This window comes from Coffea arabica, chromosome 6c (genome assembly GCF_036785885.1).
Source record: "Coffea arabica cultivar ET-39 chromosome 6c, Coffea Arabica ET-39 HiFi, whole genome shotgun sequence".
Taxonomy (NCBI): domain Eukaryota; kingdom Viridiplantae; phylum Streptophyta; class Magnoliopsida; order Gentianales; family Rubiaceae; genus Coffea; species Coffea arabica.
In genome coordinates, this window is record NC_092320.1 from 55,893,980 (window position 1) to 55,966,068 (window position 72,089).

Below are 72,089 nucleotides of genomic sequence, written 5' to 3' on the forward strand. Positions count from 1 at the left end.
TTATACAGGAAATAAAGTTATAAAGTTCAAATAATTCACAATTAACAATGAACACACTCAATATGGATACGAGAGCTCTCAGGAGTTAGATTCCACTTTCTTTGTCGAGGCTTGATCCAATACCTCCATGTAATGACACTCCGTCAATCGGGTAGGTATTAAGTCCGTAGAACTCCACTTACTTCACAATCCCGTTCACCGTTACACCCCCAGTTCCGGACTCGCACTTCAATTAGAAAAGGCGATACTACTCGAGTATGTCAAACGAGATCTCTCAAATAGATCAATTTTATGATTTTCATATGGCTCACCAAGCTTCTCGACCAAGTCTATGCCGGTTCGAGTCGCAAGGTCGGCCGATGAGTTTGGGCGTCCCCCACGATTATGAGTATAAGTCGATGAGATTCACTCCAATCGACATTGAGTCAACACAAGTATAATTTTCACTTCACACAATTCAATTATAAATTCACGTAAAAGAGAACGAGTGCGTTAAAGTACACGCTCGTCTCGACAATTCCAAAATACTCAATTAATAAGGAACAATTCAAGTATTTAGCAACAATTCATACACTTGACAGTCACCAATTCAAAACAAGTGAGTAAATAAAGTCTTTAACTGTCCTCTCCAAGATTTCCTTCAAAATCCTCTTGAGCGCCCGAAAAAATAGTGATCAACCATCACTCACATATACTCACAACCACTCATCATTCAAGAAAGAAAGTACACTCGCTTAAAATTTAAGACAATGTCTTAAAAGAACTTTAATCTATCGAAAATCGAGATTTAAAAGTGAGAATTTAAAGTCAGAAGAAAAACTTTTATCCTCCATGAAATCAGGTTTAAAACGGACTATTAATATCGAAAGTAAGTGAAAAGTTCTTATAAGCTCATACCCTATGAAATCGAAAATTTTCAGCTTTATGTGACAAAACTTAGAAAATTAGATCTTGAGTTTGGTATGTCCAAAAATGGAAAAATTTACACCGTTGGAAACAAAATTAAAAGTCTAAAACTTCCCAGAAGACACTTTTCCAAGATTTCAACCAGAAAGCATTCAAATTTCAGGTTAAAGTTGCAGTTTCAAGAAGACAGGACAGAACCAGTCTTTGTTTTTCAGCAATGTTTGGAAATTCGAAAAATTCACAGAAAGTGAATCAGCCTTTGAAATTTATAACACAATAAGAGTTCCAAACCAAGTTTCAAACACAACAAGCGAACTAAATTTGGAGTTTTGAGCAACAAGATATAACAGTTTGAGTCGGTTGATTTTTGCAACCTGATCAGTAAATTTCCAGATTGAAGAGAAATCTTTGGGGCAATATTTGGGCTTCGAAATGATATTGAAATTATGCCAAATTAGTTACACTTAAACTTCCATATGTAGACTACCTCTCTATCAAAATATAGGCAAAAAATCACACGGGAAGGCAGTTAACGAAATGATCAAAGTTTGTGAAATTCTTCAAAGCTAATCTGCCAACCCCATCTTTCTTTCTTTTCAAAAGTTTGTCCAACGAAATCACCCCAAATTTGCTCCATTTTTTAAACCAAAGTTCCAGAACATTTAATGAGCAATTGATGGGTAAATGACACTAAAATTTTTGAAATAAAACATCCCAAAACAGAATTGACCATTCAGTCAGCAGGGAAGGGAAAATTTTTTTAGTTATCAGCTTTGACATAGTTTGGAAATCAGACCATATCTAACTCTACACAAGTCCAAATTGAAAATGGTTTATAGCGTTAGAAACTAGGTTCAAAATGATATATTTCATCAGAAGATATAGTTTCCAAAATCTTTTCACAAGTGGGACAAATTTGAGCCACAAGATGCAGCTTTCCAATTTCTCTCGGACAGACAGCCATAACAAAACAGTCTACTTTGTCGATTTGCTACGGTTTACTCAAAACGAACTAGCAGGGGATTTTTATACCATTTGAAATCTCTGAATGTCTAGTTTTGAATGCAGCAACCGGTACTCAATTTCTACTTTTTTACAAAGAGTTATGTTCAGACAAAGAACCACTAGTTGGCTACCCTGTTCGCGAATTTCCAGATTTTGAACTTTTCCAAAACTCAAGTTTTAGGTAACCACACTTTCTACACACATAATACAACATATATTAAACAATTTAGCAGCCATATAATCAACAAAAATTCGAAATACATGCAAGACATCAAAACAGAAATTTTGGCCAGCTCCCTCTCACGGCTTCCTTCAAATTTCTTTCCACTATCGAACCATAATCAAGCTATAATTCACATAAACAACAACAATCAAGCAATATCCTCAAGTCAGCTACCTCATAAGCCACCTCAAGACCGCTAGCCTAGAATATAAAGCAAGATAAATGTTTACTCAAGTCCGCTAGCCTATAAACTTGATTAGGGTTTCAAACCCATGAAAACTAACCTTCGATCTTTGTATAAATTGAAAGATTAAACGAGGGTGAAGGGGTTACCCTTTGAAACTTTTGAACCCTAGATGAAGCAAGACTTTCCTCCAAAATTTTACCAAGAAACTCCACAAGATGGCACCTTTCTTTAAGTTAGAGTGGAATTCTAAGTGGTTTGTGAGTTGGATGATGAAAAACAAGCAAATTTGGAGTTAGAAGATGAAGTTTCTTTCTTCCCTTTTCTTTCCCTTTGGTCAGCTGAATGAATGAGAGAGAGAGTGAGGGTTTTGTGTTGTGATTCTTAGGGAGAAAGAATGAAGAAAAGGTAACTAAATGTTTTGTGCAAAAAAGTCAACTTTAATAGTAACTCAATAGGGTTTTGTACTACTACTTTCTCTCTTGTCTGTTACACTTATACACTAATCCTCCAAGGTAATTCCTCTAACATTGTAATTATTCACACTTACTAGTCTAGTATTAAATCCTCCAATCTCTAATTAGTCATGCAGTGTGACTTTCGAGAAACTTTCGACGCGCACGCGGTAATAACTTAATTTAACTCATTCACGTCTAATCTCTCAATTAACTTTTCTTAGTCTACTATTAATCATTCTTAATTCTCCAAGATTATTGTACTCTCGGACTGAATATCGTCTCGAAAAATGTGTATTCATTATTCCTTACTAGACGAGTCACAGAAAAATTAAATTTACTAACAGGACATAAAAATATAAATGAGGCATTGTTCCATGTAAATAGATTTAAAATGGTTGAAATAAATTATTTGGAATAAATGGTTGGATAAATAATTAAATAAACCAGTAAAATAAGATAAAAGTAAATAAAATTCGGGTCCTCGCATCTTCCCCTCCTTAAAAGGAATTTCGTTCTCGAAATTCACACCTAAGATAACTTCATACCCCTTAATAGCTAGATTTATCAAATCGATCAACAGCTTACACTCTCCAACCCATATCTCACAATTTCTATTCACCCAATTAGCAATTAAACTTTGATCCCCAATAGGCGTTTTAACTTTCAAGTTATAGGGTAATTTAATCGACCTCACGTCTATCCCACTTATGAATCTAGGGTTTACAAAAGAGTGTGTTGCATCATGGTCACTTAGAACCTTATCTAAGCAAATTTCACTAGTGTCGAGTACTTATTTCAACTTTCTCCAAAATTCAAGATACATGATCTCAACATGTCCTCAAGAGTCTGAATTATTCTCTCTGACTGTCTATCAGTTTGTGGGTGGTAGGTAGTGCTAAAACTCAATTTAACTCCTAACATTTCTTGCATCTTCTGCCAGAACCGAGAAATAAACCGAGGGTTTCGGTCAGATACAATACTTACTGGTATCCCATGTAACCTTATAATTTCATCCAAATATAGTTTAGCTAGTTTCTCCAATGGGTACTTCATACTAATCGGCAGAAACGAGCAAATTTGGTCAATCCAACTGCTGTCATCCAAACGGCGTCGTGACCTCTTTCAACAAGTGTAAATCTTTGATCATCAATCCTATTACTTGCACTTGACGAAATAAAGCATCGGCTATCACATTAGCTTTCCCTATGTGATAATTAATCACGCAATCATAATTCTCTAAAAACTCCACCCATCTACGTTGTCTCAAATTTAACTCTTTTGAAAAAAAATAAGTACTTAAGTCTCTTGTGGTCAGTAAAACCTCAAACGTCACCCCATATAGGTAATGTCTCCACTTCTTCAATGCAAATATCACAGCCGTTAACTCCAAATCATGAGTTGGATAATTTTTTTCGTGAGGTTTTAACTTTCTAGATGCATATACAATCACCTTATTATGTTGTATCAATACACATTCTAAACTATCCTTTGAAGCATCTGTATAAACCACAAAACCATCTTCTTTGCTCGGTAAGACTAACACAGGTACCTCGATTAAACACTTTTTCACTCTTAAAATCCTTCCTCACATTTAGAATCCCAAATAAACTTACCATGTTTCTTAGTCAACTCAGTTAAGATCTTGCAGTCTTAGAAAAGTCCTTAATAAACCGACGGTAATATCCGGCTAACTCTAAGAAACTTCGAATTTCGGTAGGATTTTCTGATCGTTTTCTCTTAAAACAGCTTCCACTTTAACTGAATCCATAGTAATTCCTTCCTTAGATATTGTATAACCTAAAAAGGCTACTTCTTCCAACCAAACTCACATTTATTGAACTTAACAAAAGTTGACGCTCTCTCGAGATTTATAAAATTATCTCCAGGTGTCGTTCATGATCTTATTACATGTCTAAAGGTGGGGGAACAATAAATTAAATATACATATAAGTCATAAAATCAAATAAAGCAAGGTAAAATCTTATAAGTCATAAAAGTTTATAATAGTTACACCAAATGAGAATAATTCATCAAATCATTTTAAAAGAAAGGGGATACAAATAAAATCATAGAAAAACGTGCTAAGTCGCAAATGTACAAAACAACAAAAGAATGTCATCCCCTATACAAAATTACAACTTCTAAAAATGCCAGTCTAAACTAGGGTAAAACTACAATCCCGATCGCTCGAGTAGAATCAGATCCATCCCTACTCGTAGAGGTTTTACTATTTGGATCCCTCTTACAGTCATTAGTATTAATCACTCCTTCTGACACTCGACTGCTTTGAAGCAGACCTAACAGGCTGTTGGGTATTTCCTCTTTTGCTTATAGGTTACCCCAAAACATAAATCTTAACTATTCTCTGCTTAATGTTGACGAGCTCTTGAGTCTCCACAAGATTACTATTATCACTTATAAATATAACAAAATACGGAGATTTTATTCCTTAATATAAAAATTCACACCTTAATTCACTCTCCAATACTCACTTACGAAGTTGCTCGAGAAGAAACTCTAACCTCTTGCTCTCACTAGTGCCTTATTCCATCCCCTCAAACCAATTTCTACTGTTTCGAGGTTAGACCCTCCGTGAAACTTAGATGGGCGAACTTCAAGAATCGCTCTATCCTCACACCTTTCTTGGTTTCTAGGTTGGTTGATTGGTTTAGGCCTTTGGTGTTCAATTAACCGTGCTAAGATATCAATCATATGGTTAATAGCAGAATCAACAGTTGCCCTCAGTTCTCGATTATCCTCTCGAACTACCCTAGTTTTCTCGGATAACCAACTCCAATCATCGATTACCGCTAGTACCACATGATTAGGGTACGAGTAAGTCCTCCGACAGTCACATGGAGTCCTAGTTCGACGAGTTGGGTTATATCTCCAACAAGCTCCCCTAGACTTTCTCGATAACGGATCATCGGAAAGCGCCCCTGAGACAACTCACTACCACCATTACCTTTCATAACCTACAATTAAAATTAAAAGTTTAGGTGGATCCAAGTATACTAAATAAACTAAGTCTGATCATTTCATACTATTCCACATATTTTTCACAAGATCAAAACTCCTAATTGTTCACTAATTCAAACCTAGGCTCTTATTTTCATCCCTACAACCAGCCCCACAGTCCGACATCTTAAATTTTTAGCTTAAGATACACTGCAGATATCTGAAATCTAAACTCTGATACCAACTGTGATGCCCCCACTTCTCCCTAAGGCGAACCCAACGGTATCAGCGGAACATTTGTCTAACTCTCGTCAGGACTCAATACAAGTCAAATTCAAACTTAAAGAAAAACAATATAATGAAAGTAGATACAAGGAAATATTGCTTCCTTAAATAAATATTCAAATCTTACATCACAAGTTTTCAAGAGTATATCAACTTTACCCAAAAAATACAACCACCATAAGTCGACTAAACAATTACATTCATAATTCTACTCAAAAGGTAATCAAATCGGTTTCTCCAAAATCTTTCCATTCCGAACTCCTTTTAAGAAAAATAAACTAATGGGATGAGCTAACATTCAGTGAGACCAAAAAAAACATGCAAACACATAATTCAAATAACAATAACACTTATACAGGAAATAAAGCTATAAATTTCAAATAATTCACAATTAACAATAAACCTACTTAATAAGGATACAGGAGCTCTCAGGAGCTAGATTCCACTTGCTTTGCTGAGACTCGATACAATACTTCCATGTGATAACACTCCGCCAACCGAGTAAGTATTAAATCCGTAGAACTCCACTTACTTCACAATCCCATTCACCGTTACACCCCATGTTTCGGGCCCGCACTTCAATTAGAAAAGGCAATATTATTCGAGTATGCCAAGCAAGATCTCCCAAACTTATGATTTTCTCATGGCTCACCAACCTTCTCGATCAAACCCATGCCGGTTCAAATCGCAAGGTTAGCTGATAAGTTTGGGCGTCTCCCATGATTATGAGTATAAGTCGATGAGATTCACTCCAATCGACATTGAGTCAACACAAGTATAATTTTCACTTCACACAATTCAATTATAAGTTCACGCAAAGAGAACGAGTGCGATAAAGTACACGCTCGTCTCGACAATTCCAAAATACTCAATTACAAGGTATAGACACCAAATTTTTGTCAATTTTTAATATTTTAATGAATTTTTTCTATTTGATGAGTTATTTACTTTCTTACATTTTAATGTGTATTTTTCTCATTTTTTGCAGGTTTGTTTTTAAAAAAAACAAAAAAAAAGAGAGAAAACCAAGAAAATCAAAAATCTTCTGCTAATTATTGCTTTTTCACCAAATGCACTATTAATCCATTTTTGCATTCAAAATCTCCATGCACCTTTCTTTTCATGAGATGGAGAAAATCATTTTGGTGAACCTAACACTCAAACTCCACTTTTGGCTCAAAAAACACATCTCTCGGCTCTCTCCCTCAGACAGCAGACAAGACAAGACCCAAAAAGAAACAAAAAAACACTCCCTCTCTTGGCTCTCTCACACAGGACACAACAGAGAAGCCACAAAGGAAAAAAGAAATCTCCATCCCTCTCGGCTCTCTCCCTCAAAAGAACCAAAAAAAAAAAAAAAAACAGAGAAGAAGAAAAATCTCCCTCAATCTTCTCTCGGCTCCATCTCTGGTTCTCTCAATCTCACATGCACCTGTCCTCGGAGCAAAGAAAGGTGAAGGAAGGAAATGAAGACAACAAGCAATTGGAGTGTGAGGTACTGAAATTCCTTCAAAATTTTGACCAAAGAAGCTCTTGCTGGAGTGGAGGTAGTTTTCCAGCTTTATTAACCATGTCAACCCCACATTTTATCGTTTAATTTTGTGGCTTTTGCTGTCTTTTATTGTTGTTGTTGTGTTGTTCAAATTTTGGGAAATGACTTGAGCAAGGTTGAAGAAAAAGAAGTAATATTTTTGTATGCATGCTAAATATTTGATAAAATGCCAAAATAAAAAATGAATTAAATGAGTGAATTTAGTGTGTTTGTTTTGCTAAAATAGATGACCATCTGATAGTGTAGATCCGAAAATGCTTGGTTATTCAAAATTTTGGAGTTTTTGAACCTTAAAAGCATTAGAATAATTTTCTTCATTTTTGGGGCTGTTTTGATTTAATGCATCCTTTTGTTGTTGTTTACTTGTCAAACTAAGATTATAATTGTATTGTAGAAGTTACAAGAAGGGTTTTGACATAATTTTTATGATTTTTGGAGAAGATTTGAGGGTATTAAAAAAATAAAAACTGAACTGATTTCTTGGCATTTTGATCACTTTCGGCTCATTTTTTGTTAAAACTAAATCCGGAAATCGAATCTACGCGAAAAACGGAGTGGGGAGATGTATTTTGAGAAATTTTAGCGATCGGGGAGGTTGCCGGCGACCGCCATAGCCGCCAGCTAGAAGGGAGCTTCAGCTCCTCGGTGGAAAAGAGGAGAAAGCAGAAGCAGAAAGAAGGAAACGGCGGGAAGAAAGAAGAAGAAAGAAAATAAGGAAGGGAAAAGAAAAAAAGAATTGGGCTAATGTTTATTTCTCTGATGGGTCAAGAGTTATATTTTTGGTTGGGTTTTGGGAATGGATCTGTGTTTTTGCTTTTGGGTTTCGGTTGGGTTAGGAGGTTGGATCCCATGTATTTTTTTGGTCGGGCTTGAGTTATAACAAAACAGGTTGGCTTGGGTGTATTAGCTTGAACTTTCGTTTGGGCCGAATGGCCTTTGGCCTGGAAAAAATAGAGAATGGCCCAGTGGCCTGTTTTCTTAAGAAGATCTGGTTACGATTTGCATTTTGGCGCCTGATCTTTGGAGTAGTTTTACTATGGCCCAGAATATTTTAAATTTTTTTCATTTAGGTCCTCAAATTAATTGTACTTTGGTCCCTGAATTTTATCTTTCATTTATTTTGACCCCTAAACTTTGAAAAATATAATTTTTGTCCCCCAAAAGTTTTCAATTTTTGCAATTCAATCCTTCGTGAATTTTAACTCTCTTTATTATGATTGTTTCTTTTCTTTAATAGCTAATTATGCTACTTTTGAATATACTTAACTTGTAATTTTTAGATGTTCTTAAATTTCTTTACGTTTGACATATTATTGTGAATTTCGTATTTTTGTTATTATTATTTTTCAATTAAATTGGTGTCGTGATTTTTTTATTCATTTTGAGTATAAATAGGACAATTCGACTCCATTTAATCACCACTTCAAAAGGGATGTATCCCTATTATTATTATTTCAATGTCAATTATGTGCTCTTATGTGCTCCTATGTGTTCCTATGTGTTTATATATTTTTTATATGCTTTATTTATTTGATTTAAATGTTCATCCAAATTTCCTTATATGTGCTTAGTTAATTTTTTTATAATTATTTGAGAGGCATTTAAATACCTCAAAAAATGTAGTAGATAGGATAATTATATTTGTTTCATTATATTTTTGCCTTTTAAATTGTAGTTGGGCTCCCCGATGTAATAGATAGGTTGTGCGTTTATGTGGCTTACGTGCTATATGTTACCCGCTTTCTTTAGGAGTTTTGCGTCTAGATATTATGCTTATGTGTTATGTGCTACGTGCTCTTACATGTTTATTTGTTTTAATTTATATCTTATTTGTTTTACTATGAATTGTTAATGCATGACGTCACCACACTAGTCCAACACTAGTTGTGGCTTCTCTCTCCGCTTACTTGCTAGTCCAACGCTAGTAAGAATTTTTAGAAATGGGCTAGTCCAACGCTAGACCCTTAGATCGTTCGTGCGTTAGAATCATTTTTGTGTGATATTCATTACATTTTCATGCATATTTTCATTTTTAAGATCTTTTCTTATTTGCATGATATTTCCTATTATATTATCCCCTATCCTCTATATGTGTTAATCATATCACTTAGAATTACATTTCATTTAAGAAATTGTATGATAAGTAGGTTCATTTGCTTGTTCATATTAGGATAATTATTTTTCAAATATGGGAAGTGGGTGATTATAACTTTTTAGTTTAAATATCCCATTAATCCCTGTATAAGAAAATTATGTCATGAGTTTTTGCTTCCCGTACCCTTTATGTTGCATTCTCTTTTTCTTTGATCATTTATATCTATGTATATAATTTAATTTCCTTTCTTTACTTTTAATTTCATTATTTGCATACTCGTGACACTTTCAAGGAATCATTTTGGCCTTCGCAATTAATGCGATTGGTTCAATTAAATCTTTGAATGAACATTTTGTCCCTTTCGATATTTTTTTTAAATTTAGATTTGCATTCATGTAGGAAACATCCAAACGTAATAAAATTAAGGGTTAGATTAGGAAAATTTTGACTAAATCTCGCAACTAGCTTAAATTAGGTTGAAAGGGTGCCTTAGGTTTGAGTCAATTGAACCTTTGTCTTCCCCTTTCTTCAACCGTGATTCCCGAACCCATTTTCTCCTGTTTTCAAAGATCTGGAGTTGTCAAAAAGGGTTTTGATTTATTTTATTTTTGTCAAATATATATTTTTGGGGTAATTTGGTATACCCAAACTCAATACCAAGTGGCGACTCCTCTTTTTATTAAAAACCCTTTTTAGACCAAATTTTTGGACCCAAATTGTCGCATTTTCTATGTCCGATCTTCGGTCCTTTTTTCACTTATTTTTAAGTAAAATCACATCTTTTATAAATTCTTTTTATATTTATTTTTCCATCGCGAAAAATGGAGCGCAACAACTTGGCGACTCCACTGGGGAGCTAGAGAATCCAAGCATTTGGTTTAGTTGTCTTTTCATTTTTTAATCCTTTTTATTTATCATATTTGGATGTTTTAGGTTGCATTTTTTTTCCTTTTTAGGATGTTTTGCGTTTCACACTCGTATTTGTTCCTCATCTTTCGTGTATGTGATAAATGGTTTATTCGTTTACTTATTTGTATCGCACTTTGCATTTGGGGTGGAGAATATTACCCTAGAGCCTCGCATTGGTTCTCGATCCCTCCCCTCCAAACCGAGCACTAGCATACGTGTATACGTTTTATTTTTTATCCCTCATTTATTTTTTTTTTTAGTGGCTTCTCACGCCACTCTTCCCTGTTAGGATTAGGTAACCCACTTGGACGTGTGATCGCGACACGAAGTGTGCGTAGCATGATCCGAGGGGTCACTCAATCTTCCATTTTAAGCTTTGGATTGATAGCCTTTAGATTTTAGTCGAAAATTGAGGATTTTGATAGATTCACTTGGACATGTGGTCGTGGCACGACGTGCACGTAGCAATGTCTGGGGAATCGCTCGAGCCACCGACAAAGAACCTTGGGATTGATGACATTTGGTTTCCAAGTCTGAAGACTCGGGGACCTAAAACCTATCGAGTGTAGATGCATTAGTGAGCCGATACCTCATGCATCCATGATAGTTTACCTAAGGTAGAGTCTGTCTTACCCTATTAGGGACACTATTGACGAGAAGAGGGATCTAATCCCTCTTTTCCTTTTATTGTTTTATCTCTGTGTATTATTTTGCTACAATGTGTTATGTATATTTATCTGATTGAACTAACTTTTCTTAGTTTTTGTCTCCATTGCATTCATAAGTCTTAAAAAATAAGAGTTCTGGCATGGTACTCTCTAGGAACCTACCCTATTTGATATGACACGTTTAAATTCCATGCTTCGCATTTACAGCATGAATACATTTTATTTTAGGCTCACCCCGACATACAAAAGGGGGTTCTTTTAGGTCATGTTTCATTTGTATACTGCATATTTAGTCGCTTTGATAAATTGACATCATGCATAAATCTTAGAGAGAATGCCATTTAGGGGATCCCATGATAGGAATAAGCCGCCTTGTGTCTCGAATATGTAATCCAATGAGACTTGCACGCTTATATTTTTTGTACCATCCAAAGAGGTAGTGCACAAGGTAAGGTAGGATTCGATCACTTCCGTGTGACGACATTGAGAATGATGGAATAGTTTTTACGCCTTAGAATATGAGCCTTTAATAATCATTTTTTGACCATTTTGACAAAGTTGGTAAAATTCCTTGCATAAAGGACATTAAATTGAAGAAATTCATAAATAATTTCTTATTGTTGAGATGATAAACATATCGAGATCAAATTTTGATTTTGAAAGGCTCATAGACTACTGCATTGTAACAAAATTTGTCGGATTTGAAAGTAAAGATGGCGGAGCAATCCAATCGATTTTTGAATAAACTGTCAATTCCATCCAATTCATTTTGACCAATTTATTCACTTTAGGTCAATCTAGTCAATTTTGAATAAATCGTCAATTTTACCAGCTTATTCAATTTTTAGGACAATCCAATCAATTGTGACAAAATCGTCAATTCCATCCAATTTATTATTTTTTTTAGGATAATTCAGTCAATTTTTTAATAAATTTTCAATTTCATCCAATCCATTTGATCAGTTTTATTCACTTTTAGGATAATCTAATCAATTTTTGAACTAATCATCAATTTTATTCGCTCCATTTGGCCCGTTTATTCTTCTTTTAAAGTTTTGATCTATGGTTCACTGAATAAACTAGTCGAGACATTTCAATCCTTTCAAAAATAAGTTTTTCACACTAAATTGATTTTAAATATCACTTTATGTGTCAATCAAAGCAATCAATCCATTCGGACTTTGACATCATTTTGCTAGAACAAATTGTCTAAAGTCACTCCAATTAACCAAATTTTTCAAAATTGTCTTTTATTTGAATTTCAATAAGTCGATCGGATCCATCAGGTATTGTATGATGCCTACCCCTGAGGATTGCATTTTTCATGCTATGCCAACTCTTGGCATAAAAGGGTTCCTCCATAAGACATGCATATCGATTTTATAGTTTTGCTTACTAATTCTAGGTATTTTTCTTTTATTTTTCCCCCTTCCCTGCATTTATAAAAGTTATTTCAACAAGGTAAAAATATTTTTCTTATATCTGATAATATTTTTGGATCTAATAAATTTTGAAAAATTACAAGTGTTACTTGATTCTTGGGCAGATCCTACAATGTGAAAAAAAAATGAAAAAAATGAATGAAAAATCCATTTGAAAATGCTAGTATAAAGCATCTCAAAAATCTCTTGATTCATTGTTTCTAACATATTTTGTCTCAAAAGATAGAAAGAGAAAGTGTGTATATATTTGAAAGTGTATTCTTTAGAGATTTTCATTTTCTCACATGTATTATAGTTGAGAAAAAATTTTCAAACATTTGAATAATAAAGTTTTTATTTAGACAACTATTGTTTTGTATATATTCATTCTTTATTTGCTCATTGGGAGATTTTATGATGAATTTTAAGAAATAAGATTAAATTGATATTTTTCGACCTCTTGTTCGAAAATTCATGAGTGTATGTCCAATCCCCAAAATTCTTTGCATACACTAGATTTGTGGTCTAAACTATTCAATGAGAGTAGTCGAAAATAAAAGGTGTCACTCAAATTTGATAGTTTGTTATAAAAGATCAACCCTGACACTTTTCTTTTTCATTGTTTTGTCCACTTCTATTGAACCTCCAAAGTCAGTCGCATTGGTTTACTAGCTTCAAAGTGAGGCAATTTTTACCATAAAAATGTCCAGTGTGTCTAACCAGATTCAATCCATATCTGAGTGAAAGCAAAAATGTACATTACTTCTTATTTGTTTTGAAATTTTGGAATGATACTTTAGGCTTTCGTTTCTCTATCTATACAGATTTTATCAGTTGTTCTCCCATGTGAACCTTTAAAAGTACAATTTCATTTCAAATAAGAGCCTTAGTGGTCATAATTTTACATGTCAAAAGGAAATGGATTTTCCGAACGGGCTATTATTTACTTTGGTTGTCATGAGAAGTAAGAATGATGTTTTGGCCATTACTTCTACTATCTAAACACTATCCATCCTTTGCATTCTTGTTTGAGCCTAAATTGGTGGTTCGTTTCAAAAGCACTTATGATCGCACCCCCATACTGGGGAAGGAGATTTGAGAATTGAAAAAAATGGCAAAGATGCTGAAAATTTTTGCAAGAGAAAAATGCTACAAGTTGGGGGAATTTGACTCTAACATTGATATTTGGTCTTCAATATCAAAAAGAAAGAGGGGCCATCTATACTCCAAAAATTAGAGGGTTTTCAATTCTATCATTGGCATTTGGGATCTCAGTATTGGTAAAAAAAAATGATGATGAATGATGAAGTGAAAAGAAAAATGCAAAGACATCCAATGTTGAATTCCCTTTAGTGATTGGTAAAAAAAAAAATTGAAAAAATGATGAATGATGAAGTGAAAAGAAAAATGCAAAGACATCCAATGCTGAATTCCCTCTAGTGATTGATAAAAAAAAAAAAAAAAAAGAGTCAAAATGGGGTCCCGGATTTTAAATCCAAAACTGGGGCAAGTTTGGGAAGGAAGGCGATCTTAAGTGCATTGTCCTTGAAAATTCTATTTCTTTTAGCTATCGTTGTCAAGCTACATTACAAGCTCATAAAATCCATTGCTAACTTATTTTTCATGACAATTTGAAGTGAAGATTTTGCCTTTAAGGAACCTATCAATCACGTGTGATCATTAGGCCATAACTTGGTTCCATATGTAAAACTATCGTTTCTACCCATACATTACAAGCCCATAGAGCTTATATGTTAACTGAATTTTCTTAAGAAATAAGGGTGATAAACTATTTGCTTTCACCAATATGTGATATTGAATGTGTTAGATACAGTCTGAACACAAAAACAAGACAGATCCTGACATACCATCTCCCTGAGTCACCTCAAAATCATGAGTAATACCCATTTGATTGGTCCTAAAAGATGAGCCAACAAGAAGAGGGCCCTTTTCCCTCGATGTCGATCCCAAAATGAGGAAGAGATCTTTTGTAATTTGATTTTGTTTTGAGAGATTTATCATGGAGCTTTCTACATGACATTTAAAGTTTTTTGTGGAAAAATGCATTTTTCTATTGTACATCAACTTACATTGCATGTTAGTTTTTTAAATTTTGGAAAACACAGTTTTCTTGTTTTGTCCAAATAAATGGAGAATCACTCGAATAAAATTTTAGAATAGGCTCAAAAAAAAAATTTGTAATGTATCTGTGAGATTTTGTCAAATAGGTTCAAATTGAGGTAAAAATTTTTTTTAATACATTTGTAAGGCATGTCCAAGGTCAAGTATATTTCTCAAATCTTGATAAGTCAACACTTTGCATGAATATTAATTGCTATATCATTGCTCAAAAACAAAACAAAGCAAACCAAAAAAATTTTGAAAATTTCAAATGCTTTGAAAAATCCCCCTTTGAAAATTTCAATTGTGCAGGCATTTATGGTTGAGATCGAGGAAGAAAGTACAAATTTGGAGGTCAATCACGAATAAAAAAGGGGCGATAATACTACCTTACAAAATGAAGGATCGGCTATTCGTTCAAAAGGAGTACATACTTCGACAGCCAACTTTTAAAAAAAGAGAGAGAGAAAATGGAAAATGGGGGAATTTAAAAAAAAAAAGAGAAAAGAAGAAAAAAGGAAAAAAAAAGAGAAAAGAAAAAAAAAAGAAAAAGACAAGAGTTTTTCATTTAATTTTGCAATTGAACTTTGGGAGCATTGCACTTGAAAATTGCATTTCTAAGTTGGACCAACACCTTACCCTCTTATGCTTCGAAATGGAAGTGGTAATACATGCCAAAACCGAGATCCCGTCCTTGCGCATTTGGACGAAAGCTCAGGTAGAAGAAATCAAGTGGATCAAGGAATATAATGAGTTGCTCTCTCCAATGGACGAAAAAGAGATTGAGTGTTATTTGTCAAGGACGATGCTATCAACAAATGATGATTCATTGTTTATGACAAGAAAGACAGATCTCGCCTATTTGAAGTAAGGGATAAGGTTTTGAAGTGAATTCTTCCGATTCAAAAGGAGGTTAAAGGAAAGTTTGATCCAATTTGGCAATGACCATTTCTTGTTCAAAGAATGCTATTTGGAAGAGCGCTTATTCTCATGGAGATGGATGGGCCAATTTTCTCTCGACCAATCAACTCGAACATGTGCAAAAAGTTTTTCATCTGATTATGAAAATTTTCTTCCAAAATTACTGCAAGAGATGGGGTCAAGCCTCTCAAGATCGTAAGCCCCACACTAGGGCAATTTTTCGGTCTTCGTTTTAAAAAAAAAAAAGAGGGAGAGAGAAAATAAAAGAAAAACAAAGCAAGAAAAGAGAAATGCAAAAAAAAAAATGAAAAGAAAAAAAAGAAGCCCAATTAGAGTCAAACTGGGGCATTTTATTTTTTTGAGAAAAGAAAAGAAAAAAAAGAGAGAAAAAAAACAACAAAAAAAGGGAAGAAAAGGAAAAGAAAAGGGGGGGTGACCTTAGTGAAAATCCAAAGGGTCAAGGTCATCAAGATGGACGACATCCGAAGGGATCAAATGTAATATCTTTCTTTTTCAAGAGCCATTCATTCAAATTTGATCATTGGAAGTAGATGTTTTGTGATACATGGTGAAGTATGGCTGACTGATGCTAGAAAATTGAGGAGATTCAAGACAAGTTTCAGCACAACTCTTGGGGAGCAGTTTTTGACATCGAAAGATCATTCTTGCATGGTTCTCAAGGCCAAAGGGACCACAGGGATCACATGGTGGTGGTATTATGCGATCACTCTTTCTGCCTTCTCGAAAGTATGAAAAATGTGGCCTTTGTTAAACATGATTTACACTGGGCAAATATCAAAAGGAGTGAGCTTCAATTTTGGTAATGTATTCTAGATCGGGTTTGTGATAAGAAAAAAAAATGAGTCTTTTAAAATCGAGAGGATAGTGACATATGTATGTACCTCTCAAATCCCCTAAAGGGACAATTGTCAATGGTATTCTTCAAGTTTCAAAGTTCATCACTTTTGACAAAAAAGAGAAAGAAAAAAGGGGGGCCCCTACACTGGGGCAAATTTTGAAAAATTACAATTTCAAAAGTTATTTCAAAACCGTTTTTATTTTCGTTGGGTATGGGTTTTATCCCTCCAATCTCGGCAGGTTCGGGTTTTATCCCACTGACCATTTTTATTTTCGTTGGGTTTGGGTTTTATCCCACCAATCTCGGCAGGTTCGAGTTTAATCCCATTGACCGTTTTTATTTTCGTTGGGTTTGGGTTTTATCCCACCAACCTCGACAGGCTCGGGTTTTATCCCACTGACCGTTTTTATTTTCGTTGGACATGGGTTTTATCCCTCCAACTTCGGCAGGCTCGGGTTTTATCCCACTGACCGTCTTTTATTTTTGTTAGATTTGGGTTTTATCCCACCAACCTTGGCAGGCTCGGGTTTTGTCTCACTGACCGTTTTTATTTTCGTTAGCATCGGGTCCAACCCACTAACGTGATCTTTATCACCGTTAGCATCGAGTACAACTCACTAACGAGTGTTTTATTTTTTCATATCCGTTAGTATCGGGTCCAACCCACGAACGTGTCTTTTATCACCGTCAATATCGAGTATTGACTCACTAATGTGTGTTATATTTTTTCATATCCGTTAGCATCGAGTCCAACCCACTAATGTCTCTTTTATCACCGTTAGCATCAAGTATTAACTCACTAACGTGTGCTATTTTTTTTTCGCATCCGTTAGCATCGGGTCCAACCCACTAACGTGTCTTTTATCACCGTTAGCATCGAGTATGACTCACTAACGTGTGTTATTTTTTTTCACATCCGTTAGCATCGGGTTCAACCCACTAACGTGTCTTTTGTATATCATGTTGGGATCGGCAGGCTCGGGTTTTATTCCATTGACCGTTTTTATTTTGTTGGGCTTGGATTTTATCCCACCAGTTTCGGCAGACTCGGGTGTTATCCCACTGACCGTTTTATTTTATTGGACTCGGGTGTTATCCCACAAATCTATTATTTCTTGACAATCAAATTCAATAATTGTACTTTATCATTCATTTTGCATTTCATGTTTAGAAGTACTGAGAGCTCAGACTTCTTTGATTTGCAAAGATCACAGATGGTCAATGCACTTGTTTCATTCTGATTCACTTAATTTAAACTACGTTTGACCTGATTCCCATGGCGGGATACGTAGGTAACTCTACATGAGTTCGGTCACGTTTTTGTAATTTCATTGCATCATTTTGTCCAATAATTTCAGTCAAGTGTTGGCTTGTTTATTTTAGCTCAGGTACAGCTAGAAGAGACAGGTAAGCAATTTGGTGTTTATGTTTTTGTCTTGAGTTTCTTTGAAACCCTAGACAAAGAGGGGCAAGCTGTAGACACCAAATTTTTGTCATTTTTTAATATTTTAGAGAATTTTTTCTATTTGATGAGTTATTTACTTTCTTACATTTTAATGTGTATTTTTCTCATTTTTTGCAGGTTTGTTTAAAAAAAAAACAAAAAAAGAGAGAAAATCAAGAAAATAAAAAATCTTCTCCTAATTATTGCTCTTTCACCAAATGCACTATTGATCCATTTTTGCACTGAAAATCTCCATGCACCTTTCTTTTCATGAGATGGAGAAAATCATTTTGGTGAACCTAACACTCAAACTCCAGTTTTGGCTCAAAAAACACGGCTCCGTTTGGATTAGCTGTTTTTGGGGTTGTTTTTCAAAAACATCACTGTAGCATTTCGAATCTGAAAAATAAGTCCGTTTAGATTAGTTATTTTTGTGGTTATTTTTCAAAAACTATATGAAAAAATTTTACTGTAGATTTTTTTGGATTATTTTTAGAGGTATTTTTGAAACATATTTTTGAGTATTTTTAGAATCTTATAATTTTTATATAAATATACATTTATTCATTTATAATACATTTATATTTACAAATGTATAAATGTATATTATTATAAATGAATATTATATAAATGTATAAATTATAAATTTTATATTTTTATATAAATATACATTTATGCATTTATAATACATTTATAGATATTTATAAATAAATATATTTATATATTCATATAAAAATATATAAATGTATTATATTATATATAATACATAATATAAATATATTTATAAATGTATAAGTGTATATCATTATAAATGTATAAATAATAAATGAATATTATAAATGTATAAATTAATATATTATAAATATATATTAATATTATGTAGAAATGTATTTATATAATTAATATAAATGTATATATGTATTAATATTATGTATAAATGTAAAATTAATATTATCTATATTAATATAAATGTATAAATATATTATATTATATATAATACATAATATAAATGTATATTTAAATGTATAAGTGTATATTATTAAAAATGTATAAATTATAAATGAATATTATATAAATGTATAAATTAATATATTATAAATATGTATTAATATTATATAGAAATGTATTAATATAATTAATATAAATGTATACATGTATTAATATTATGTATAAATGTAAAATTAATATTATGTATGTTAATATAAATGCATAAATGTATTATATTATATATAATACATAATATAAATGTATATTATAAATATGCATTAATATTTATATATTATGTATAAATGTATAATATATTATATATTATATATAATTTATATAACATATAATATTTATGTAAATATATTATAAATATATAAAAATATATTTTAAATAAAATAAAATATTTATAATATGTATGTATAAATATATAATATTAGAAATGTATAATATATATAATATGCATTAATATTAATATAATTTATATATAATATACATAATTGAAATATATATATTAATATATATTATAAAACAAAATTGCATAAATATATTTATAAATTTATATATAAATAAATGTATTTATATAAATATATAATATTTATTTCAATTGATATAATATATATAATATTATACATAATTGAAATATACATATTAAAATATATAATTAAAATATATTAAAATATAATTGAAATATACATATTAAAATACATAATTAAAATATACAAATTGAAATATGCTTATTAAAATATACAAATTAAATATACATAATTGAAATATATTTGGAGTTATTTTTGATATATTGTTTGGATATGGTGTTTTTTAAGTTGTTTTTGAAATACATATTTATTGTAACATTTGGAATGTGAAAAATAATTTTTAAAAAACAGGTAAAAAAACACTCAAAATCTCCATGCACCTTTCTTTTCATGAGATGGAGAAAATCATTTTGGTGAACCTAACACTCAAACTCTACTTTTGGCTCAAAAAACACATCTCTCGGCTCTCTCCCTCAGACAGCAGACAAGACAAGACCCAAAAAGAAACAAAAAAACACTCCCTCTCTCGGCACTCTCACACAGGACACAACAGAGAAGCCACAAAGGAAAAAGGAAATCTCCATCCCTCTCGGCTCTCTCCCTCAAAAGAACCAAAAAAAAAAAAAAAAAAAAAACAGAGAAGAAGAAAAATCTCCCTCAATCTTTTCTCGGCTCCATCTCTGGTTCTCTCAATCTCACATGCACCTGTCCTCGGAGCAAAGAAAGGTGAAGAAAGGAAATGAAGACAACCAGCAATTGGAGTGTGAGGTGCTGAAATTCCTTCAAAATTTTGACGGAAGAAGCTCTTGCTGGAGTGGAGGTAGTTTTCCAGCTTTATTAACCATGTCAACCCCACATTTTATCGTTTAATTTTGTAGCTTTTGCTGTCTTTTATTGTTGTTGTTGTGTTGTTCAAATTTTGGGAAATGGCTTGAGCAAGGTTGAAGAAAGAGAAGTAATATTTCTGTATGCATGCTAAATATTTGATAAAATGCCAAAATAAAAAACGAATTAAAGGAGTGAATTTGGTGTGTATGTTTTGCTAAAATAGATGACCATCTAATAGTGTAGATCCGAAAATGCTTGGTTATCCAAAATTTTGGAGTTTTTGAACCTTAAAAGCATTAGAATAATTTTCTTCATTTTTTGGGCTGTTTTGATTTAATGCATCCTTTTGTTGTTGTTTACTTGTCAAACTAAGATTATAGTTGTATTGTAGAAGTTACAAGGAGGGTTTTGGCATAATTTTTATGATTTTTGGAGAAGATTTGAGGGTATTAAAAAAATAAAAATTGAACTGATTTCTTGGCATTTTGACCACTTTCGGATCATTTTTTGTTAAAACTAAATCCGGAAATGGAATCTACGCGAAAAATGGAGTGGGGAGGTGTATTTTGAGAAATTTTAACGATCGGGGAGGTTGCCGGCGACCGCCATAGCCGCCAGCCAGAAGGGAGCTTCAGCTCCTCGGTGGAGAAGAAGGAGAAAGCAGAAGCAGAAAGAAGGAAACGGCGGGAAGAAAGAAGAAGAAAGAAAATAAGGAAGGAAAAAGAAAAAAAAATTGGGCTAATGTTTATTTCTCTGATGGGCCAAGAGTTATATTTTTGGTTGGATTTTGGGAATGGATCTGTGTTTATTTCTTTTGGGTTTCGGTTGGGCTAGGAGGTTGGAGCCCATGTATTTTTTTGGTCCGGCTTGAGTTATAACAAAACGGGCTGGTCTGGGTGTTTTAGCTTGAACTTTCATTTGGGCCGAATGGCCTTTGGCCCGGAAAAAATAGAGAATGGCCAGTTGCCTGTTTTCTTAAGAAGATCTGGTTACGATTTGCACTTTGGCCCCTGATTTTTGGAGTAATTTTACTATGGCCCATAATATTTTAAATTTCTTTCACTTAGGTCCTTAAATTAATTGCATTTTGGTTCCTGAATTTTATCTTTCATTTAATTTTGACCCCTAAACTTTGAAAAAATATAATTTCTGTCCCCCAAAAGTTTTCAATTTTTGCAATTCAATCCTTGGTGAATTTTAACTCTCTTTATTATGATTGTTTCTTTTCTTTAATAGCTAATTATGCTACTTTTGAATATACTTAACTTGTAATTTTTAGATGTTCTTAAATTTCTTTACGTTTGACATAATAGTCTGAATTTAGTATTTTTGTTATTATTATTTTTCAATTAAATTGGTGCCATGATTCTTTTATTCATTTTGAGTATAAATAGGACAATTCGACTCCATTTAATCACCATTTCAAGAGGGAGGTACCCCTATTATGATTATTTCAATGTCAATTATGTGCTCCTATGTGTTTATATATTTTTTATATGCTTTATTTGTTTGATTTAAATGTTCATCCAAATTTCCTTATATGTGCTTAGTTAATTTTTTTATAATTATTTGAGAGGCATTTAAATACCTCAAAAAATGTAATGGATAGGATAATTATATTTGTTTCATTATATTTTCTCCTTTTAAATTGTAGTTGGGCTCCCCGATATAATAGATAGGTTGTGTGTTTATGTGGCTTACGTGCTATATGTTTACCCGCTTTCTTTAGAATTTTTGCATTTAGATATTATGCTTATGTGTTATGTGCTACGTGCTCTTACATGTTTATTTGTTTTAATTTATACCTTATTTGTTTTACTATGAATTGTTAATGCATGACGTCACCACACTAGTCCAACACTAGTTGTGGTTTCTCCCTCCGCTTACTTGATAGTCCAACGCTAGTAAGGATTTTTAGAAATGGGCTAGTCCAACGCTAGACCTTTAGATCTTTCGGGCGTTAGACTCATTTTTGTGTGAAATTCATTACATTTTCATGCATATTTTCACTTTTAGGATCTTTTCTCATTTGCATGATATTTCCTATTATATTATCCCCTATCCTCTATATGTGTTAATCATATCACTTAGAATTGCATTTCATTTAAGAAATTGTATGATAAGTAGGTTCATTTGCTTGTTCATATTAGGATAATTATTTTTTAAACATGGGAAATGGGTGATTATAACTTTTTGTTTAAATATCCCATTAATCCTTGTATAAGAAAATTATGTCACGAGTTCTTGCTTCCCGTACCCTTTATGTTGCATTCCCTTTTTCTTTGATCATTTATATCTATATATATAATTTAATTTCCTTTCTTTACTTTTAATTTCATCATTTGCATACTCGTGACATTTTCAAGGAATCATTTTGGCATTCGCAAATCGCAATTAATGCAATTGGTTCAATTAAACCCTTGAATGAACATTTTGTCCCTTTCGATATTTTTTTAAATTTAGATTTGCATTCATGTAGGAAACATTAAAACGTGATAAAATTAAGGGTTAGATTAGGAAAATTTTGACTAAACCTCGCAACTAGCTTAGATTAGGTTGAAAGGGTGCCTTAGGTTTGAGTCAATTGAACCTTTGCCTTTCCTTTCTTCAACCGTGATTCCTGAACCAATTTTCTCTTGTTTTCAAAGACTTGGAGTTATTAAAAAGAGTTTTGATTTATTTTATTTTTGTCAAATATATATTTTTGGGGTGACTTGGTACACCCAAACTCAATACCAAGTGGCGACTCCTCTTTTTCTTAAAAGCCCTTTTTAGACCAAATTTTTGAACCCAAATTGTCGCATTTTCTAAGTCCCATCTTCGGTCCTTTTTTCACTTATTTTTAAGTAAAATCACATCTTTTATAAATTTCTTTTATATTTATTTTTCCATCGCAAAAAATGGGGCGCGACATAAGGAACAATTCACGTATTTAGCAATAATTCATGCACTTGACAGTCGCCAATTCAAAACAAGTGAGTAAATAAAATCTTTAGTTGTCCGCTCCGAAATTCCCTTCAAAATCCTCTTGAGCGCCTGAAGAAATAGTGATCAACCATCACTCACATATACTCACAACCACTCATCATTCAAGGAAGAAAGCACACTTGCTTAAAATTTAAGACAATATCTTAGAAGAGCTTTAATCCATCGAAAATTCAGATTTAAAAGTGAGGATTTAAAGTCATAAGGGAAACTTGTATCCTCCATGAAATCGGGTTTAAAACGGACTATCAATATCAAAAACGGACTATCAATATCAAAAGGAAGTGAAAAGTTCTTAAAAGTTCATTCCCTACGAAATCGAAAATTTTCAGCTTTACGCGACAAAACTTTGAAAATTAGATCTTGAGTTTGGTATGTCCAAAAATGAAAAGCTTTACACCATTGGAAACTAGATTAAAAGTACTAAAACTTTCCAGAAGACAATTTTCCAAGATTTCAACCAGAAAGCATTCAAATTTCATCTCAAAGTTGCAGTTTCAAGAAAACAGGACAGAACCAGTCTTGGTTTTTCAGCAATGTTTGGAAATTCGAAAAAATTCACAGAAAGTGAATCAGCCTTTGAAGTTTATAACACAATAAGAGTTTCAAACCAAGTTTCAAACACAAAAAGCGTTCCAAATAAAAAATCTATTTACAAAGAAAGTTTCCTCCTATTCCCAATTTCTTTGAAGAAGCATCCTTTTTGGTACCCAATTCTCAGATGAACACGTGTGTTAATTATGCGATGAAGAGATTTGTTTTTGATAGCTCAGCCTTGTATGCACTTAAAAGCCAAAGAACCTACTTCATCTTCCTGAAAACCAAGTTCGGTCAAGGCTGTTACAGGACTTCTATGAAAATCCGCCATGGTAGCTTCAAAAGCAAGACATGGTTCTCAGAAAAAACCCTTGTTGGTCTTCCCAGTGAGTCTGAGGTCCAAATGTTCACCCCCTTTACCCTCGCATTCATTTGGGAATATGGTGTTTGATGCTTGTGCTCAATTTGATCAAGATTCTAATCAAGAGCTGGAATTTCCTGTGAGCAAGCATGCAGTTGCCACCGTTAACAAGATGGGGTCAGCCTCTATGGATATCCACTGGGAGCCGCCGGAAAAGATGTTTACCTATTGGAAATTTTGCAATTCTAATGGATACACAACGCGGTGATGGAATTGAAACACGGGTCGAGCTTCCAGAAGAAGACATGGCTATATTCGATGAAAATCTAGAGCTCCTCGCTTTTGCTTCCGTAAACCCTAGTCCTCTTGGAAGCTAGCTTTTCAGAATGTATTTCTTGTATGCATTTTCTAAATGAATTTTCTAAGTTGGGTTTATGTTTACAAATTGAATAAAGAACACAAATGCATTAAGTTGTTTCGTCTATCAGTGATTTTTTCCCTTCTTATTATTGCTTTACCATTCTCAATTAACAAATCTAGCTTTAGGAGTAGGCAGGAAATCCAGCATTATTTAATTCTTCTCATTCATTGACTTTATTTTATTTTAATCTTTTTGTTGGAAATTTTTTTTGTTGGAAGACAGAAATAAGTTTGTGTGTCCATTTATGCTAGGAATCTTCCATCCCACTCGCTATACCGCTCTCTGTTATGCTGCCAAGTGTTTGTTGCTAAAATTACTTAATACTCCTTTCAATCGAAACTTTCCTTCACTTTCCTTGTATATTACTTAGTTAATAGTTATTAGATTTTTAGAAAACAAAAAATAATAAAAATATGATATTTATGAAAGAGAAATAACAATACAATAAACAGTAGAACAGAAAATTTATTGCAATTGTCATTTATATACATAATATTATTAACTTGATTCATTGTATACATTTAACAGAATGGGAGTAGACATCTATCATTTACTATTTCTAAATCCTTTTGAGCTCTTGTTAATAGAAAAACGATATCAATTATGTAAGTACATCGAAAACATTAATAGAATTAAATTATACTTGCAAATCAAATTAATATTGATTGGTTTACATCCTTTAAATTTTTAGCCTCCTTTTATTAATAGAATAATTCATATTTTTATAAAATAAAATAAAACTTTAGTTGCTTAAATGAGTGTTTTCAAAATTATAAGTAAACTCGATAAATTAATAAATTATCAATTTACCAATTAATTAATGCCTCATTAATAAATTATTAATTTATTGATTAATTAATACATCATTAAATTAGTAGAATTTGTATGGTCTAAAATTATTAGTTTATAGAGGTTTTACCGTATTTTGGTTATAAGTTAGGACTGGTTATACACGACTACATGTGATATTATTGGATTACGAATCTTAGGGCATGTTTTGTTTGGTTAAGATTTTACAAAAACTAATTAGAATTAGTCAAAACCTATTTACAAAAAAAAACCTTTTTAGTAAATTATGAATTTTAGATTTTTTGACTTTTAAAAAATCTGAAATCTATTTACAAAAAAAATCTAAATAAAAAAGAACATCAGGGGGGAAAAAACTAATTATCCAATATCAAAATATATTTTTTGGTGAAATAATTGATTAAGAACAAGCGTTCCAATATCAAAATATATAATCAAGTAAAATAATCAACGTAAAACAAGCACTCTAGTAGAGAAATTGGAAAAAGTATTATGTTCTATCTCGTGAATTCTGATTTTTACTAGGAAAAAATATTGATGCAACCTTTCTCTCTAACCTTATTTTATCCAAGGAGATAGCACAACTTTCATTCTATTTGCAATTATGCTAATTTAATTACTTTGTGCATATCATCATACTACTAGAAAAGTAGTTCTTGACGAGAATATTAACTTTATATATATATATATATATATATATATATATATATATATATATATATATATATATATATATATAAGTGAGAGGCCTTGAATCTTGAATCCAATACTTCTTAATTACAATTTTTTCCACCCTTACCACTTCGCGCAATCTAAATTTTTTTTTTACGTTTAGATCGTTTTTTTTTTAAGCCACCTTCTACACTGTCTACGCGACGAATTGAGCGGAGGAAGCCATTTGCGTTAAGTTGTTTGTGCTTCTCGCATAGACTTTTAGCTTTAGGTATCGGATATGGACTTGAGGAAGGAAAAGGACGTTTGGGAAAGCAAGTGAATTTGGACTTGTTCTGTTTAAAATTTAGGCACTGGCAAACCCGTCTTAAAGTTAAAGGGACCTCGTGGACTGCCTGAACCTTTGCAAACTCTTTGGTAGAAAGATGTCTAGAATGATGTCCAGACTGCGACGAGGAAGACTTCCCAGTTCCCCCCTCCCATCCAAAATCAAATAGTACCGAAGATTTCCATTGGACGACAAACGACGTCTCTTCCGCTAGGTGGGTCCAAGGAAGACTATTTATGAGAAATTCGTGAAATCGACGCTGGGCGGGTTCAGGCATCTAATATACATTTCAATTTTCAGGTTATCTCAAATATATGCTTCCGCGTGAATGGTCCAGCGGTAGCGTCTCTCACCGGTGATCCTTGAGGTTCCAAGTTCGAGTCTCCGCTCTGCTGAATTCCTCCGCATACTTATCGCGTTCGGGTCGAGTTGGAGCGCCGGACCCGGGCCGCAGGGAATTAGTCGGATCCCGTAAGAATTGATCCAGACACCCCTGTGTCGATAAAAAAAAAAAAAAAAAAAAGAGGGTCATCCCAAATATATATATATATATATATATAGTTAAATATCAGGACGACACGCCAATACGCTATTATATACTCTTCCTAATTTTTCTTCATGCACACATCACTACTGATCATGTGTAAGCCTTTTTTTTTTTTCTTTTCCACTGTTCGGTTTAGTATTCAAATCCTATAACCAACAAATTGGATGGGATGTGAGAAAGGTACGAGAAGGGATGGAAAAGTAAATAATCATAATAATAAATTGACGTCTGTATCATAAGCTCACCGGGTTGGTGGAATTCCGGAAGAATTGACCGAAAAGAATGAATACACACACAATCTTTTATTATTAACAGTAGTGTATGATGTGGCGAAAGTCAAGCAAGTAAACAACCGAAGTTATATCTTTCGTCTTTAGTTATATCTTTCGTCTTTTGCTCCTCGCAGGAAAGAACAGAACAAAGGGCCATCTATGAAAATTCAAATGTCGATGCTCACACTCAGTCAGGAGTGTGTCAACGAGAGAAGGGCCAAAGGGATCTTCTGACCAACGGAGGTGGTAACTGGTAAGCTGCGGCTCCTCGAATGATTTCACAAACTCTCTGATTACACGGCATCGGGTGGTCAGGTCACATAGTTTAAACAGTTCAACGATGAAAAATTAATCAAAGCCAGCCCAAAGAAAGTAGTACGAGTACGACCCCTATATATATTCAGCAGGTGGTGCGGAACTAAACTAGGTGCATTCTCTTGCTTTTCTTTTGCCTCCCCTTTCCAAGATTGCTCCGTCTTTTTCATCAAATTCACTCAATGGGTTCGTTTTTTTCAAGTCTTCGTAACCCAATGGCCGATCAAAACACCGGAACTTACTACCGGCAACTGTTCACAAGCCTCTCCGAAAACTTTATGGCTGCCTTGCGCAACATTTCCGACCATTTCTCTGAATTCGAGCTCCCCGCAGCCATTTTCCCTAATGACATCTTCGCATCCACTATGACGCCTATCCTTACACTTCTGCAGCTAAAACATCAACGGGACGGCTCAATAAATCCATTTGAATCGCACCCCATAATTTCCGCGCTTGCCATTACTAGTTTGCTGCTATATGGCTTAGCATACAGCACTGAAGTCAGACTTTCATCCCATCCTCGCTATTCCATGCGTTTCAGAAATGTTGTTCGCTTAAGCATGTCGCTCACTGGTTGCTTTTGTTTAGCTTCCATGGCATCATTCCTGTTCCCTCAATCGGTTAGGCCTCTTATATTTGCATTTTTCTTCATGAGGCTGGCAGCTGAAATGCTGTATTGGGTTTATCAAAGATTTCATCAGGAACTTGGAACATTTCACCGAGGATGGAGGCGCATCCGACAGAGCTTCATAGGCATCTGGAGGCGCATCACTCAATGCTTTACTAATCGGGGCCCAATACTTCCACTTTGACTACATCACATAGATTGTTTGCCTACTTGGAGTGGTACCAGCTACAGAGATCACATTTGTAATTTGTCATTGCCAGATGATCCATGTTTCTTTTTTCCTTTCATTGTTTGCTTGAAGCGATTTTTACATCAGTGGCGATGGAGAACACGACCAAGAATGTAATTCCAACCAATATTGCGACCTTTGAGCCCCAAAAACATTTGTAGGAACGTGAATCAGACAATTAAAAGTCTTTGAGTTAAATCCTTTCCGGATCAGAATTAGTACCAAAACAGCAACAAAAAGAAAAGGACAAAATTCTAGGATGTAAGAAATGCAAATTAAAATTCAAGTTGGATTCGTAACTAGCCTAATATTTCGTAAGCATAATGAATTGCAAAATGGAAGTGTAAATAAACAAAGCGCTCTCACTAACAGAGAGAAAGAGCAAGTGCAAGAGCAAAAGGCGAATCGGATCAGTACGATATTAGCTTCTGCGACAACCCAATCTTCCGGCTCAAAAACTCCATAAATGGACTCTTTAAATCTTCCTCGGAAATTTTCTTGCTTTCCTCGTCACTCCCATCACCAAAATGATCCTGAACAAGCTTGAAGAACCTCATCAACTGATTCTTCTCTGTAAAGCTCAAGCTCTAATCCTCGAATATGGCACTTCGCGAATCTGGTACATTCCGCAAATTCTCCTCCTCACCCTCACAAATAAAGCTAGCATCTACACTCTTGAACTCCATGTAGTGATTAATCTCCGTTTTCAAAATCAAATCGATCATCTTATCGGCACAGAACAAGACCCTAGGCCCTGCTAAATCGAGGTTGAATTGGTTTGCCTTCTGGAGAATTTCGGGGGAAAATAGGCTAGTTTCGACGGAGGAGTAGACAGGGCGAGTGGTGAGGGGAAGAACGTTGAATTCGCCGGAGGAAGCTGGGTTGGGCTTGGGGAGCGGAGGGTAGGGAGTGGGTCTGGAGGAGTTCGGTGAAGTCGTGGAGATGTAGAGAGGCGAAGTGGCTGCCGTAGTAAGGGTTGGGGTCGAGGTGAGGACGGTTTTGCCGGAGATGGACGCAGCGGCGGCAAGGATGGATTCCGGGAGGCCTGTGCCGATGACGATTAGATCGAAGTTGGCGGGTTCTGTCGGAGGATACGACATCGCTTCGTCCATGACAACGGAGGGAAAAATTTTTATCACCAACCCAACGAAGCACCAGACTTTATTATTCCCTCGCATTTCTTTTTCTCTTTTGTTTTTTTTTTTTACTTGTGAATCAATTTTTCTTTTCTTGGATACGGCATACCGCATATCATATATTTCTTTTATCCATGCTTCCAAATCTAGAAACTATTTTGTTCTGTTCCTACTTCCTACTCCAATATAATTATATCATTTAGTTTCTTTTTTTTTTATTGACACAAAATTATATCGTATGTTTAGTTGCTCTAATTCTGCCTTTGTTAAGTAAAAGGTTTTTAAAAAAATTTACCCTTAGAATTTTCCCCAATTACCAAAAACCAATCCTGGCATGTCTTTTTTTTTTTTGGTTTGACAAAAGGGTATTTCTGGCATTGCAATATTATTCGGGTTTGTAACTCTCTCTGTTTTTAAGTTCATAAATTCATTAGTGTGTTTGGATAGAGTATTATTTGAAATAATTACTGTAGCATTTTTTTGTGATTTGATGTATGTGAGATAAAAAATAGTTGGGAATATAAAAATATGAATTGAAAAATATATTTATAATGCAAGTAAAATATTATTTGAGATAAATTTGCAATCCAAATGGTAAAATTCCCTTTCACAATGTCTAAAAACATTGTTTCATTTTGCTTCTACTCTGCCACACCCTTTAACTTCATTTCATCCAAAAATATACTACATTCTTTTACATCTAAGAACATTTTCCGAGGAGAATAGTGTGTATCCACACTTCGGATACAGAATATTTTACTCTCATACCATCGGCAATCTTGCATCTAGTAACTAGTTTCCTTTTAGTGGAGATTTTTCTATGGCGATTCTTAAGAAGGAAGCATTCCAGTTAGGAGTAAGGGCCGTAAACTTCCTTTATAGACCCTGTGAAATACTTCTCAAAATTGAATAACTGGAACTTGATTCAATTTGAGCTTTGTTGCTGCTTTCATTTGTAGTGAAGCAGTTATGTTGTACCTATTCGAAGCAAGCTGTTCAACCGCGCTGCAGCAAAAGCGAAAAAATTCAACTGATTTCCTCAACTCACACAACATTTAGCTTTTGATGTATTATAGAATTGGTTAGATCCCCAGTGTTTTATATTTGCTGTTTTCTCCGAATCCTCGCTCAAGCAAAAATCACAACACTTGCGCTCGGAGGCACCATCTTCTATGACCTCATTCGATGAGGTTTCCTTTGAAAGAATCCTTCATCAGGATACATGCTCTGAAATAGCTGCCATGAAAAGTACAAAAGTCCCTATCTCAGTGACAGTCTTAACATGCAACAGAAAAGGTGTCGAGATTGGCGAATAATACCAAGACAATTTTCGTTAAACTAACCAAAATATCATCTACCTTTTCTGATGCATCTACAAAATTGTTGTGTTGCAAATTTCCGTCAGGCATAGAGGCTGAAATAACACCATCAAATACACCCTAAAAACCACACAGAAATAAGGGCGATCAGCTGGAGAAGTCAGTGAATATATCAGACCAGGAAAACATAAAAGACCTGGAAACAAAGGGGAAAAATTGTGAGAAACAAATGAATAGAGTAATTAGTTGCCAAAGTAAAGATGCGATGATTCAAAAAGCAAAAGAAGGAAAACAGTAAGAGACAAACCACAGTTTGCTCTTGTATATACACAGTACTCCAATGCAAAGTGGGTTTTACTTTCACTACTGTATTCGCACTCTGATGATCCTCAGAATCTTCCTCAGAGTTTCCAGAAACAGGAACAGAAAACAAATCATTTATGGTTGTAGTTAGTAATTCTTTCCCTTGAGCTGCATCTTCACAAATTGTTGATACATAATCGACAAACCTGTAGCATGGGAGCAACAAAACGAGATCAAATTTGACTCCAAAGAGCGGAAACCTAGTTAAACCATCTTTCAAGATTCAAAAAGCTGATGAGACAAAATTTGTCATTGGGAATCTTTACCCGACAGCCTAAACCATATTTTGGCACCTATTCAATGTGTCTTAGAACATGAGTTGTAGAAAATCTTAATTGCATGTCATTTCTCTCTTTCTTTCCTTTCTTAATGGACACTGTGATTGGGCTTTTCATTTTCCCCCTTCATAAAATCAACAAACTAATGCACGATAGCTTACATGCCAGAAGGACAAACATTCATATCACTGCTCAAATGGAGGACTCGGATTGATGTCAGCCGCTCCGGGAACAAAGCTAGACACAGAAAGTTTGTTCATAACTACCATACAAAACCAAAGACACATTAAAGGAAAAAAAAAAAAGATTGAATGCAGGGCAGACCTTGAGGGGGGTATAGCAGCAGACAATTTGCTATATCTGGTTTTAAGGAACTTGCTGTGATGCATACTCCCCTAACTACCTTGTCTTTGGCATCCTGCGGCCTAGAATCATGATTACCATTCCGCTGAAAATGTGTTGGAGGAGCAGCTAATCCTGAGGGAAGATTAAACGAAGGAGCAAGGATGAGCTGGTGGCTGAATAATTCTTGACCACAATCCAACTTAACACCCTTATAATCCCCAACAACCTAAAATATATGCAAAATGACAGATATAAGCTCCTGTAGTTCTTATAACCAGATATGTTTACTGCAAAATCCAGAAGAGAAAAATAAAATACAACAAAAACAAGAAACTTGGTCAAACTTTGTCTGTAAGTAGACCAACCACAGACATCCCTTGACCCTGTTTGAACAATTGCAAACATAAGATAAGCATAAGGGTTCAACAAAATAACAAGCAATCATCTAGATGACTCATAGAAATTCTGCCGATCAGCAAATTGGATTAAGAAAACAGAACAAACAAGAAATAATGGGAGTAGATGATCTTTCTTCTCCTACAGTGATGTTTGTCTTTGCCTAGTTATCTTCCCTTTTCCCTTGTACATGGGGTAGACCATAGCCCAAACCAAAAAACTTAAGCTAACTGGTAACCGTAAAAATCCACCACAAATAAAAATGTAGCACAAATCATCAACTAGAGTTGTCTAGATGAAATACTTAGCGTAAGTTTTAGCACTTACATCAAGACAATCCTTGTCAGCAGCATGAGCACGACAGAAAAAGGCTAGAAGTGGAATTACGCCTTGCCAGCAAGGTGGATATATCATGCCACCAGGTGCATTAGGAAACCTTTACAAACGTTGATAGTACTATGACATACCTTAAGTATCAACTTTCAAAATTGGAAAAGGAAAATATGAAATAAAAGTACTAAAACATAGGGCTTTCGTATCTATTGCCAAGAAAAGAACAATAAATGACAATTTTGCTTCAAGACAGAAGCCAATTACCAACAGGTAACAGTGCCAAATTGATAGACAAATTAATCTCAAACAAATTCTGCTTGCGTGTAGATTAATTGGATATGAAAAGAACTGCATTTTACTGAGGAATCAATTTATCAAATGTATATTAAACAGGGGAATGGATCTGTTCTAATATGGACATGCATCATGTATGTACAACAGTAAAAACATGCAAGAAACGAGGTAAAAAATACCCTGGCAACTGATGAATGACAAAGCATTAAGCGATCTATTCCATCTTTTGTTTTAAGAATGTATTTACAGTCTTCCACATTGTCTTGGTCATAATCTGCCATGGCAATTGCGTGCAGAATAATCCTAAACAGGTGAAAGAAACTTAAGTCAAAAAAATGCTGAATGCAGGTAAAATCAAAAGTTAAATAACTACAACAACAGTGATTATAGAGATATGAAATTCTGAACTAACTGAGCAAAACAGGAGCTACAGAGTAGAAGTTTTAGCTTTGAAAAACCTAATCATTTTGTTATTCTTGATCATAATCTATAAAGAAAAGAGCAAGGGCTAAATGGGTATCAGTTTGTACGATTTTAGCTCCGAAAACGGACTCTCTAAGTTCTCCTCTGGAATTTTCCTATCTTCTTCGTCATTCCCATGTCCAAAATGCCCCTAAACCAGCTTGTAGAACCTCATCAGCTGATTCTTCTCTGCAAAAGTCAAGCTTTTATCTATAAATATGGCGCTCCGCGAATAAGGCACAACATTCCACAAATTTTACCGCCATCTTCATCAGTCCTACATATGAAGCTCGCATCCATTCCAGGCAATTGAACCTAATGAACTCGTCTATATCCACATTTAAAACCCTATCAGTTTTCAAAATCAATTCCATCATAGGATCAGCACAGAATAAAACCCTATGCCCCGCTAAATCAACGCTGAATAGTCCATAATTGTCAATAATTTCTGGGGAATATACGCTAATTTCGACAGAGGAGTACATGGGGCGAGTGGTCAGAGGAAGGACGTTGAATTCGCCGGAGGAGGATCCGGGTTTGAGTTCGGGTTGCGGGCATGATTTTGAGTGGGTGTGGAGAAAATCAGTGAAGTCTTGCAGAGGGAGAGAGGCGAAGTGGCCACCGAAGAAAGGGTTATGGTCGACAATGAGGACGGTTTTGCCGCCGAGGGATGCCGCGCAGGCGAGTATGGTTTCTTCGAGGCCGGAACCGATCACAATTAAGTCGAAGTTGGTAGGTTGGATGGAGGAAGGAAATTTTTGGGACATCTGTTGAAAATTGCCGGGAAGGGGGAGGAGACCGTTAACTTGGGACTTAAGGAAGATGTTGGATTTTGGAGGGAAAGTGTATATAAGTAAGGCTGTCAATCGGACCTAATGAGTCGGATTTTTATAAGGTCAAGTTCAACTCATTTAATTTAAAACATTTTTTGATTTCGAACTATGAGATTCAAATTCATAAATATAAAGCTCATACTCATCTCACATAATATTCGGATTGTGAGTCTTAATTGGATTTAACCCAAACTCACTTATTACTCCTTAATTTTCTTAATATAATTACTATAACTATTAAGTTATAAAACTAATTTAACATTTACAAGATTATAATATTAAAACTAAACATGAACAAATAATAGTTCTTAAAAAGTATATAAATCAAAACTTTTTCAATAATATTTATATTTAATTCGTTCAAAATGCATGAAAAATAGTAATAAAACATGCGATTATAAGCCAATACATCTTTAAAAGTTGACACTTTTTTATAATTTTGTGATTTGAATCCAAAAATGCTTGATGATTTGTGTTTGTAAATAAAAAATAAATCAACCAATATTATGCTAACACAAAAATTTATTCAACCAATAAGAAAAGTTAGAGATTCAGTTATGCATTATTGGCTCTCAAGAAAGCTTATGGAAGAGTCTTTAGATGTATTTTTATATTTTATAATATATATATATTTAGTATTTAATAATAATATATTTAGATATATAATTATACATAATATCAAAATATAAATATTATATATATAATTAAAGGGCCGGGTCTATATTGGATTTGAGCCTAATAGAACCCAACCTCGACTCATATTTAATTCGAGCTTAATTTTTAGATTCAAACTCAGACTGACTCACTAAAATGTCGGGTTCATTGGGCTTTTTATCGGATCGAACGAATCGAACTCGGGCTGGCCCAGCGCCATTGACAGTCCTAATTTTGGATAGGATGTATGTCAAATGATTTGGCATTCATTTAGTTCGAACAAATAGTTAGTGCTTGAATATTAGTCTATTCATGTATTCCTCTCTTAAGCATTAATTATTGTAAGGGATAATTTCAGAATCCTCCCTTGAGATTTCTCACAATTTCATTAGTCTTCTCTAAAATTTGTAAAATTACACAAACCTCTCCTAAAATTAAGATTTTGATAACAAAATTAGTTCAAAAAGAAAAAGTAACATTAAAAAATTATTTTAAGGAAAAAGATGTTTGATTCCATAAATACCGCTTATATTTGTATATAAGTTGTATTTTACAGATAACACAAATAAGTAACATAACTACACTAATGATCACAAAATTTAGTAAAACAGATTAGTCATCTCTTTTAGCATGATATTTGTTATGATTTTTATGATTTTATTAGGTATATCAATTGATGTTATTTTATAAATACAAGTCGTCGTTCATCATTAAAGAAATTTTTAACAATTATTTTCATTAATTAGTTACCAATAGTTAATTAGTACTCTAATTATTTAATCATTAGATATTAGTAAAGGAGGAGGGAAAAGAAAGGCAAAATTTAAAAATTTGTTTCTTCAAAAATACAAGAATCATAACAAATATTATGTCAAAAGAGATGACTAGTTTGTTTTGTTGAATCTTGTAATCATTAGTGCAATTCTGTTACTTATTTTGTATTGCTTAATTTATTAAATGTGAACTTTTTGAATAATGAAATGTATGTATTAATTATTTTTAATTTTTAATTATTTTTATTCTTTTACTTATATAACTTATGTACATGTGTTAGTGGTCTTTATGAAATGAAAGTTTCATCTCCCTCGTTAAAGTACTTTTTAATGTTACTTTTTTTAATTCGATTAATTTTGTTATCAAAACTTTAACCTCAGGGATGTTTGTATAATTTTATAAACTTCAGGGGAGGCTAGTGAAATTATTAGAAACCTTAGGGAGGTTTCTGAAATTATCCCTTATTTTAATGACTAACGGTTCTTTGGAAAAAACTTGGGTGAATCCGGTCCACGACCCAAACCGTGAACACTGTGGCTCTTAAACAGCCACATCATAGTATACAAATTGATATATGATGGTGTGATGATTGTTGCTCCGCAACATCTGAATCAGCAGCTCCAATGGCGACTGGATTGGTCCGACGAGCAATAGCTAGGGTTAAGTCGTCGGCTCCGGCGGCGAAACTGGTGATAACCCGGGCCCACGCATCGGAGGCCGAAGCCCAGCAAGCTGAACCTCAGGCCAAGAAGACTCACAGCCTGAAGACCTTCCAAATCTACCGATGGAACCCGGACAACCCCCAAAAGCCGGAGCTCAAAGATTACCACATCGACCTGAAGGAATGTGGGCCCATGGTGTTGGACGCCCTGATTAAGATCAAGAACGAGATCGACCCATCCCTGACCTTCCGCAGGTCTTGCCGGGAAGGGATCTGTGGGTCCTGCGCCATGAACATCGACGGCTGCAATGGCTTGGCTTGCTTGACTAAGATTGATTCTGATGGGTCGTCCGCCACCACCATTACGCCGCTTCCCCATATGTTTGTGATTAAGGATTTGGTGGTGGACATGACCAACTTCTATAATCAGTACAAGTCCATTGAGCCGTGGCTGAAGAGGAAGAGCTCCTCGCCCACCCCCGGGAAGGAGATACCACAGTCCAAGAGCGATAGGGCTAAGCTGGATGGAATGTATGAATGCATTCTGTGTGCCTGCTGTAGCACTTCCTGCCCCAGTTACTGGTGGAACCCTGAGTCCTATCTCGGCCCTGCAGCCCTCCTCCACGCCAACCGGTAACTTAACTACTCCTTCGTTTCGTTGAATTCTTCCTTCCGGTTTTCTTGATTCTACATTTCAGGGGATTAATTTTCCCTGATTTTCTTGCTTAATAATTACTACACCCTATGTTTCTTGCTTAAATAACCTGCATGTTTAAGTCTATATTTGTTGGGCTGAGTTCCATTTGAATTTAACTGGTTATTTGAGGACGCTATTGATGTAAATCGACATCTTTTAGTAGAGTAGTTTCAAAACATGCCACTGCTTAATGAGAATAGCTAATGGTTAGAATCTAGGAAGATAAAGTTTGTCATTTCCTTTTAAATTTCCTGTACTCATTTGCATTTCTTGCCTCTTTCATTCAAGTTGGAAGAGCTTGATTGTTAAAGGGGCCTGACATGGGATTTGAAGTGAATTGACTGTGAAGAAAGCACCAATCAAAACGTCATGCTAATTTCACTTGAGTTGTGATTTAGTTTACCTTCTTTTGTATCTGACAATCTCCCATGTGCATACGTTTGTCTATTTAGAGTGCTGGACATATTTTGTGTGGCTATTCTGGACTTGGGTCTTCTAGAGCTGTCTGCCAGACAAATTTTCACTTAGTTATGGGCTTCTTGGGGTTTTTGTAACCTATATATTGGTGTTAGAATTGGATTTTTTTTTTTTGGCCAGCAATGATACATTGTATAACCTACTCTATCCTAATCTAGGTAGAGGGGGAGCCTAAGGCAGATTCTTTCTTTTTAGTTTCAGTCCTGTTATGATAAAGAAAGAAAACAACAAGGTATACAGACCCAACTAGACCAAGGGAGTGCTATGACACTACCCTTAGATTTATATTGTGTTAGAATTGGATATGGGAGGTGCTTTCTGAGGATTCACTGAAGCTCTATAAGAAGTTGTCTGGACTGATGTCTATTTGACATGATGGAAACTGTGATATACTACACCTAGACCAGGATCTTGTGTCTAGGTCAAGACAAATTCTGCGATATCTCAACTTGAGATGATCTTTTGGTTGGTGCACATGTTTATACCCAGTTGTTTGGATCTGTTATCTAGGCTGGTCTGTTGGTTACATGCTTCCCGGTATGTCTGAATCCATCCAGTGTCACTGTTTTGTGATTGATTTACTTTAACTCTAATCCACCAGTTTAGCTGTGTGACTAAATTGTTTGACTTTATGCACCCCTTCAGGACAAATTGTGTTCTGGCCAAGTTCATTCTCTGTTCCTTGTGAAATTTATTTTAAATACATGTCCCTTGCACATGTTTTCTGGCCTAGATTGCTAAGCAATCTACCTACTGTTTTTGTTTCTTTTCAAATGCAGTTGGATAATGGACAGTCGAGACGAATACACCAAAGAACGTCTGGATGCAGTGAACGATGAGTTCAAGCTTTATCGATGCCATACAATTTTGAATTGTGCCAGGGCCTGCCCAAAGGGACTGAATCCTGGGAAGCAAATTCAAAACATCAAGAAACTTGAGCTTCTTGGTTCTTGAAATGTAGAAAACATAGTATATCTGTGCTGATCTCTCCTGAGATTATTTTGAGGGACTCAGCAGAAGTTGTTTGAGAAATAATTCGATGTGCAGTGTTTGTAATCTGCCAATTCAATTAGATGTGCATTGTACTTCAAACATAGGAAGATCTTTGTTTCAAATAAAATTTTTTTTGTGGAACCACTGTATCTCATGTTAAACCAGTATGTTTTCTGTCATTTTCTTTTCCAATACACTTTTTGCTTCTCTGTTGATATTTTGGCTTGCAACTCCGGTGATGAAGCAAAAACGCTTTACTTTGAGCATGATCATCTATTACTCCTGTCATCATCAGTCATTACTCTGTCGCAGCAAATCAAGCTGGTAGTACTATTCTATTATCTTTTTCCTAACGAATTTAGTGCTAGACTTAGAATTAGGCAATCTTATGATTTCAGTTTTTCCGCATATATTCCTACATTTTCAGGTTATTTAGCAATGCTTACATAATAGTGCTAGTTTGATTTTCTGGGAAGCATTCTTGTCTATACGTAGAAGAAATTATAACTTGTTAGCTCGTTGAGGTACTTCTGTAGAAATTACAGCAGCTGTGTTGGCTTTTAGGTCTCGGAGTTAATGATTGATCTACTCATTAGTTGATGTACCATGGTCAGATTAGTAACGTAGGGTTCAATTGGTTGATGCACACATTGCTTACATTTCCTAAAACCAAACCAATCAACGAGGTGATCTCCAAGCAACCAGTTCTGCAACTAGTAAACTGTAGCAAGAATTTTCTGCAATGCACACCGCACTGGTTTAACGCACGACAGGATAAATATATTTGTTTTCAGGCGATCAAATATGGCCTATTTTACTACGACAGCGAGCGGAGACAAAAAAATTGACAGATGAAGACTTTTATGTCTACATACTTGCTGTGTGATCCCCAACATAACAAGGGCAGAATATTTTAAAACACAAGTTCATAGTTTATTGGAGTCACATCAATTGCATTAGGTCTCCTGAACTCCTGAAAACCTGCAGAGGATCGTATATAAGAGAACTCTATTGAGCAGAAACTCTGGAAGACCAACCAACCAACCAACCTCAAAGGCACACTAGTTTTTCCTGCTAAAACAATGTTGCAGTGGGTATTACTTACTTTTCTGGTTTTAATGGTCTTTAGTCTTTACTGAGGCACTGACTTTTGCAGTCTAAGCAAGCCATGGGCGTAGGTTTCTCCAAAATCCTCAAATTCTAGAATCACCTCCATGCGTTACCGCAACAGGTAATGGAACTCTAACTATTTCACTCTTTAGGTCTTAATTCTGTTAAAGGAAAAAAGGACCAACAATATGTCTATCATTCTGTTCACTAGGATGCAACAATAACTGTGACTGTGCGACATAGCCTGTTGTTATTGCGAGGTCATTGAATAGCCTGTTGTTATTGAAAAGAAGGGCCTTAACTTCTCATATCATGATGTAATATGTTCTAATTGTCTCAAACTTAATACTACTAGTGTATCTTATTGCGCAAAAGTACCATGCTTCAGGAAATCAGATGATCCTGTGGAACAAAGTTCTTGAACCCCCCCCCCCCCTGGCCGCGCCCACCCCCAAACTGTCTCCTATTATCCTCTTTCTATTTGGGGAAGCGAATGGCAGAGGGCAAGAGTAGCATGTCTGTCCTGGAACAAAGAAAATACTTGCAGATTACTTGACCTTGTTTTTGTATAAATCATTTATGCTGTTAAATTTTATTAATCCTGCATGAAAGTTACACAGTCATCTACCACCTATCATCTTATTACGTTTTAAAGTAACCAGGTGCAGAATGAGGAAAGCTTATTGTAAATATGCTTGTACTCTGACAGGCAAAACTGGAAATGCACAAATAATAAAGTTAGGAACTCAAGCTATTCAGCAGGATATCTTTTTGAAATCCAACATTTATGTTGTGCAAACACGCAAAAGGAACAGAACGAATATCAACATTTAAATCAATTCAACTTCTCCAAGCGTGCATACATTCCAGTCAAAGAAGCATTTCAATACATTCAGATCTAAGGTTTGTGCTATCTTACTAATTTCGTCCAGTCAGATGCTAAAAAGAACAGCAGATTGGTGAAACAACACATGAAAAGCAGAAGTAATAGAAAAAAAGCTATACGCTTATAAGAGAAAAGCATACAGAAGTCATTTCCTTGTAGAAACTCCAAGACAGCAGCAGATGCAACTTGAACTTTAAGATCTGCAATATCAACGTCATGTCCACCGTCAACCAGACCCCAGTTGTCTACCTGCAAAAGCACCATAAAGCAACAGAGGAGCAAGAGGATAAAAGAAACAACATAAACTAGAACCTGTAAATCTTCTCTTAGTCTAATAAGCTCAATGGCCTCCTCAGTATTCAATCTACCACGAAAGATTCCAATGGTTATAACTAAAGAATGAGCACCAGCTGCAGCAATTGCATCAATAGCAACTAGTTCGCAATCTCCTTTTGAGCAGGCCTTCAATGGCTGTTACCAGAGCTTCTTCCTGCTTACCACCAAGGAAACCGGAATATACAACAGGTTTATACCCAAACTTCGATTCCAACCATTTAAACAACGGGTCGATCTTCTCAACTTGACGTTCTACAAATTAGGTGAACAATTAAGAAAATAGTTTTCACTGCCGAGAGGAAGACACCTCATCAGAACTAAATGCATGAAATGGTGACATTTACCGTTTGCTCAAAACAAGGGAGAATATACAGGGCATTTACTTGATTCAAGCAATAACCATTCGTCCTCATGTTCAGACATAGCTTCTTACGTGTATTATAAGCAGCAAATCATGGTAAACTTTCAAGAAATTTCTAATGATAACTTTTTCCTGAACAGCTAATCCATCACATTACTAATATGTAGCAGACAATTCCATGCCATAAATCTTCCTTTATTTATATAGTGAAAATTGGCCGTCAGAAACATTTTGCAATTGTCTGAGGATGAGAATCCAAGGCTAAAAACAAACATAAAAGCTTTTCACTTGCTTTGACAAAGCACTTTCCCATAGACCATTATGAAGCATCATGTACGTAATGGCGTCCTGACTCAAAACAGAACAGGTCTATGTGTTCAAGTGCCAACTAGTGTTAAGAGAGGCTGAAAGGTAATGATTGAGTAAAACAAATTCAAATGTCGAGGTCAAAAAAAGTCAGTAGAATCTTGAGTATGACTGTTTATTGCATTACAGTGATACTGTTGTTGGTACTTATGTTGCCTTATGAGTCATATCCTTGCCTTGCTTCTTGTTCTTGGGAGGCAGAAGATGAGCAGACAGAGGAATGGTTTGGCAATTGCATTTATGTCGACCAGGAAGAGGTTGAAAAGGAGTGATTGAAGAATAAAAGCTACTCATGAAATATAAGTTAGTAATCAACAAATTTCACCCTGTTAGGTGAATCCGGCAAAGGCAAGACAACAAGGGATGTGCACTCAGAAATTCACACATAAAGAGGGATAAGAAAAGAAGGCACCTACTGAAAACACCACCCTTGGTACTTGGTAAGATCATTGTCCGCTGGAGCTCGACAGGAGACCAAATCCTGGTGGAATTTCTTCATAAATTTCTCAGTGATCTTGGGTCGAGTAAGTGGAACTCTTTCCAATGCAGTGCATGCAAGTTTCACGAGTGGCATTGTAAAGCACTTGGGATTCTCGGTGACATGTTTTCTATACCAACCCAATACCACCTATAGTATTGCACCAAGTTTCTTGTTATTATTTACACTTTAATTTTCTAATAATTCAACTTGGTTTGGTTTAACACAAGTGTAAATAATAATATGATACTTGGTGTAATATTATAGGTGGCGTTGAATTGACATAAAAAACATGACACCGAGGATCCAAGTTATTGTAAAGCACTTGAAATTTTCGGTGACATGTTTTCTATACCAACCCAATGTCACCTATAGTATTGCACCAAGTGTCTTGTTATTATTTACATTTTAATTTTCTAATAATTCAACTTGGTTTGGTTTAACACAAGTGTAAATAATAACATGACACTTGGCGTAATATTAGGGTAAATTCCCTTTTGACCCCCTAAACTATACCCTGATTCCCACTTAAATCCCTAAACTTCTAAATGGGACACTTAAGTTCCCAAACTACTGAATCCGTCCCAATTAAGCATAACCACTGACGGACTCGACAGAATCGTCAGTGTTTTCCGAGCGTGCAAAACAAGCGCCGTTAGTCAGACTAAGCAAGCCATGAAAACTGAAATAGCCAGGACATAATTGTAATTTCGCCCGTTAGGTATAAGGGGAAAAGAAAATTGAGGGAAGCAGCTTTGTTTCTGTCGTCTTCAGTCTTCACCGTGGATTTGAACAGATAGAGAGAGTGAGAGAGAGAGAGGGACGGTGTGAACGAAGTTAGCAGATTTGTGCTAATCTATACCTTTGACATTCTTGTGACTGTGAGTTAGAGGTGACTAGCATTGTAAAATGGGAAAGTCTAGATCGACATTCAAGAGGGCTGATGGAGAAATGAGGTCGCCATTGAAGAACAAGAAGAGAAAGCCCACTCCCACTCCCACTCCCACTCCCGGTAAGAGAAATGATATTAAAATGTCATTATTTGCTTGTTGGATAATAGCGTATATAGTAGTTGGGTTATTGCGCTGTGTTGTCGGTTAGGTTTTGTAGTGATATTGTGTAATGTAAAAAGGGCCAGATTGACCTCTGTATGTTATACCCTGTTTGTGATAAAATATGGTATACAAAATTGTTTAATGTCGAATGTATGGGCAATTTGATAATTTGGGGTATTTTTTAAGGCAATGTTTATGCTGTTCAAACCGTAATGTTTGAACAAAATTGTTTAATGTCGAATGTTTATGTTGTTCCCTGTATTTCAGACATTATTGTGGTCCCCGATCCACTGCAAAAGGTGTAAAAAAAATTAATGATGTTCCCTGTATGGGCAATTTGATAATTTGGGGTATTTTTTAAGGCAATGTTAAGACAAAATTGTTTAATGTCGAATGTTTATGCTGTTCCCTGTATTTCAGACATTATTGTGGTCCCCTATCCACTGCAAAAGGTGTAAAAAAAATTAATTATTGAATTAAAATTTTTTTTCTTTGAACCAGGAAATGGTGATAGTGGAACTTGGCCTGAACCTTTCTCCTTAAAGATACATCATCAAGGGACCTTCACAGACTCTCCTAACAAACAGTATATAGGGGGACGGGTTGATTTTATAGATAGATGCAACCCAGAAATGTGGTCATTAGTAGCTCTAGACAAATGTGGAGTCCGTCTTGGGTATGATGCAGAAGATCGTTTTGGGTGGTATTATCTGCTACCAGGGATGACATTGGATACAGGCTTGGTCTTTTGTATGTGTGATAGGGATTGTGAGATGATGGTGAACACATTACCACCACATAGGGTGGCAGAAGTGTTTCTTGGAGTTTTGTCACAAGGTTGTTCACAGGCTGCAGCACCCTGTAGTGCTGGGCCAGAAGTAGAACCAGAAACTGCAGACAAGCAAGCAAAAGGTCTTGACGTTGAACCAGAAAGTATTGAAGTAGCACCAGAAACTGTAGACAAGCACTCAAAAGGTGCTGATGTTGAACCAGAAAGTGAGGAATTTTATAGTGTTGCTGCTGAAGATGAAGCAGAATATGAAGACGTGAATAGCAAAGCGACTGAAACTGAAAATTTGGTAGAAAAGAAAGCTGATAATAGGAGTGATGCTGCAAAGGAACAAAAAGATGTTGAAGGCTGTGTTGAAGCTTCAAATGCACAAGTCAGAGAAGAAGATGACCAAAGTAAAAATTGTAATAAAAATGCACAAAACACAGCCAGCAATGAAGGTGGTGTAGGGGAAACAGAATGTGATGCTGCCAGACAAGAAGAGGAAGAAAATGGAGTCAATGTTAATGAGAAGATTGCAGATTCAGACTATGAGGATCAAGGGGGAGACAATGACATATTAGATGAAGCCATCAAAATTGGTCAAACATTTGGAGGAGACCTAGGTGCACATTCAGCTGGCCCTTCGCATTGCAATAAACCTGGTCCTTCTCATTGCTGTGAGCAAAGAAAGAAGAAGGCAGGAAGGAAGAGAGACCCACCTATTGAAATTAACTACTGTGATGACCCGGCTATGATTAACATTGATGACTTTGAATCAGAATATGACTCGGATGATTCATTTGAATTGAAGAGTCAAAGTGAATCCGATGAAGATGGGAATAGTAAGACAAGGAGGCCTAAATTTCCAGTTTTTAATGAGCAAACAGACATGAAGAAATCAAAGTTTGAAGTTGGTCAGAAGTTCACATCAGTCATTATATTCAGGTTGGCTGTAAGAATCCAAGCAATTATGGATGGGAGAGATGTGTATTTCAAGAAAAATGATACACGGAGGGTGAGAGTGAAATGCAGAAGTTGTGACTGGCAGCTATTTGGATCTAAAATGCAAGATGAAAATACTTTTCAGATAAAACACTTAGTGATGAGCACACTTGTGGAAGAGTGTTCCACAATAAAAACATGACATCTAGGTTGGCTAGCAAACTATTTGTTGATGAGGTAAGGAAAACGCCATCTATGACAGTGCATGAGTTGATGACCAAAGTAACTGAGGAGTTAAATGTTGATTTCAGCCTTAAGCAAGGATATAGAACACTTAGAAAAGTTAGAGACACTATTCAGGGGTCCCATGACAAACAGTACACCATGTTGGAATCATTTTGTGGTGAATTGAGGAGGGCAAATCCGAGATCTACTGTGTTTGTTGAGACTGATGTAGATGAAGATGGTGTTTCTAGGTTTAGAAGGCTGTATATGTGCTTAGAACCAATAAAGAGAGGTTTTTTAGCTGGTTGTAGAAAGTGGATTGGGTTAGATGGTTGCTTCCTAAAAGGTCCATATGGTGGGCAGCTTTTGTCAGCAGTTGGAATGGACGGTGATAACAAAATGTTTCCCTTGGCAATGTCAGTTGTTGGGGCAGAGAATTATGATAATTGGAGTTGGTTTTTAGGATTGCTTGTACAAGATTTAAAAATTGAAGACTCTAGTTGCTGGTGCATTATGACTGACAAACAGAAGGTAGTATTTATTAATACAAATTAATAAATTTATTATCCATTAACTATTTATGTTATACTATTGATATTAATGTGACATATGTGATTGTTATGCAGTGTTGCACAGGGACTACTTCAGGCTGTTAGGGACAAACTTCCACAAGCTGAACATAGATGTTGTGTCCAACACCTTTACACTAACTTCAAGCAAATGCATAGAGGTCTTGCTCTTAAAGATAGGCTTTGGCGATGTGCAAGGGCTTCATATATGACTCATTTCAAAGCAGAAATGGAGATGATGAAGCAAGAATCATTAGATGCATATGCATGGTTGGATGAAAAGGACCCCAATACTTGGTCAATGGCTCATTTCAAGACTGGATTGGATTGCGATATATTGGTTAATAACATGTGTGAATCTTTTAATTCAGTTATTTTAAAGGCACGATCACTGCCTATCATAGGCATGTTGCAAACTATTTACTTATATTTATTGAAGAGAATGGAGAAGAATAGAGAGACAATGTCCAAGTATGAAGGTTAAGCTACTTGCTTACTGTTTTTTATCAGCACTTCTTTCTAGTTACCCTATGTTCAATATCTAATTTGCCCTTTTATTTGTCAGGTCTCTTATGTCCAGCAATTTTTGACATTCTTGAGAAGGCCAAGAAAGAGCAATGCATGTGCATCTGCTATTACGCTGGCACAATGAAGTATCAGATATGCTGTCCTTTTAGTGACCAGTTTGTCGTTGATTTGAGGAGCAAGACCTGCACTTGTAGAAAATGGCAACTGAGGGGAATCCCATGTGGCCATGCAGTGGCTGCTATTTATAGGAGACGTGACAAGCCAGAAAAAAATGTGGCACCTATCTACTGGAAGACTACATACATGAAGAGTTATGAACCTGTGTTGAATCCAATCAATGGACCTAATGTGTGGGCCCCAGTAGATTTACCACCAATGAAGCCTCCAAAATATGGGAAATCACCTGCAAGGCCAAAAAAGGCGAGGAAAAAGGGACCAGATGAAGATAGGAACAGCCAGTCATGTGTGAATCCATCTAAACCTCACAAAGTTAGCAAGGTTGGCACTAAGATGAGCTGTAGTCTGTGCAAGAAATATGACCATAATAGGAGGAGCTGCCCGAAAAAAATCAGCAAACTGCTCCAGTAGAAAAGGGAGGAGATGGCCATATGGATAAGGAAGCTAGTGGGACCAGCACACAACAAACAGATGCCATCAGAAATGAAACAAGGCATACCAGTACTGGTCCAACTACTTCTAATGTGACTCACTTAAGTACACAAGAGAGCTGCACAGTTGCTCCTCAAGGTCAGACTCAACAGAAAATTGGTGGAGAACAACCAGTCAAGGGCAAAAGAAAATGCTCATTTTGCAGGAAACCTGGCCATTCAAAGAAAGGTTGCAAGCTGAGGCAATGGACCTTTAGAAACTCACTGGACATGACTGGAGAACTTGGACTCAACAGAGCTGCAACAGATTCTCTGATCAACCCATATGAGACAGCTCCACACAATACTGAATCTGGACATGTAAGTGCTTCGAAATTTCAGTTTTTATACTGTGTGAGATGTGAAAATGTTCACTATCCTATTAACTACTTCTTATCTCGTGACATGTAGTTGAACTTCAATACTGGTGCCAAATTTTATTCACACAGTCCAGGGATAACAATGAAACCACCAGACTCATACATTGATGATAGGCAGACAGAAGAGCTTGGTTCAACTAGCCATGTCACCGGACGACTTCAACCAACCCCCTTCACTTGGAGGGGAAACATGTGTGTAAATTTGTCTACATTGTAGGCAGCAGCAGGTCACGTAAATCATTCAACTACCATTGCCAATGTGCAGCTCCATGGGAATGCAAATGAAGCTGCAAAGTTAGGAAATTTAAATCAGCCTCCAAAATAGTTGTGTTTTGTAAATGCCAATGTGCAGCTCCATGTTTAGCTGGGTTTTGTGAATTTCTGTTGCTTTGTAGGGAGCTGATGTTTTGTAAATGGCAAATGATGTTGTTAATGCCAAGAAATTCCAACTGTTGTTTTGTAAATTTGTGAAACTTCTGGTCTTTTGGTGTAAGGCTAAACATGTCTTCTTCTTAAATGATCAAATTCAGTCCATTTTCAATTGCATTTATTGTGTCAAACAGTGGATGATGTTACAAATGTTTACAGGTGTATCATCCATCATCCATTGACAAAAGTAGTTCAATAAGTTGGGACACTTTAATCCCTCAACTACATAAAATGGATGATTTATAAACAATACTTCATTACATAGGGACACTTAGGTCCCTAAAGTTCAAACAAAAGAGCATGTCAGCCCCTACTGCTTTTTCAAGCATAGCTACATTACACCAGAAACCGCAGCTTACACAGAGAGATAAAATTACATTTTTTCCATCCCAATTACATGCATAGCACCATTTTCCCTCTACTACAGCGTTGCTTCTTTTTCCACATAGATGGACATTTTCTTGTCAAACTCCAATGATGACCTTTATGGCCCAGAGTTGAACAAAAGGATCCATACAACAGCAACAACCCAGTGAACAAACAAGTACATCTTCAGCCTTCTTAGTTTTGCTTCCTGCAGCTTTGAGTTCTCTTGCAACGTCTCAATCTTAGCCTCCAATTTATTTTTTGTTCTTATCAGTCCAGGGATTATATCCTTCGACCTTTGACACATCTCAGGATCCACCCAAACCCAATACCTGCATCCCTCTGATTCCTGCATTAACAACACCATTGAGAGAGTAAATACAAGTTTACTTAGGTGCATTGCATACAAATCAAAACCACATGGGAAGAAATGCAAACAGATATAATGGAAATGGAATCACCCTGTAATTTGGACATCGACAAAACCTTCTTCCTGGGTTTAAATCAGTCCATGATGTCATCATCAATGCTTGTTTTCCACAGTTGCATGTGTCCCTAACCATCTCTCCTTGGTCTTCTTTCTTATCTTTAGATTTCCGCCAGCTCTCCACCAAGAAGCTCTTACCCCTCATTTCGGTAATTAGGGCACAATTCGTCCCATTTTTATGCATTGGATCGGGTCATTTATTTGACCTGATTGTGCTTGATAAAAGGAGGGAAAGTTTTCCTCCTTAATACGGTTATTTCTTTTTCTTTTTATATCTTTTCTCTGAATTTCCATCCCTGCCCTTGGTCAGCGGCGCTTGTTTTGCACACTCGGAAAACACTGACGATTCTGTCGAGTCCGTCAGCGGTTATGCTTAATTGGGACGGATTCAGTAGTTTGGGGACTTAAGTGTCCCATTTAGAAGTTTAGGGATTGAAGTGGGAATCAGGGTATAGTTTAAGGGGTCAAAAGGGAATTTACCTCGTAATATTATAAGTGGCATTGAATTGGCATAAAAAACATGTCACCGAGGATCCCAAGTTATTGTAAAGCACTTGGGATTCTCGGTGACATGTTTTCTATGCCAACCCAATGCCACCTATAGTATTGCACCAAGTGTCTTGTTATTATTTACACTTTAATTTTCTAATAATTCAACTTGGTTTGGTTTAACACAAGTGTAAATAATAACATGACACTTGGCGTAATATTATAAGTGGCATTGAATTGGCATAAAAAACATGTCACCGAGGATCCCAAGTTATTGTAAAGCACTTGGGATTCTCGGTGACATGTTTTCTATGTCAACCCAATGCCACCTATAGTATTGCACCAAGTGTCTTATTATTATTTACACTTTAATTTTTTAATAATTCAACTTGATTTGGTTTAACACAAGTGTAAATAATAACATGACACTTGGCGTAATATTATAGGTGGCATTGAATTGGTATAAAAAATATGTCACCGAGAATCTCAAGTTATTGTAAAGCACTTGGCCTAATTCCATCTGTTTACTACAAAACAACAAGAACTATTTCGTAAATTCAAATAAAGATTGCTTTTCCTTTCTACACGACAAAATAGAGTAAAGGTTCACTACAAAATCCAAACTGTGGCTAGAAAGAGAAAGAAGAAGAAGAAGAAGAATGAGTTGGAATCAAAAGAAGGAAAGCAATAACTGTTATTACCCTTTTTAAGGGCGTTTGAAGTTGCGGTAACTTATTAAAAAATATTTCTCTATTAGATCTTTTAATAAAAGTACTTATTTACTGCTTAATTACTTTTAAATATATTATTTGAAGGTAATAGTTCAATAAATACTTATTGTATTAAATAATGTGTAATTTAAAAATTTTTAAAAGTGTTTATCTATTTATTTGGTTTATAATATAGGATAAAATAATTAGATTTGATGTTTTATTTTTTAAATCATTAAAGTTACTTTAAAAGCACCAAATTTGAGTTCTTGCTAAAATTGTTTTTAATACTAAAAGCTTTATTTCTAATTTTATGGGATGATATTCATCAAATACTTGAAAAGTACTTTAACACCTAAAAATGTTTTTTTTTTTTACCAAAAGCATCGCAACCCCAAGCAAAGCATTCTAGATATTTTCTACAATAATTTTTACTTTTTCAAAGAAATTAATAGTGAGATCTTTGTTAACCAATTAGTATTGCCTTTAGAGGTGGCAAAATGGACGGGATGGCGGGATTTGCTTGGATTTGAGATGGAATCGAGTCATATGAGTTTGGGACTAATCTTATTCATTTGTATTTTGGGACTAATTTGGGCGGGATCACTTTGGGATGGATTTAGATTGATCCCACCCAATACTCAAATCTATTTTTTACATATTTTTTTTCTTTAATTCATTTTTTTTTATTTTTTAAATAACTTTAATATTTTTTATTTATTAAATTTCTTTTAGTCTTATTATGAATTTATATTTTCATGAATTCATTTTACACTCTATGCAAAGCTCTTAGGAAAACTACTTAGCCGCCTTGATACTCGATAACATAAAACATTTGATTAAAGTTACGCAATTGAATAGAAAATTACAAGATAAGCTCACAGCAAGAAGGGATCCTTCTCTTTGATTACCCAAAGAGAAATTGGCATTCCTAGATGTAAGTTAAGCCTATGTGAACGCTGCTTCAATTTCTTTGTACAATATTGGAACATTTAAAATACAAAACAAGTGACAGAAGAAAAATCTATTGAGCTCTACCATATAGAAATTTTGTCAACCTCAACATTTCCATTGTTTTATTTCACGATTCTAATCAAGGGTTTCACTCTGGATACAACACAAAGTATTCAGTGGAAATCATGTCAAAGTATTTGTTTATACACAATTAGTTCCATTCTCAATGAGTAGAATCTGGATTAAATTTTACGAATTCCCGCCAACTGAGCTTCTTGATATTCTCTTCAGTGAAGGATGGCTGCTCAAAATAAAAAACAAAAGGCCTAGGACAAACAGGCTCCTCATTGATATCACGAAGAGGTGCCAAATATGGGTGGGCACCCATATTTGAGCCCAATGGGTACTCAAGTATTTCCCAATATTTTTCGATCAATTAATGAGTACAATTGGGATATGTCTCATTTTAAATTCAATATCAAATTATAACACCTATTCCGCCCAAAGTTCCTTTGAGCATGGATAACCCATTGGAACTTGGGACAAATTACCACCTCTAATTGCCTTTTCTTTTGTGATAAATTCGGGGTGGGATTTAGCATATCAATATTGTTAAACAACGTGAGCGAAGATTGTGTGTTGGTACTAAAATTCATCAAATTAATGAAGAGAGCCACAAAAGATTGTCATGATTGCCCGCTGGCATAGAAAACTTGTCAAATTAATGAAAAGAGTCACAAAAATCACTGACTTATTTAAGAGAGCCACAGCACGCAAGTCTAAAGAATTGAGAATAAAACATAAACAAATGTGGAGCAATATTATTTTTAATGATGCAAACTCTTAGACAATTTTTGTTCAATACAATTCATGGGCTACAAAGCCTTTATATACAAATAATAGGGACCAAAGTTTTAAGGGTAAATTATTTATAGCCCCCTTTGATTTTATATAATGCTAGATGATTCTCCTAAGATTTTCAAAATAGCCACATAACCCTCTATGATTTTATGTTAAGTGGAGAATGGACGAAATACACAATCAATTACAGTGCTTATAACAAACACACTCTAAAAGTTTGTGTGATAAAATCTTAATCTCTATATAACCCTCGTTTGTATAAATATCCACTTTATCTCAATGTGATTTTTATATTTATCCACGTAATCCTCCTATTTTTTTTTATATAAAGTAGTTAAGCTACCAATTGATTTAGCATTTAAGTAAGAGTATTATTGGTATGAGTCTGTCTAAAAGGTGCTCATAGTGTGCTTGTTAAGATATATTTCTGGTGCCATATTAGGGAAAGTAAATGAATACTAAAAGTAAATGTAGATAAGATTAAATAGGAGAAGTATATAAATGCAAGAGAAATTAATAATTATTAGTATGTATACATATGGTAGGTTATTTGAATATTAGATGCATTAACGAGTGCCTTACAGGCACCCATTAGAAAAACTCTATTGGTATTTCAATTGACAACGTTACATAGGCTATTTTTTTTTTGTTAATTTTTCACTTTTATATAAAACTATAGGAGGGTGAAGTGGATATTTTGAAATGTTAGGAGGTCATGTGACAATTGACGAAATCACGGGAAGGTAATATGTAATTTAACCAAGTCTTAAAGTGGATTGAGTACTATATAAACTGGGAAATAAATCCCTATAGCAATAGGGCACATGTACTAAACCAAATACAAAAAATAAGTCTAATATTAACTTATCTAAAACAAAACTAAAAATATACCAATTTAGCTAATAACACTAACTAATAAATACAACTAGGGAAAAGGTATAACAATTGGAAGTGGAGTCTCTATCTATTGATAATTTTTCTTAGGGATAATTTCAAAAACCTCCTCCGGGCTTTCTGACTATTTTACTAGCCTCTCTTCAAGTTTTTAAAATTATACGATCCTCCCTTGAAGTTAAAATTTTTATATAACATTTAAGTCCAATTAATAATTAAAAAGCGATAATAGGAGAGAGAAAATAATATGATTTCATCATTGTCCATCATCTACTATATTTCTTAATTAATTTAATATCAATCCACACATTAAAGAAACATGCTAAAATTTGTTATTTATGATTAGGGATCAAATCACATATAATATCAACAAGTAGTATATCATTTTGTATTTTTCACTTAATACAATATCCAAATTTCTTTTTTTAATTACATACCTATTGTCAAATATGATCAACAATAAATAATTAAAAAATTTGCAACCAAAATATTATAGAAAACAAACTTTAACATAATAAATGTTCTTATTAATGTATTAAGATTAGTTGTTGATATTTTTATGATATTAAAGTTCACTCTTTGTAATTTTTTTATTACAATTTTTTTATTATCTGTTATTGATCATGTTTGATAATGGATTTGTAATAAAAAAGAACAATTTAGACATTACATTAAGTGAAATATATAGAATGATGTATTATTTTTAAGGGTTAATTCCACTTTATCCCCCCCCCCCAACTTTAGACGATTACCCACTTCAGTCCCTAAACTTCAAAATGGGATACTTAAGTCCCTAAACTTATAAATACCTTTCACTTAAGTCCCTAAACTTATAAAATGAGACACTTAAATTCCTAAATCCTTATAAAATGGGACACTTCAACCACCAACGGCATTTAGGATTTGTTAACAATTTTTCTTAAGTGGGAGGTATTTATAAGTTTAGGGACTTAAGTGTCCTATTTTGAAGTTTAGGAACTTAAGTGGATAATCGTCCAAAGTTTAGGGGGACAAAGTGATATTAACCCTATTTTTAATGCCATATATGATTTAATCCTTGATGATAAATAACAAATTCTAATTTTTTTTAATGTTTGAACTGATATTAGATTAATTAAAAGATTTAGTAGATAAGGGACAATGATGAGATCGTATCTTATCTTCTCTCTCATAATATTATCTTTTTAATTGTTGGTTGGGGTTAGATGTTTCAAGATAATAAAATTTAAGAAAAGTTACTGTAATTTTTAAAACTTAAAATAGGCCAGTGAAATTGTCCCTGAGGTTTCGGAAATTATCACTTTTTCTTCACCAGGTGGTTACGGAGTCTGAACTGAGACGGCAACCGGGGCAACGTTCATTCTTCAGCATCCACTTTTGGTTATGGAGTATGAACTGAGACGGCTACGGGGGCAATATTCATTCTTCAGCATTCACTCTTATATGATGTTCGCGCTGTTGATTGTTTTGCTTCGGAGCAGCTGAGACCTTTAATTGCCTTAAATTGCCTTTTTCTTGGGACTCGTGCTGCTTTCCTTATCGGCTGTCAATTCGCAACTTTCCGACACCTACTCCCACCCTTTGAGTCACTCATGACTGCTTGAGTCATTCACGTCTTATATCTACAGAGCAGCACGCCATTCAGTTTCCATTCCCACAACATTTTTATGCCATTGATCCATGCATAGGCGGATTTCTGTGATCCCATCAGATTCTGATTCTGAGATGGTTTCCTTTTCTCGAGTTGTACATTTGATAACCAACTGCTAGTGGCTGAAGTGCTCAAAGATTCCCTGTTCTCTTCCAAGACAGAAATTTGAGCAACGGTTCCAGAGATTGGAACTCTTTCTGTATAGTAATAATACTCCATAAGAGTAGAGGAAGAGGAAAGAGAAAGCGAGATGGCTGGGCAGGGGTCGTCGTGGAATTCAACTCCGCTGCAAGTGTTGCATGATGTTCTGGGTTGGATTGCGTTTGCATCGTGGTCTATCAGCTTCTATCCCCAAGTCATCTTGAACTTCCGCCGTAAAAGGTTTTTTTTTTCCCCCACAATACCATTTTTAGCTTTTCGCTTTCCTCTCGTTCAATATTCAGCCTTTCATGGTTCATCGTGAGAGTACTAATTAATAGTTTTTCTTCTGGGGGGGCCGTCCGCTTAAAAAAACCACTATTTTGGCTGGCGGCGGTGTGCAGCGTTGTGGGCTTGAATTTTGATTTCGTGGTGTTGAATCTCACAAAGCACTCTTCCTATCTCATCTACAACGCTTCCGTCTTCTTCAGTTCTGCCGTTCAACGCCAGTACCACCAAAAATTTGGCTTTGATCAGGTTTATTCTTTCTTTCTGCCTTGTTTTTTCCCCTTCCCCTATTAGCAACGCGTATATCCAAAGGTGGATGTCTGCTGGACTCATGAATACCCTTGCTTCAATTAGAATGTATTTCAGTTTTAAGCATTATGATTACGTGCTTCTTCTGATCATTAATTTACTTTTAAAGGATAATTGTTGTCAAATCTTGATAAATAAGCCAAAGAGATCAATGCTCTGAACTAATCGAATGTTATCCTAGTCCTGGGCTAATCCTCTTCTTTTGGAGGGTAAATTTGATTTATTTGGTCTGCTGGTTCCCGTCACCAACAGCTATATGCAGCGTGAGCTTTTTTAAGTAATTTGTACTAGTGCTCTGCTTTCTTTCCTTGTGCGAGGTTGAATCAGTACATTGACAAGTGGATGGAGTATTCTCTGAACCTTTACTTGATCTTATTCCTTGATTCGTCTATTGCAGATGATTCCAGTGGCTGCCAATGACGTAGCTTTCTCAATCCATGCGGTTCTGCTAACTGCAATTACCTTATTCCAGATTGCAATCTACGAGGTAACTATTTAAATCCTTCTTTGATGCTTCCTGCATGTCTTAAAAGATAACTGAAAACAGGAAAATTTGCGTGTAATTTTCTAAAAGAGTGTTTGCGCGTACTTCATAACACTGTTCTCAGGAACAATGTTTGTAACTTAGATTGCCAATGATTACTCGCATCAATTCCTATAGCTGTCACTTAACTCTACACCCCCCGGTTCCCCAAATTCTGTTCTTTTCCAGCGTGGACATCAAAAGATTTCTAGAACTGCAACCGCGATTGTCATAGTAGCTTGGTTAGCTGCAGCGGTCTGTGTTTTTGTAGCAGTTCCTCACCACAAGTGGCTTTGGCTGGTGTCATGCTTCAAGTAAGATGCGTTGTTTTACTCCATTCTTGTACATCTTCTCTTGTTAACTCGAACGAAGTCAATGTTGCTGGCTCCACTTCTTGTTAAAAGTGTTGAAAATCTTGCTGAACGTGTTTTGCATAGCTATGGAGGAATGGTCTGTTGATGAAGCCCTCATTCATCTCTGATCATTGTGAACTGATACTTCTGTTCTGGGCTATTATTTTTGGTTAAAAAGATTACCTTTTAATGGTGCTACCATGATTGTGGCGACCTTTTTACCTTTTCTTTCTACTGTATATGCAGCACAGTGCAAGTTGTCATGACAGTCATCAAATACATTCCTCAGGTTATTCCTATGGCTGGCTATCTTTGGAATTGTCCAATATTAACTACATATACTTTCGCTTAGGTTAGGATTTAGTGAAACTGCATCCGTTCTTTAATACACCAAGCTTATTGGGTGCCTTTGATGCATTTCAGTTTCTGAAGGATGTCTTTTTTTCTTTTTTCTCATGGGTGACTTGCTGTGTAACTTAGGCTGTTATGAATTTCAAAAGGAAGAGCACCATTGGATGGAGCATCGGCAACATTTTGCTTGATTTGCTTGGTGGTGTGACCAACTATGCACAAATGGCTGTGCAATCCATTGATCAAAGTAAGATTCATGAATGGGATAATTTGGATCTTTTTTTTGGTTGGGGGTTGGGGGGGGGGGGGTTACTTAGAAGATTGTAATGCAATGCCTAACCATATTTCATCCATGTTTCTGTTAGAATCCTGGGTGAACTTCTATGGAAACATAGGCAAGACTCTGCTGTCCTTGGTATGGACTTTTTCTATCTGATAATTCTGAGCTTCATCATAATTCTTTTATTGTTTTATCGACCTTCCTTCAAGTTTCAACACCCGTGGCCTTCCTTCAGAAAGATGAAATCTTGTGCTGGCATGAAGATAACCAGCTTCCCGTTTTATAATAACGACTGAACTGTTTTTCACTTTGACGTTGAGTCCCAGAAGACAAAAAACTTATGATCAGCATTTCTCTTTGTTCCGTTAACTCCTGCAGTCAGCAATTACGCAAGAAAATTGTGATAAAAATGGAATACGCACAGATTCGACCTTGTTTAAAACAGTAAATGTGTTTGTTTGATTTACTAAATATGCATAAAACAAATTCCTTCGGTGCTAAAAGAAAGAAGATTTTGTCCCTCATAATGTCATTTGTACTTGAATCTTACTAATTATATTTCTTTTGGTCTGCTGGAATTAACCATGCAGGTGTCCATTTTCTTTGACATTCTCTTCATCCTGCAACACTATGTGCTCTACCCATCCAAGGAGAAGGCTTTACCTCCTAAGCTTGATGCGGTAAGCAAGGAGCGAATACTTAAATCCTCTGAAAACGCACATTCTGACAATGCACGACACATTCATTTTCGAACACTCTTCAGGTGTAAAACGGGTTTCGTATCTTGACGTTGTTAAATTCGACTAATATCTATTCCTCTTGAGATTTAATTAAATTCATGTAGAGGTCGATGGAAACAGAGGATTTGTTAAGAATCTAAATTATTTCACTCGCTGAAATGCAGTGAAAAGTCTATTACCTGATAAAATTTTCAGAATTTGTTGAGAAAAGTCTATTATCTGATATATTCTGTGGTCCTGATTGTAGGTACCCTCCACTTCCAGTACCAGGGATGTTGAAGAAGGCTGATGGAAGCTATGAGACGCTTGTTAGGGAGAGATGCAGTCCGGCCTCTAACCAATATGATCAACTTGTTAAGCATTAGACTAGCCTATGTTATTTTGTTGCCAGAAAATGTGAAAGACATCATACATATTTAGCATTAGAAAAATATGTTTTATATATATATGTAGTCAAAAGATATTTACAGTTAGAGGGCAATTACCATTAAGTCATCTCTAGTTTTGCATTCAAGCTAAGGCGGGGAACATTGTTTCCATACAACACCATATATCATGAAGTCGAGGAGGACCCTAGCAGAGGGCTACACTACAGGACGTTTACTTAGATCGGCTCTACCCAAACTTTTCCGGTTCAAAAAAGACTCTCTTTCTAGAGGAGGGAGCATGAATAATAGGATTTCATCTATAGGGTAGGTGTTGGGACAGGAAGCGTTGGTACCAATGATAGCATAACTGGTTCAAAGTGCGGTGGGTAGCAAGAATGAGGGATTGGAGGTCTAGCTTTCTCTTTTGCTTGTGACTGGGCGGCCCCCTTATTCTTACTGCGAGCAGCTTTGTTCGGAATGACTATGACCGGGCACGATGAGTACGAGTAAAAGAGCAGGAGTCTGTTTGATCCCTTAAACTGCTGCTGAGTTCATCCAAAGCTGCCAGAGAAAGATGGCTGTGAGCACAATGCTCTTTCCCACTTGGCCTTGAGGCTGCTAGTTTGGAGTCTCTCACCACCTCCAGAAGTCCCATTGCTCTTCCTTCAGCCCGTCCCACTGCACCTTAAATAGTGTTTGTGCTATTTAAACAGCTGTGTATCACTTGGCCTTTTAATATGCATTTTAGTAGTTAATTATGCTTGTGTACATAGCTTCTAGTTTTCATGCTAGTTGCTTCAGCTAACTTAAAGGTTTAAACTTCAATTCCAAAATTATTAGGATGCCATATACAGGTTGAGAATATGGTGGGCAGTGGCTGTGCCTTGCACAGCTATCCTTGCCTTCTAAAATTAACTTGTACAAAAAATATTTAAAATATCTTTAAATAATATACACAGTGTATACACTAGCATTGTTGGATTTATGACGTGTGCAAATGTTGAATTTTACATTTAAATTTTACATAATTGTCATTTATTCAATATCAATTGATAGGGTGCGATTTTATCATTTATTTTATTATTAATTTCTTTTATTACTTGACCCGATGGGAATTAATTATTAAATTCTATTCACTTTTGGTATTTTGCATATATTTCAGAGAGTAGAACGAAAATATGATAACAAGTGTCAATTTAACGGAAAAGGAATCCAAGTCATAAAGCTTATTCGAGGGGCATTGTTGGCAAAAGGAAAAATTGTGCCCATTTTGGTAATTTTGCGGAAGAGGGCTGAGGACAAGCACTACAGGGAGGCTTAGCTTTTGATTTTTCGTTTGGGGGATGCTTCTAGGAAGGCTCCTGCGGCGCTTGTCAGGAGCAAATGCAATTAGGAATTGCTTTCTTTGACTTTTCTTGTTCTTGCCTTTTAGTACTTCTTTTCTCCTCGGATGGTAGGAACATTTAGGAAGACATTGAATTACTATAACTTTGCTTTTCTTTATTCTTTTGAACGAATTGAGTTAGCCTATTTTCCACATGATGGCCGCAGCTCTTGTTTCAATTTTCTGTGAATTTTGTTCATCAAATATGAATTAATTCCTTCACTCTAGGTAAGGAACAACGGATGCTTTGGATCGTCTAAAATTGTGATATGGATTTAATTTAATCTTTTTCTTTTATTTATTGGTATTCGCATATTCCTTGATTGCTATGCTTATGGTTATTTAATTAATTCATTGTCTTGGATCCGAATAATTAGTTAATTTGGTAATCTATTGTCAATTAGGACATTTAAATTCGTAATTGTTTAATTGCCTTGAATTAGTGACAACTGGCACGATTGGGTTTGTGTCAGGGGATACGCGGGCTAATCTGAAATAATCTTGGTAGTGCGTTATTTGGTTAGAATAGGGCTCCTCTAATACGTAAGGCAATTGGGGAATTAAATCTTACGAGCGTACCTAGGATTATTTCTCAATTAGAACAGTGATTAACGGGCGTACCTTAATCACCGACATAGTAAGGAGGGGTTGACTGTCATCGTTTGTTTGGCAGTTATAACTTATTTATTAATAAATGATTGGAATTGCATGTGCATCGATGATCAATTAGGTGAACCATTGCTCAAGTTATTTCTTGGCTAGATCTTTAATTATTATTACCTTGATTTTAGCGAATTGCCATTTGATTTTTAGTTGCCTATTTTATTTGATTTTTAATTGTTTTAGACCTTCAATTATTATTACTCTAAATTTAGTAAATTGTCATTTAATTTTTAGTTAGTTAGTTATTTTTATATTTTTATTTGAATTTTTTTGATTGTCGCCTTGAGCACAAAAACGCCTCCTTTGTTACTGTAAATTTGAAAAGAAACAGTTACATCCAATTCCTATGGATTCGACTCTACTTGTCACTATTTACAAAAATTAACTTTAGTTGAGCAGGTTTTTAGTATTGTACAAGTTGACAACCTGTCGTCAATGTAGGAAATATAAATTTAAAGTGTTTCCCAATCATGGATATCTTATCAGTATGACAAGCACTCTTAGCGCGCGAGTCTGCAATTTTAGAATAATTAGTGAATTATATCAAAATATTCATCCGATCACACCAAGAAAACCAAACCCATAATTTCCTTTTAGCAGCAGCCAACATGAAAACCAATACAGGGTTTTCATCCCTCATCTTCTTCACCATTTTTACTATGATACTCATCCCAATTTTCCTCTCAATTTCCCGCTGCCATCAGACTACCAAATCTTGAAGGTTATGATGGATTGGTGCGTGGATGTCTATGCTAATTTTTCCTAAAATCCATCTCCAATTTACCAGGAAGATGAACGTGGGGTGCTCAAGCTTGATATATACCGGTGGAACAAGTTTAATGTGGTAAGTAGGTCATGCTCCGAGAATGGCAGATTGACTCCGGATTATCCAAAAGATGAGGTCCTCAATGAAGTACCACCTATAATTCCCATGATTGAAGATATTGGGCGGAGAGCATTGTGGGACAAGGGAAATTGCATCTAAAAGTCAGAAGGATCCCAGATTCTTGAAGCCAATGATGGAAAACTGTGTGAAGCTCTACTTAGATAATGCTAATGGTAGTGCTGACTCGGAGAAGCATAATCTCGATCTTGATTGTACCATCTATAGTTCCCATGATTGAAGACATAGGCGAAGAACATTGTGGGACAAGGGAAATTGCATCTAAAAGTCAGGAGGATCCCAGAGTCTTGAAGCCAATGATGGAAAACTGTGTGAAGGTCTACTTAGATAATGCTGATAGTAGTGCTGATTCAGAGAAGCATAATCCCGATCTTGATTTCTGCAGCAGTTTCTTCCACGACTTGGGATTTTATTATGCCGAAAACCAGAAACCATTAGCACCTGAATCTGTTGCTGTCTTGAAAGAACATCGCAGGCTGTACGATCTCAACCTGCAGATTGTATGTGCACCAAGCCTAACCTTTTATCCTGTGCCCTAAGGGCACAAAATAGATTAACCCAACTTTGAAAATCACAGTTAAAATCTCTACTACGATTTCTAATTTTATATGAAGCAAGTAGAGTCATCAATGTTACTTTATCATCATAACAAAAATGTCTATAATTCCGCACCCATTTTTTTCTGACCCATGATCTTTGACATAGTAAGTTCTTTCTTTTTAACCGTATTAGAGCTCTCATTAAGATCAAACAAAGGGATAACCCCACAAGTACTGAAAGTTTTTGTCAAAAGAAACAGGTCCACTAGGACCACTACCTACACTGGCTTACCAAATTAATACTACATCAAAACTGAAACGCAAACTACATCAAACTCAGAGAAAAGATCTTTTGTCCTAGACTTCAACTAATACTAATCTCCCAGTTTCTCCTTGATCTTTCAACTTTACAAACACTAACAAGGGAGCATTTAACATCATAATGATTCTTTGCACCAGTACAGAGCATAATAAGCTCCTTCAAAAGAACATAGATATTAGATATGTGTGCATATGCATATATGTATATTGAAATAAGCACACATGCACAAGGTCTGCTCAAAACACTAGCCATATATATAGCGGAGTCACTTTTTTAACTACAAATGCTACGCATGTAGCAAACCAGAAAATGGTACAAATTGCTCAAAGAAAATATGACAGGAAAGCTGCATCCTCCCACAATGTTTTTAAGGTAGTTTTACAACTATCCCTCACTTGCTTAGACATTAAATAGAACTAATTCCCAAATTAACTTCTGCAGAATGTTTTCTTAAGATATATTTACATATATAGCATGGTTTCCATTTAAGCATATAGTTAAAAGTGTTTCAAAATCATTAATGTATACAGTACGAGAGCCAAACAAAGAGCGTTATGCAAAGTCATACAACTTCAGAAAAAAACAAATTTTGGTGGTCATGGAAGTTGTTAATTGACATGGGGACTAATTTTTTGTTAGGAAAGCTTGTTGAGGCTATTGTTGACAAAAGAGAAAAAAATTGTGTTAAACCCAAAAGCTAATCATACTGCAATCATGCAATGTAGTAGCTATGCACGCTTATTATTTAAGCTGTAATGATAGTAATACTCTATAACAAAATTATGCAAATGGTAAATGCTAAAAAGCTCAAAAATATCATTTTAGTGACAATTTCTGTCAAAGGGTTTTATTACAGATAAAAGCAAAGTCGAAAAAGAAAAAAGGAAAAGGAAAATGACAGAATTTGTCCCTCCATATCCCAAAATTTTTTTTTTCATTTCTTACATTTGAAATGAAAAAATATCTTTTTTATTTCATCACAACACAAAAAACTTTTTTCATCTCTCATATTTGAAATGCAAAAGAGTTTCTCAAATTTCAAAAATTATGCAATTGTGTCCAAAACCAACTCTGATGGATTTTCTAGTCGCCAATTACACTCGCTCTTCATATGCAAATAATTTCAAGGGTAAAATGGAAAGAATAAAGTTTTTCAATCAAATTAATATCACATGATGCTTGAGCTCCTACCACCATTGTTTTGAAAACCGGACCAGACTGGACCAGCTGGTTCAACCAATCGGACCACGAATCGACCATAGGCCCAGTCTGGTTCATATCTCAGGTTGACTGGACTTAAAAATCGGAAAGAACTGTTTGAACCATACGAATTGTGTGAATCGGATTAAATCGTTGAACCGGCAGTTCTTTTTTGTTTTTGTCTACTAAATTGAAAAAAATATATATATATATATATATATATATATATATATATATATATATATATATATATATATATATATATATATATATATAAAGAATACATTTTCCTTAACCCTAAAGGCTAATTATTAAATGCTACATGCACTTACTATCTTCTTATTTTTTTTGTCTCTTATCAAGTTTGTATCTCTATTTCTATTTTCCTGACTTCCTCTAAACTCCAAAATTTTTTGTTAAAGTTACAATCTCTAAATCCCAAAAATGTGAATTAAAAATTTAAACTCACAATGTCTAATTCCCATGGACGTGAATTTTGTAAAATTTTAGAATATTGTGGTATTTTTGGGTTGGATTTAAGATTATTTTTTGGTAAATACAATTGAGACTGAGATGAAATTTATTTGTTGCAACTTATAATTTAAAACTTTTATTTGTGAAAATCCAAGTTCTTTGAAAATATTGAACTTTTATCATATAAAGACTTAAATTAGTCCATTACATGTCTTATTTTGTACATATATATTTATATAAATTATTGTTTAAAAAATTCATTGAACCAGAGTTGAACCGGTCTGATCGATTAAACTTCGACCCGAACACCTCGCGAGTTCAATTAACGGTCCGAGTTTCAAAACATTGCCTGCCACTACCTACCCAAAACCTTCTCCAATTACTTTCTGAACTCCTCCAACGACCGCCACCTTCATATGCACCACATCTTCTCTAGCACCTCTTCCGAATCATCCACCATCATACCACCAAATCCCTATCCCTTCGCCACCCCTCCCATTCCTCCCACCTCACCAGCTCCCTTTCCCCCTGATCATTCATTCTCTGCCACTATCGTAATTTGTCCATCTAATATCCCTCAATATCTGGTAACACTATGTAAAAGATAATTAGTTGAGTATGTACAATGGAGAGTAACCCTAAGCGTATGTATACATCAAAACTATTACTGCAAGTATATAGGATGTAAATGAGACAGCGAGTATTCAAGTGTCAATCTTATACGAAAAATTGATTAATTATCCATGCTATTTGAATTTCTTTATTATTTTGATGATTACAAGTGCAAATAAAGTAACTACACTACAAGCACGTAATAAAGGAACTAAAAAGAACAATAAATGGCTCCTAGGGTTGGTTTTCTCTCTACCCTTGTAAGTTAAATGATCCAGTTATCATGTTCTATTTCTTTGGCTAAACTACGGTGTAATTTCCTAATATGTATGAAATCCGTTTTCGCCAATGAATCAACTATACTTATAACTATTCCATACCTACAAAGGTGCCCCTCTACTTTTGCGAGTGAACTCTCTTAGTGTCATGCTTTTACAAGCTAACATTGAATAATAACTTTTGGTTCATCATCCAACACCTTGAGATGGTTTACAATTAATGGCCAATTAATTGCAAACATGAAAACCAAAAGCATGAAATAGCTGGAAAACTGATAAACACAACAACCAAGTTCATATCAACCAACAAAGAAGAGTTTGAGCCAAACCATAGGCATAAAACTTAACACAACATAATAGAAATTAAAGAAAACTCTGAACTTGTACCATAACTAGCAATAGAATTAAATACAAGAGTTAAAAGTTTTAGGAAAGATATCACCCATGTCACATGGGTTCAAACCTTTCATCTTCAATCTTAATCTTCATTCAAGTAAGCTAAACAAGAATATTGGATGAACTAACTAACCTTTCCTACATTAATCTAACCTAAACTAACTAACTTACTAGGAATCTGTAGTTGAATCTACATTTTTGGTGATGTTTTTCTCCTCTCTTTTAGTTACAAATTTCATCCATGGAGTCATTTTTATCAGGAAGAGGAAAAAGAGATAATAATTGAGCAAGTTGTGCAAGTTGGCAAGTTGCAGTAGCCCAGAATTTGTGGACGGATTGTAAAGAATCCATGGATGGATTGCTTGCTCTATTTTTTTATCTCTAAGGTGACCTTGAATCCGAGGATAGAATCAATTCATGCACGTCAGAATTCGTTTGTGGATTCTCCTTACTCTGCTCAGGATCCTGTTTTGCTTATGCCATTGATTTGATATGCAAATATCTCAATGAAAGTGGCCAAATCAGCTCTTATGCAAATCACAAAAGAAGTAGCCTATTGAATTACCATTCCAATGTGCTAAGAATCAAGTCATTTGGGGTTACAGGTGATGTGTTATGACAAAACACCCTTGACTGGTTAGAAGATAAAATATGTTGGTTTTGAGAATCCTTTTTATTTCTTCGTTGCACTTCGATCATTTATTCATCATTTGCATTTTATGTACACTCTAAACCACTTTAAGTCATCAGGATTCATCCAAATAACTTCTAAATTCTTTCCAATTAATGCGTGAATCATTAAAACTATCAAAACATGAAGTTTTCACCGCTTAGCTCTATAGAAATGCAATTTTCTCACTTTAATTATAAAATGCAAAATCCAACTAAAAACTTAGTTTTTTGACTCAAATTTGAATGAAAACACACTAACACACACATATAAAACTATAGAAAAACAAGCGAAACAAGCACTCATCACACTTTCATACTTGAATCATTGCTTGTTCTCAAGCAATCAACAAAATAAAATCAAAGCAAATGATCCAAGGGTAGAGTAAGGAGACATACATTCCCATGTGAAAGGCACATTTGGGATGATAATTATGCAACCCTTGAATCTCAATTCAAGTACTCAATTAATATCAAACAAAGGAAAATTTATCATACCATAATTTGATCAAATCCAATACCATACTTACAATCCCTTACCACCCAATCCACCCTTTTCCCAAATCATATTTGTATTTAAGCTGAAAAAACAGGTTTACTTTTTATTTCTATAAAGTGAATCTATAGATTAAATCAACATAGAGGAGAGAACTTTATAATTTTTATGGAGGAAACTTAAATAAATGTATATGTAAACTTTGTAAAGTTCAAAGGGGTAAAACGTGAGAAATTTTTACAAAATTATAGGGAGAAAGAGGGCAACTAGGTGCTTTTCCAAAATTCTTAAGGGGCCTGGGGGAGGAGAAGAGGGGGAACAAGGTGGAAAAGTGAAAACACTATTAAATTGTAAGGCTATTATATAATTTTCTAAAACTTGAGGAAGGGTAACAGGCCACCCTCAAGTACATGTAGCATCACCACTGCCCATTTTGTCTTCATATTGGCATATGCACCACTTTTGTAACTTTTCACACTAAATTATTTTATATGTGGCTGTGAAGGATATTATATTAGAAATTATAAGTTTTTCGTCTTTTCTTGTTCAGATGCAAATACTATGTCTAAATTATCCTTCATTTTGTTTCACCTGAAGAGGGTTACAGTTAACCATTTTTTCATATATATAAATGAGTTGCCAGTCATGGGATTTTCCTTTCCCTTCAAATTATACCTCTTCAATTTTCAAGTTGAACATGGATTAAACTTTTGATGTTTTTCTCTGAAAAGTTGCTTCAATTTGAACTTAATATCCAAATGATTGATCCCAGTTCTTTATATGATATTTTGGTTGTCCTTTTATGCAGGATTTTGGTACCGCATATTTTTCCTATTTATGTTTACTTTAAAAAAAAACTATCATGTAGATATTTATACTAATTTTTTTTATTGTTTAAGGTACAAGACAGACTATAGACGTCTTTAGGCTTGAAATTATCCATAATAGTTAAAGCATTAAGGTTCATTCTATGTTCTCATAGCAAATTTCTATTTTTTTTTTGGGTGCTCTGCTTGGAAAATTTGTATCATATTGAAAATTAATAGCCACCCAACTCATTTTTTTTTCCTGATTTTGTTTATGTTGAATATATCTAGATACGTGTGATATATTATACATCAATTATAGGGATTAGATAGCCTGATTATTAGCTTGATTATCCTAGTTTAATTATAGGAAGTAGATAGCTAATTATTCTAGCTTGATTTTAGGATCTTGGTAGCTTGATTTTAGGATCTAGATTATTTCAATCTTGTATATATGTGTCAGTTGTACTACTCGCACGTAAAAAGAGAGGAATGTCATCCCAAAACATCTTCCTCTCTTGCTTATTCTCTTTCATGGTATTAGAGTTAGTGAGAAAAAGAAATTCGTTTTCTAATCATCCCACCCGGTGATTTTTTTTTTGTTTTAACCCAATATCATTATGTCTGCATTCGATACATCTATAACATCTACATCTAAATCCACAACTCTTCTCATGGCCAATCCATCTATTATTGGTTCTACTATTATTACTACCAAAAAACTAAAAGGCAGTAACTTCTCTACTTGGGCTGCTGACGTTGAGCTATGGTTTATGCGACGAGAATATAAAGATCATCTTACTACTAAACCTAATGATACTATGACTGATCCATCCAAGTGGGAGCGAATCGATGCTCAATTGTGTAGCATGCTTTGGTAGACCATTGATTCTTCACTAAAGCAAATTTTCCGTCCACATAAGACTTGCTTTAGTGTTTGGGAGCAGGCCAAAGCATTATACACTAATGATATATCTCGTGTTTATGCTGTTTTTTTCTGATTTGATGAGTCTCATTGCACCTCGAAAACTTGATATGCCTATGAATTCTTACTTAGGCAGAATTCAAGGGGTCCTTTCCGATTTCAATGAGTTGCTACCCCTGCTGCAACTCAGCAGGAACAACTCTCTCAGCGAGGCACATTTTTTATGCCTTTGGCTCTCTTTGGATTACCTGTAGAATATTCTACCATTCGTGATCAGATTCTTGCTAGCTCCATTCCTACTTTGTCTCAAGCTTTTTCACGGCTGTTACGGCTCCCGGATGAATCAAAATCATCTTCGGAGACTATCGTTGTTGATTCATCAGCTTTGGCATCTCAATCCAGCCAAAGAGGAGGTCGTGGACGTGGCCGTGGTCGAGGTGGTTATAATGGTAACAAAAATCGACCCTACTGTGACTATTGTAAAAAGGTTGGCCACACAGAAGATCGATGTTGGCTCCTGCATGGACGTTTTCCCCAACAAGTGGCGAATATTGTTCAATCCGAACCTTGCGCAAGTTCAGAACCAACTCTCAAGCCCAAGTATGAAGATTTTGTGAAATGGTTTACAGCCAAACAGTCTTCCACACCTACTGCCTTAGTTGTACACACTAGTAATGTTAGCGCATGTGTCTCTCAATCTCCATCTCTTGGCCCATGGGTTTTAGATTCTGCTGCCACATATCATATTTCTGGTAATCCACAACTTTTCTCTTCACTCCATAGTTCTACTTCTCTACCCAATATTACTCTTGCTGATGGCTCACAAACCCAAGCTAAAGGGATTGGCAAGGCTAACCCTCTACCTTCTGTGCCTCTCGTTTCTGTTCTTTTTATACCCAATTGTCCTTTTAGTTTAGTATTTGTTCGTCGTTTGTGTTGTTCTCTTAACTGCTTAGTTACATTTGATAAGGAATCTGTAATTTTACAGGATCGAGGTACGGGGCGGATGATTGGCACAGGGCGTGAGTCTCAGGGACTTTACCATCTGCCTTTACCAACACCAGTATCTTGTTCTGCCGTAGATGATCCTTTGCTAATCCATAGTCGTTTGGGTCATCCAAGTTTAAATAAGTTTCGAAAGATGGTGCCATCTATTACTATGTCTTCCTTAGAGTGCGCATCATGTCAGCTTGGAAAACACACTCGTAGTCATTTTTCGAAAAGGGCTAATAGTAGAGCAGAATCTCTATTTTCTTTAGTCCATACTGATATTTGGGGACTGAGTCTTGTTATTTTTACTTTAGGTTTTCAGTATTTTGTCACTTTCATTGATGATTATTCTCGTTGTACTTGGGTGTTTCTTATGAAAAATAGATCTGAAGTGTTTTCTATTTTTCAAAGTTTTGTCTCTGAAATTCAAACACAATTTGGTGTTTCCATAAAAATCTTACGTAGTGATAATGCACATGAGTATTTTTCCACCTCTTTCAAGTCCTTTATGGAGTCTAAAGGGATTATTCATCAATCATCATGTTCTCACACCTCATAACAAAACGGGATTGCTGAAAAGAAAAATACACATTTGGTTGAAACAGCACGTACTTTACTTCTTCATGCAAATGTTCCGTTACGTTTATGGGGGGATGCCATTCTCACTGCATGTTATGTGATTAATCGCATGCCATCATCTATCCTTAAGGATCAAGTTCCTTACTCTCTTGTATATCCTAATGCTCCACTATTTTCTATTTTCCCTCGTACATTTGGCTATACATGTTTTGTACATGATTCCACTCCTGGAAAAGATAAGCTGTCTTCACGTGCTGTCAAATGTGTATTTTTGGGGTACTCTCAAACACAAAAAGAGTACAAATATTTTTCTCCTGATCTTAGACGATACATCATCTCTGCAGATGTTACGTTCTTTGAGTCTACTCCTTTCTTTCAGCTTAACAAGTCTAAGCATTCTACAATCACGGAGGATATTCCTGTTTCTACTTATTTTGTTCCTCTTACTCATGACACTGACATTAGTCAGCCTCCTAAAGAGTCTTTACCTTCACCCGCATCACCACCATTGCTCACTTACCAGAGACGCAATGTAAGGAATTGTCCTACTACAGTTCCAGATAATGGTGTTGGAGAATCTGCTGATGTCCCTAATGTCTCACGAACTATTCCTAGTTCGTCACCTATCACAATCTCCTCTCCAGCCAGCCCACCCATTGCTGTCCGCAAAGGTATTCGTTCCACTCGCAATCAATGTCCCAACTATACTTGTCTCAATTCTCAGCGCGTGTCTTCATCCTATTGTGCCTTTTGTCCTCTTTGTCGTCCGTGTCTTCACCCATTGCTGTTAAAGTTGGTCCGGATGGTCAAATTGATCGTCTTAAAGCTCGTCTAGTAGTTAAGGGTTATACTAAAATTTTTGGTCTGGATTATACTGATACCTTTTCTCCAGTGGCCAAGATGTCTTCTGTTCGTCTCATCTTATCTCTTTCTGCTGTTCATCATTGGCCTTTGCACCAATTAGACATCAAGAATGCATTCCTTCATGGTGCATTGCAGGAGGAAGTTTATATGGATCAACCACTTGATTTTGTTATTTAGGGGAAGTCTAGTGGAATGGTTTGTCGACTAAAACGTGCACTCTATGGTCTCAAACAATCTCCTCGGGCTTGGTTTGGACGCTTTCGTGATATTGTCCAAAAATATGGCATGATCCGTAGTGAAGCTAATCATTCAGTGTTTTATCGTCATTCTCCGTCAAAAGGTAGCATTTATCTTGTCGTTTATGTCGATGATATTATTATCACTAGACAGGATCATGATGGAATTGCTCAGTTAAAGAACCACCTTTTTGGCCATTTCCAAAGATTTGGGCAAGCTTCGTTATTTCTTGGGTATCGAAGTTGCCCAATCCAAAGAAGGTGTTGTTATCTGCCAACGAAAATATGCATTGGACATTTTGGAAGAGGCAGGCATGTCAAATGCTAAGCCTATCGAAACTCCAATGGATCCCAATATTAAATTATTTCCAGGACAGGGGGAGCCACTTAAGGATCCTGGAAAGTATCATAGGCTTGTGGGACGGTTGAACTATCTTACAGTAACACGTCCTGGCATATCTTTTTCTGTCTCACTGATCAATCAGTTTTTAGATTCCCCGTGTGATACTCATTGGAATGCAGCTATCCGTATTCTCAAATATATCAAAGGAGCACCTGGCCAAGAATTGTTGTATACTGATAAAGGAAACATGCAAGTAATTGGTTACACTGATGCAGATAGGGCAGGATCACCTATTGATCGTCGTTCTACCACAGGCTATTGTATTTTGGTTGGTGGCAACTTAATATTTTGGAAAAGTAAAAAACAAGATGTGGTTGCTAGATCCAGTGCTGAGGCTGAGTATCGAGCCATGGCTATGGCTACATGTGAGCTAATATGGCTTAAACAATTGCTCAATGAGTTGAATTTGGGGACTAGTGACCCAATGAAGTTGATTTGTGATAATCAAGCTACACTCCACATTGCCTCCAATCCAGTCTTTCATGAGAGGACTAAGCACATTGAAGTTGATTGCCATTTTGTTAGAGAAAAATTGATCTCCAAAGTTATTGAGACGGGTTTCGTTAATTCAAGTGATCAACTTGCAGATTTTCTTACCAAGTCCCTAAGAGGTCCCCGTATAAAATATATATGTGGCAAGCTTGGTGCATATGATTTGTATGCTCCAGCTTGAGGGGGAGTGTTGAATATATCTAGATACGTGTGATATATTATACATCAATTATAGGGATTAGATAGCTTGATTATTAGCCTAATTATCCTAGTTTAATTATAGGAAGTAGATAGCTAATTATTCTAGATTGATTTTAGGATCTTGATAGCTTGATTTTAGGATCTAGATTATTTCAATATTGTATATATATGTCAGTTGTACTACTCACACGTAAAAAGAGAGGAATGTCATCCCAAAACATCTTCCTCTCTTGCTTCTTCTCTTTCAGTTTATAATCATATGTTTAATACAAATTGACAAAAAAAACATGACATTCTTTTGAACTTTTTATGCTTTGCTTTTTGTACAAGATTAATATTCAGATTTACCACATATAAGATGGTTATTGCTATTTTCTAAAAAATAATTTACATTTTTTGTAAACATATTTCCTTTTTTATCAAATGAAGGGTTAGAGACCCATTGCAAATAAACAAGCTTAAGAGTACATCTATTACAACACATTTTCAATCACTTTTTTACCTCACATACATGGAATCATTATAGTATAATTTTTAACAAAAACTCCTAAAAACAGCAATCGAAACAAGTTCTAAACTTCCTAATTTAAATAAAAATCATGCAAATAATGCAAATTGCAAAAGGACATTTTCCACGTAGCTTTCTGCTAATTAACTCAAATCCTTTACTTAACCGAATTAGATGAAAACAACCTACCAATCCGGGGGGAGGAATGGGTTGGGTGGTATGAGGGGAGGGAGTGTAAGCGAGAGGTCTCAGGTTCAAGTCCTTTCACTTACAAAAAATAATAAAAAATAATAAAAAAAACCTACCAATCCTAATCAGAATAAAGTTCAAACGAACCAAGGCCTAATTTCTATAAATAAAGCTAAATTACTTATTATATATCAAAATATTCATCCAGTCACATACAAGAAAACCAGTTCTTTTTCTTTTTTGTGCAAGCCAACATGAAAACCAATCGAAGGTTTTCCTCCCTTATTTTCTTTACCGTTTTCACTATGATATTATTCTCAATATTCCCCTCAATTTCTTGTAGCCATGAACAAGTTACGAGTACCAGTAACACCTTAACATCTGGTGGTTTGTCAGCAAAAGACAACCGAATCCTGAAGGCCATGATAGACCAGTGTGTCGACATCTATGTTAATCATTCCTCAACTCCATCTTCAATTTTCTGGGAGGATGAACTCGGGGCACTCAAGCTTGATATAATTCGGTGCAACAAGTTTTTCAATGAGGTGGGATGGTCATTCGCCAAGAATGGCAGATTGACTCCGGATTATGTCCATAAGCTAATAGATGTGCCAGTGAAATACCACCTATACTTCCCAT

The 72,089-nt window shown here is 35.2% G+C and overlaps 4 protein-coding genes, 1 long non-coding RNA gene and 1 pseudogene across 8 annotated transcripts; 3 read left to right on the plus strand and 3 right to left on the minus strand.

The window, feature by feature from the left end:
* The first annotated feature begins 19,954 nt into the window (after nucleotides 1-19,954).
* Nucleotides 19,955-24,722, plus strand: LOC140008918 (uncharacterized). The gene is made up of 2 exons (XR_011816226.1): nucleotides 19,955-20,349; nucleotides 24,396-24,722. It is a non-coding gene; the product is annotated as an uncharacterized lncRNA (long non-coding RNA).
* A 5,412-nt stretch (nucleotides 24,723-30,134) lies between these two features.
* LOC113693302 (rab escort protein 1) lies at nucleotides 30,135-34,152 on the minus strand. Its single transcript, XM_072053690.1, has 9 exons — nucleotides 33,646-34,152; nucleotides 33,454-33,536; nucleotides 33,103-33,226; nucleotides 32,245-32,283; nucleotides 31,880-32,126; nucleotides 31,717-31,792; nucleotides 31,222-31,423; nucleotides 30,954-31,034; nucleotides 30,135-30,831 (listed from the first exon to the last, which is right to left on the minus strand). Exons 1-9 carry the CDS (start codon nucleotides 34,150-34,152, stop codon nucleotides 30,766-30,768), a joined length of 1,425 nt encoding a protein of 474 aa, XP_071909791.1. The 3' UTR covers nucleotides 30,135-30,765.
* A 2,020-nt stretch (nucleotides 34,153-36,172) lies between these two features.
* Nucleotides 36,173-38,615, plus strand: LOC113694148 (succinate dehydrogenase [ubiquinone] iron-sulfur subunit 2, mitochondrial-like). Its single transcript, XM_027213006.2, has 2 exons — nucleotides 36,173-36,940; nucleotides 38,261-38,615. Exons 1-2 carry the CDS (start codon nucleotides 36,270-36,272, stop codon nucleotides 38,433-38,435), a joined length of 846 nt encoding a protein of 281 aa, XP_027068807.1. The 5' UTR covers nucleotides 36,173-36,269; the 3' UTR covers nucleotides 38,436-38,615.
* Nucleotides 38,616-39,387: 772 nt separating this feature from the next.
* LOC113693303 (uncharacterized) lies at nucleotides 39,388-42,882 on the minus strand (annotated as a pseudogene).
* A 5,160-nt stretch (nucleotides 42,883-48,042) lies between these two features.
* LOC140008807 (uncharacterized) lies at nucleotides 48,043-48,556 on the minus strand. The gene is made up of 2 exons (XM_072053692.1): nucleotides 48,386-48,556; nucleotides 48,043-48,273 (listed from the first exon to the last, which is right to left on the minus strand). The coding sequence occupies exons 1-2, from the start codon at nucleotides 48,554-48,556 to the stop codon at nucleotides 48,043-48,045; spliced, it is 402 nt and encodes a 133-aa protein (XP_071909793.1).
* Nucleotides 48,557-53,794: 5,238 nt separating this feature from the next.
* LOC113691932 (cystinosin homolog) lies at nucleotides 53,795-57,425 on the plus strand. Of its 4 annotated transcripts, none has more exons than XM_027210257.2 (9): nucleotides 53,795-54,351; nucleotides 54,513-54,645; nucleotides 55,103-55,192; nucleotides 55,418-55,542; nucleotides 55,828-55,870; nucleotides 56,062-56,179; nucleotides 56,298-56,347; nucleotides 56,803-56,892; nucleotides 57,200-57,425. In XM_027210257.2, exons 1-9 carry the CDS (start codon nucleotides 54,221-54,223, stop codon nucleotides 57,239-57,241), a joined length of 822 nt encoding a protein of 273 aa, XP_027066058.1. In that variant the 5' UTR covers nucleotides 53,795-54,220; the 3' UTR covers nucleotides 57,242-57,425. The 4 variants fall into 4 exon arrangements, with proteins under 4 accessions (XP_027066058.1, XP_071910031.1, XP_071910033.1 ...); XM_072053930.1 differs by having other exon boundaries at nucleotides 54,076-54,351; nucleotides 54,450-54,645; nucleotides 56,803-56,975; XM_072053932.1 differs by having other exon boundaries at nucleotides 54,076-54,351; nucleotides 54,450-54,645.
* The last annotated feature ends 14,664 nt before the right edge of the window (nucleotides 57,426-72,089 follow it).

Coding starts and splice junctions, on each gene's coding strand:
- LOC140008807 (XM_072053692.1), bottom strand. CDS start 48,556: ATGAGGGGTAAGAGCTTCTTGGTGGAGAGCTGGCGGAAATCTAAAGAT. Junction 48,274..48,385: donor GTCGATGTCCAAATTACAGG/GTGATTCCATTT, acceptor TTGTTAATGCAG/GAATCAGAGGGATGCAGGTA.
- LOC113691932 (XM_072053930.1), top strand. CDS start 54,221: ATGGCTGGGCAGGGGTCGTCGTGGAATTCAACTCCGCTGCAAGTGTTG. Junction 54,646..55,102: donor AAAAATTTGGCTTTGATCAG/GTTTATTCTTTC, acceptor CGTCTATTGCAG/ATGATTCCAGTGGCTGCCAA. Junction 56,348..56,802: donor GCAAGACTCTGCTGTCCTTG/GTATGGACTTTT, acceptor TTAACCATGCAG/GTGTCCATTTTCTTTGACAT.
- LOC113694148 (XM_027213006.2), top strand. CDS start 36,270: ATGGCGACTGGATTGGTCCGACGAGCAATAGCTAGGGTTAAGTCGTCG. Junction 36,941..38,260: donor GCCCTCCTCCACGCCAACCG/GTAACTTAACTA, acceptor TTTCAAATGCAG/TTGGATAATGGACAGTCGAG.
- LOC113693302 (XM_072053690.1), bottom strand. CDS start 34,152: ATGTCCCAAAAATTTCCTTCCTCCATCCAACCTACCAACTTCGACTTA. Junction 33,227..33,453: donor CCGTTTTCGGAGCTAAAATC/GTACAAACTGAT, acceptor TCACCTGTTTAG/GATTATTCTGCACGCAATTG. Junction 31,793..31,879: donor GCTGCTATACCCCCCTCAAG/GTCTGCCCTGCA, acceptor TTCTGTGTCTAG/CTTTGTTCCCGGAGCGGCTG.